The following is a 72,089-nucleotide window of genomic DNA, read 5'->3' on the forward strand; positions in this document are numbered from 1 at the left end:
TTGGGGAGAGACATGATACAATAAAATTAAAAGTTTGGAGCAAGTGGACTTGACTAGGAAATAAGGGGAAACACATGTTGTAATCAAATTAAACAAAGAGTTGCATATGAGTTCATATAAAAGGGAAACAGGGAGGAAGATGTGCATATAGTAATAAGAAGGGAAAATGGGAGTGGGAGATTCAGGTAACAGCAAAATAACAAATACATGCTTATCAGAGAAGACTAAATCACAAGGATCAAGTTAATTTATGGTAAGAGCCTAAAATATCTCCAGCAGAGTCTCCATGCTGTCGCGCCTCTTTTTCTCGCAAAATCAAGTTTCGATATGTGACAACTCTTTTAAGGAATGTGTTGTAAAAGAGAGTCACCACCTAACGGATTAAGGTGTGTTAGGGCTTGCAAATAACTCTGTCTAATCAGTTTGTGTCACCAAATATCTGGTAAGGGATTGAAATTACCTCGAAGAGAAGGTGTTAGGCACTTTTCGAGGTCTACAACTGTGGGTCCTGGCCGAACTCAATTATATGAATTAGTCTATGTGATCAAAGCTATTAAACCTGAATAGTTGGTTGAAAGACAAGGTGGGAGGGGTCCTAAGTTTTTAAGCCTAAAGGATCACCCCATGCAACATAAATAATACTTCGTAACTCCCTCGAGCTGGGGTGTTACTCATATCATTCAGCGGGCACAGACTATCATCTCCTGCTACCCAATTACTATATTTAAGTTGTTTAGCTACAGTGCACTAGTCAATTTTAAGTCGTGTCTTATGCGTGCACTACCCGTCCCATGCCTATGGTCCAGGAGGCATTTGGACCTTTATCTTAGGGTGGTTCTAGACTTTAACTTAGGATGCTCAAAATGTCAAAACTAGGCGACATACAAAACATATTGGACTTTCACTTATAAGCAAGTAAGAGCTCAAGTTGGCCTCCGCACTTAGACAACAAATGCACGCAAGTCAGATCAACAAAGACAGTTTCTGATTTAATAAGTTGAGGTTTCAGAAACCTATAGGCAGGATCTCTATATGGTACCGAATGAATGATTAGATATTTACGCACTTAAAGCCAGTTTCTTAATCCGATTACCATGACCTATATAAATTTGACTACTGATTTTAGTGTAAAGAGATTAAACTACTTGCATGTTGTCTAGGCATTTCACGCGATAATAAATAGTGGCAATCACAGAAACATATCCAAAATTATCTGTTTTGATCCTATAGGCATGTTTTCTAGTGAGGGTAACAGCACAGTGTTTGGAAACTCATGAACAAACAGGCAGAAATGATAATTAAGTTGATTCAAACCTATAGGCATGCTTTTTACAATTTGTTCCAATTTTAGATCCTATAGACATGATTTCTATAACTTGTGAACAGAACAGTATGTAAATGAGGTTTTTGCACACATATCGAATCACCTATTTCCTATAGGCATGGTCTCTAGCAAGCAAAACAGAACATAATTGAACCAAGAATCTATAGGCAGGGCCGCCCGTATATGATGACTAAACATGACAAAATACCTATAGCAATGATTTCTAACATACCATATTTAATAACACATTATTGGACATATAGGCAGGATTTCTACCCAACTTGTTGCAAATATAAGCTAGAACCCCTTCCCAATTTCGCTAACACCCCAAAATTTTTATTACAAATAATTATTACAGACCTAAATGAATGTAGTAAATTACAGAATAAGTATAACTATAGGGAGTCTACAGCAGGCCTAAATACACCTGGACAGCCCAGGCCTTCAACCCAAAACAGCTCCAAAATTCATGTTCATAGAGACAAAATAACTAGTTGTTGAGTGATCCACCTATATATCAAGGCAGAGCCCAAGTTCCTAGTGTGTCAGAGTACCCAAGGGCTTCAAGAACCCAGGGTAGTGCTCACACTAGAGAGATTGATCAGAAATAATTCATGGAAAAGACTAGGGACCAGGTCCCAGTGCGTCAGAGTTCACAAGGGTCTCACATGAACCCTGAGCGGTGCTCACACTAGGGAGGCCAAAGGATAGAACCTAAATAGCCTTGGCTTTCAGCCGGCTAAGAATAAGAATTCAGAAGGACCAGATAGTAAAGGAATAGAATGGAGTCAAGGGATTTCACTGAAGGACAGAATCCAAATTGAGCATATACACACAAATAACAGACATGCTTGAACTTAGGCAGACTTAGTCAAGTTTTCAGGAAATGAAGTCAGTAAAAAGTCACAAAAACAGATTTATAGTGATAAAAGAGGATCCTAATTAGGCTAAGTGTAGAAACTAGTGTCATAAGAAGAAACCAATTAGCAACAGATCATGACATGTTAGGAACTAATTAGGGCAGTTATTAGAGGTGTCAAAATATAATGAAACAAGATTAAACATGCCACATTATAGCAGATTCAGCAAACAGACTTGTAATTCTATTAATACATACATCTATACATAGTTAACTAGTCCACAGAAGGAGATATGAGAACATGTTCAAAGAGCAGGATTATAACAGAATTAAACTTAAAGAGATAGCTATCAGTGACATATAGCTAAGTAGAATCGAACTAACAAATTCACAGTAGATTTAAGCATGTCTCAGATGTAATAGCATTTAGAATAGCATAGTTTAATTGAAGTTACACATAAATGAAATGGTAGATAATCAGAATGACATGGTAAAAGGCATGGTAACTCACCAGTTAAGATGAAGCAAGGAAGACAGAATTTAACAGTATGGTAAATATCACCAAACAAGAGAAAGAACTTGGAAATTTCTGGCATTGGCTTTCAGCCGGCCAGGAATCAGAATACAGAACAAGATTATTCAAGAGTGGAAGCACACAACCTTAGTTTTGTGTTCTTAAGGATTTTTCTAACTTGATCAAAGGGGAGTGGGGAGGGGTTTAAATAGTGGAATTAAATACATAAACATGGAAAATAATTAATTCAACAATAAAAAGGCAGGTATCTAAATCAATAAGGAAAGGAAAATTCGAAACCCTAGTTTTAGGTAAACCACACAAAATCGGCTGAAAAATAAGGACAAAATAATCACATATTACATAAAATGAACATAGACAAGAGATTATTCGAAAAGAACACAGAATCGAACCAGATTTGGTTCGATTAAAAAGGATCTGAAACCCTAATTTAGGGTAAGTAAAAGAAATCGACATAAATAGGCAGATTCTCACATAATAGGGTGAATAATGGCGAGATAATACTCAAGATCAAAACTTGAATCAGTTTCGATTTGAATCAAAGAAGATGTGTAAACCCTAACCTTAGGGTTAAGTATGAATCAGCAAAATACGAATAAATCGGACTCACACGATGCAAAATAAGCGTGTGTGGACTCAATATCGTCCAGATTCAAGAGACGACAGTCAAATGGAACAGAATCAGAGTAAGAGTACTTGCCATGTTTAGGCAAGTACTAGGTAATTCTGTAAAGAATCACCCAATAATGGAAACATATCGAAATGGTAAGTGAATGGGAAGAAAATCTCATTAGAAATGGGATTATGAGAGGGTTTTTTTTGTAAGGCGTTCTTTAGGGGGAGAGAGTTAAGAGACGGCGAGTTTGGGGGAATGGGGTTAGGGTTTGGGAGACGGGTGATATAAGGAAGTGGGGGGAACGTTTGTGATCCGTTTATCATTTTTTATCAACGGTTGGGATTGGAGCGGGGTTGGGTCGGGTTAATTAAATGGGTAAGGGACTGGGCTAATGGTGTTAGGCCAAGGGTATTGGGCTGGTGTATTGGGTAGTTTTAGGTCCGAATTTGGGTAGGAATTTAGGCTAGTTTTTAAATACCAATATTTAATAAATAAATAATTTATAAAGGCAATTAATAAATAAATAGTTTATAAAGGCAATTAATAAATAATAAAAATATCATCTATGCACTAAAATAATTTAAAATAGTTACTTAATATTTTAAAAATATAAAAAATCATTTTCTGCATAAATAATGTAATTATACATTAATATTACTATTATTGCAAAGATGTGCAATTTAGCCTTAAAATGCAAATGTAATTATAAAATGCACTAAAAAATATTTTAAACATTATGTTGGTATAAATGATAAATTTAGATGATTAAATCATCATAAAAATAATATGAAGGATAATTATTGAATGTTTATATATAATAAAATTCAGAAATAAATTGATTCAAAGCTTTTAAAAATTATGGAAAATTATGAAAAATACTTGTGTATGCTCGTAAATCAAGTGATGATGCATATGCACTATTTTAAAAGAGTGTGTTTATATATATATATATATATATATATATATATATATATATATATATATATATATATATATATATATATTTGAAAAATATGAGGAAAAAATTGGGTATCAACAACTACAACAAAAAAGCCAAAGTCAGACCACTCAAGGTAGGGGATTATGTACTCAAACCCAAAATACAAGCAAGCAAAGACCCACGAGAAGGCAAACTAGATACCAATTGGGACGGACCATATAAAATCACAGAGCAAACAAAGGTTCATTCCAACTAGAAACAGTGGAGGAAAACTACTATCAAACAATTGGAACGTCGCCCACCTCAAATACTTCAACTTCTGAAGATGGACGTCCTCCAAGTCGTACTCTTTTTCCCTCACCCGAGTTTTGCCCCAATTGGGTTTTCTTGGGGAGGTTTTTAATGAGGTGATGAAGGGGGCATCTTAGAATTTAGGTATTTAGTTCATCGCCCCGCCAATCGGCTACTTCTCTAGGTCGAGCGATGAAGAGACTAGTTAGACTGGGACTCCTCGAATGTATGTGCGGACCGAAAAGAAATGTAATATTCTCCAATGAATGAACAAAGCAGTATTTCTTACACTTCCACCAAATTTGCACATCACGCCAAAGCAAAGGCAACATATATTTGACCTCGCTCGAATTAACTTACATTCGACCTCGTTCGAATCAATATACATTCGATCTCGTTCGAATTGTTCTACATTCGACCTCGCTCGAATTAACTTACATTCCACCTCATTCGAATCAATTTACATTCGACCTTTCAAATCGTTCTACATTCAACCTCGTTCAAATCATTCTACATTCGACCTTGCTCGAATTAACTTACATCCGATCTTGTTCGAATCAATATACATTCGACCTCGTTCGAATCGTTCTACATTCGACCTCGCTCGAATTAACTTACATTCAACCTCGTTCAAATCAATATACATTCGACCTCGTTTGAATCGTTCTACATTCGAACTTTCTCGAATCAATATACGTTCAACCTCGTTCGAGCCGTTCTACATTCGTACTCCACCTGCGCCTGAAGGTCAGTGTTTTCCGCCATCACTCCCTTGCTCACCTCGAGCTCATCCTCCTTAGCCCTCAGTGCCCCCTCGAGCACGCTACACCTGCCGATGGCCCTCATAAGCTCCTCATCCTTCTCCTTCAGCTCCTCATCATTCTACTTGATCCCGTTGCGAAGCGTCTAAAACTGGTCGTCCTGGATAAGTAATTCGACCTGCATTCGGTGCTTAGAACGGTACTCTCTGTACTTGGATAACATCTTCTTGAAGAGGGCCGTCCTATGCTCTTCTCACCAATCACGCTCAATCTCCATAATAAGGGGCTGGCACGCAAAAGAAGACAGGTCAGCGAAAGCAAAATACACATACGAAATAAACTAACCTAACATGGGAAAAGCAAACTTACTCACTAGGCCATGCCAGATATACCCAACGACAGATCCATATCCCTCAGCGTCTGCAGCGTCCTATTCTCAGAATCCGCACATAGAGGAGTGAAGGCCGGCACCACCCGTTCCAAATTGGTCAAGAGGTTGTAATCCACAGGGATAACTATATGCCGATCAGGACCTTCCATCCTTATCTCCACTTGGGTGAACCTCTCCTCAAAAGCATGCACCTCCTCAAGGTCGATATCGAAGCCCGACCCATCATCTTCTACAAGGATAATTCTATCTCTTCCATCCGCTGATAATGGGCCGACCTCAGCTACTCGTGTAGGTTCCTCTCTGTCGAAGGTCCCTCCAACCTCTAATAGTCTTTCCTTCGTAATGACAGCCGGCGTGGGAGCAGCCTAAATGCCTAGTAAGGGTGCCGCCTCCGCATCAAATATAATGGGCCTTTCTAACTCAACATCAGCAGCACCGACCCTTCCAATCTCCACCTTCTGCCTTTTCCTCGACACCGCCTCCCCCTCGTCAAGAGACAACTCATAGACCAGGTGTAGGACATAGTGATCTGAGGTCTCAGCCGACGTGATGGATGCCTGTGGGGCGGAATCACCCAATGGCAGAGCTAGGATTTGACACTCCCGTGCAGACTCAACCAGTACGAATTGCATTCCATCCGAAGCAACTGCCTGGCGGAATACGGGCACTGGAGCCTTCGCCTTCTTAGAAGCTCGTCGACCTGGCGCAAAAAGAAAATCATAGTCAACAAAAAATGACGACAAGATCATGGTAAGCTATAATGAAAGTGAAAGGGTCGTAAAAATAGGAATCATACTCACTAGTCGAAGGCTTGGGACAGAACCACTTATTAAAAGACATCTAGTCGCAAATCCCACAGTATGAGGTAAGACGCGAGTCACCCAGTCCTCGATATCAGGAACCAAGGGAGGTGGACGCTTACCAGCTGAAAGTAGAAAGACATGAGAAAGCCAGAAACAAAAAGAGGAGGGATGAACAAAATATGTGAAGGATGGTAAAAGGCCCTTACGGTTGAAGTTCCAATGCTCAGGGAACCCGGCTGGATCCACCACTATGTGCTCGGTCTTGACGAAGAAGTAATTGCACAAAAACCGGCAGTTCGCCTTGCCATCCATCTCCGTTCACCAATCCTTTACAGCGTCCCCCTGTAGAAACTAGGCGAGAAGAGATGCAGCAGATGACGAATGGAGGCCTCACAACCGGCCAACTCTGCAAACTTCGCCAGCATCAAAAAGGCCTTATATAGGTAAAGGGAAAGTTGTGCCAGACAGACGTCATAAAAATAGCATAACTCCTCAACGAGCGGGGGAAGAGAAAGAGAGTAACCCACTAAGAACGGGTATTGGTAGAAAGCGCAATACCCAGGTCGGTGAATTTATATTGAGTTGTTCCCCGCTGGAACGATATCGACGTGAGCAGGAATACGGAATTTAGACAGCATATCAGATATTTGCTTTGACCTCATTGTTGATAGATCCTGCTCAGGAGTAGGGGAAGGTTCATTCTGAAAGTCATTTCTAACCGACGGGTTTCGAGGAACTATCTCTTCTACGGTGGGAAAACTTTCATCTTCCACAACCGTAGGTTTGCCACTACCGGAAGGCATAGCCACCGATAAACGGTGGCATCAAAAACTATATTAGAAATATGAGGGGAGTTTGTCATTTCTACAAGAAACGTGTATACCATAGAACCGAAAGAAGGGTATCGACAGGAAAGTGCTCGATCAACAGGAGAGCTAAAACTGAAAAGCTAAAGTAAATTGGAAGTAAGGGTTGGAGAAGAAGTAGAAGAACAAGAAAAGTGCCAAAGGAGTATGAAGTTTGAAAAGTCTCATTTTTGAATCTCTCTTCCCCTATTTATAAGGTATTATGGTGCCCAGATTGATGCAAGAAACTGTTATTAACACTAAAATCGAAGCAACAAAGTCACTGGAAATGACGCATTGCATCAAGAAGATGCGTAATGATGACGCGCGTGGTCATGACGTCATCCTCTGTTAGCCACGCCAACCACAACCTTCGAGTCGACCCGTCATCAACGCGACGTCGACAAAATCAGCTCATTCTCCATGGCAGAATATCTTATGATTAGGCACAGACGAAATCCGCTCATTAAGGACTCCCAAGAGGAAGACCTCAATAAGCAGAGGGACTAACTGTATGGGCCAAAATTAGGTCTAGTTTAGCGAATGCAGACGGACGAGCTGAGGCTGAAGTCGAAACCAAGCACGGTCCAGTGGCGAGGAGTCGCTCAAAGGGGGAGACTAGTGCCGAGGTTGAGTAGAGAGCAAACAGTTGCAATTGTTAGAATATCCCCCCCCCCCCCACATTGTACTTTTTTAGGGTTTTCTAGAGATATCCCTTGTAAATAGGAAGAGAGAGGAAACAAAAGGGGATTCGGGACCTTTAGAAAAGAATATCTTGTAAAGAGTTGACTATCAAGAATATACTAAAAACTTATCTTGTCTTTCTTATTTGATTCCATCACATAATATTCCTCTTTAGTTCACAAGATCCAAGAACACATAGTTCACTTCCATCGTCTGTCGTCACACGTTGTAGTCAGAGGAAGGAATCATCCGTCTCATTTAACATTTAGGTGACAAATTCCTTCTTGTTACATTTAATGTCACTAGTCTCAAGGTACATGCGATGCGCGTGTATCTTATCTCAATGAGCATGATTTATAAAGAAAATTATATCTAATTATATAATAAAATTTTTAGTTACTGAAGATGATTATGTTGATCATGTATAACTAACTCAATAAAGAAAGAAACTGCTTCATAGAAGTTCTCAATTATCAGTCAACAATTTAACTAAAAAAAATAAGCTTTATAATTTCATAACTTCACTTTCACATGTTCTCTTGCTTCCTTTTCAATTTCAACAAAAACATATAACAACTTGAAAACTTAAATATAGTTGAAGTATAGAACTTAAAAAATATAAGCACGCTACTATTAATTAATGAATTTCAAATCATCATAAAAAATAAAATGCAATGAAAATCCAAAAATACATTCAAAATTGATATTAAAGCAAGTTGGTGAGAGAATTGACAATTGAAAGATGGGTCATCCATGACATATTTTCTTCAAATAATGATTTAGAATTAGAATTGAAAGTATATATTTGGTTTTGAAGTGTTATTATTCAAGTGAAATTAATATTTAAATTATTCTAATATTGGCTAACTCTATAATTCTATATATTTGAAAAATATTTAACTTTTTTAATGTGAAATCTATATTAAATGGTAAAAAAATCAATCAACATTTCTTGTTCGAACACATGTATTTCCTCTTAAATTTAAAGGGCATATCATTTGGACTATCACATGACAATTATAGTCATTTCTGTGTCTTAATATCATCTAAAATGACTGAATAATTATTGTATAGTTTTTTCTGTGATTCTTTAAAGAGTCTTCAAATTAACACTCAAAAATATTGAATATTTCTTTTAGAGATTTGAAATGAAGAGGTTGATCATATAGTTCCACCTATTTGATTAGCTGGTTAAGGAATGTAAAATTTGAAAATGACTAATATCGAATGAATATTTTATAATAAATAACTTAATATAAAAAAATTATAGAGAGCCAATTGTAGGAATTGATGAAAAATAAAAAATAAATTAATGTCAGCTTAATGGTTGAATCACTTATTTTGAGGGAATAAAGAAATTTTCAAAATCATTAAAAAATTAGAGAAAATCTTATAATTAATTAAATAACATTCAATAATAATAGAAGATGAAATGAAAGCATAATAATTAATTACAACTTACTTAGAATACATTCTATCTTCTGTGTCATTTCTATTCCTTCAGGCATAAAATTATACATCTTGAAATTGTAGAGGTAAAAGATAAGTTGATCTCAAATTAAACTTCTAAATATTAGGTAGAATTAATTAAAAATACTACAATTTTGAAATCATTAAAAACTTTAATTCTCGTTGCATTTTAAAATGCACATCAATACCTCTTAATTCAGTCGAGAACACCTTTTTTTTATAGCTTTATATAGATTTTTTTTTTTTTACTTTTTATAAAAGATGAGTATTACGCATATTGGTGTCTCTTTGTTTTTCCTCTTAGTATTATTCTTTCTTTTATTCCTTTTATGAAAACAGAAAACAGAAGATTGCATTTATATTAATTCAAATTTAATTGTATAATATATTGTCAAATATGTATACATCAGATTTAATCAGAATTTCGAATAAAATCAAGTAACATTGCAATAAGAGATTCACATATACACCAAATCAAGTGAGAAACTTTATTGGGAAAAAAATCAAATTAAAAAATATTTACTACTCATATAATGTGAATCTAATTTGGATTTCACAATAGTTTAGTCAAGTCTCATCCCACTCCGACTTATTCACTACTAGAATTCCCGAAAAAGCGATCAAACTTTAGCGACCAAAGTTGGTCTGTCAAGAAAAGCAACCAAAGTTGGTCGCTAAATTGGCGAAAATAATAAAATAATTATTTGATATACATTAGCGATCAAGGTTGGTCGCTACTTGGTCGCTAAATTCGTCAAAATATTGACCGAACTGGTCAGACTTGCTTGATGAAAGGTATACTGAGATTAGCGACCAACGTTGGTCGCTACAGTGGGACCCACTTATAAAATTATAATAATTATAATATTATTTTTAAAAAATTATAAAAGATAAATAAATATAATTTAAAATTAGCGACCAAAGTTGGTTGCTAATTAAGGGGTAAGCAGATAGCGACCAACTTTGGTCGCTAAAATGGGACCCAATTATAAAATTTTAATAATTATATTTTTATTTAAAAAAATTTATAAAATATAAAAAAATATAATTCAAATTTAGCGACCAAAGTTGGTCGCTTACAAAAATAGAGACCAACTTTTGTCGCTAATCTGGGACTCAGTTCTAACGTTTAACAATTATATTATTATTTTAAATATTATATAAAATATAAATAAATCTGATTTAAATATAAATAAATTTGATTTAAATAAATATTATGATGCCAATGAAGCAAGATGAGCTATTCAATGAGACTCATATTGTAAAAAAGAAGAAAGAGACTGATCCAGAAAGGTGGATCGAGGGTCGAGCCTCGACTATATATGTAAGTTTTTTACTTTTCATTATGTATTTCTATTTACTTTTATATAAATTTTGAAACACTAATTCAAAATATTTTTTTCTTATAGGTTTGCTTCACAGCTGATGTGGGGGAATTCATACGTAGTCAGCCACCTAATGAGTCGGACGAGGCAATCCAACTTTCGGACGAGGTGCTGAAAGAACACTCTTTGAGTACTTTATATACTTTGAACTAGACAATAGAACCGATTTTTGAATGGGCTTGTAATAAGCGTTAACTTAGTTTTGTTAGCTTAATGTGTTAGTTCTATTGAACTTTATACTTTGTTGCTTTATATTGTTGTTGTTGTTGGCATAAAATGTCTGTTTAGGATTTTTGGTAAGCTAGCAGGTGGTGTAGCTGCCAAAACAGGCAGATTCTGCCAAAAATATACCAAGAAAAGCGACCAACTTTGGTCGCTAGTTGGTCGCTTTTCCCTTAAAAAAAATAATTTTCTGGGTAATAGCGACCAGGTTTGGTCGCTATTTAACCCAAATTTCTCAAAAGCGACCAACTTTGGTCGCTATTCCATTTTAAAAAAATAATTTCTGGAAATATAGCGACCAAAGTTGGTCACTTATAATTAAAAAAAAAAATTATTTCTTGAAGTTAGCGACCAATTATGGTCACTTATTTTTAAAAAAAATAATAAAAAAGCGACCAATCTTGGTCTCTATTTTCCAGATTTTAAAATATAATATTTGGATTAAAGACCAAAGTTGGTCGTTTTTTTATGATTAATAATAAATAAAAAAAATGTATTTTACATTTAGAGACCAACTTTGGTCGCCAAAATTATATTATTAAAATAATAAAGCAACCAAAGTTGATCGCTATAGTCTTTACCCGGAATATTTGGTTTTACCTTAGAGACCAAAGTTGGTCGCTAATTAGCGACCAATTTTGGTCCCTAAAATAAAGGGACCAGCAATATTGCGACCAGGCATGTTTGGTCGCTTTTTGGTCGCTTTTAGGCCTATAAGCGACTAACTTTGATCGTTTTTTGTGGTCGCTTTTTACTGGATTTCTAGTAGTGATTACGTATAACTAATTACATGTGAAAAAAGAAATAACATTAATCTTGATATGTGAAATAAACATCATAAATAGAAATAAAGTAACAAAGATATAATGAGTTTGAGAATATTGAAAAAAATAAGATTCATGAAAAATTGAACATAAATTACGCATCAAAGTAATAAAAATATAACATGGATTTAAAAGATGAAAGCGAAATTAAAGAGAAAGAAGATACCAATGTGCAATTCATGAGATGAATATCTCCTTCTTCTCCTTTATGCAAAGCAATTAGATTCCCATATTACCTCGTCATACTTCATAAGAGATGGAATTGGAGTTAATTAGACGTCCATAAAGCTCATTTTATTCCACAGCGTTTTTGTTCCGGTGGGATTAGTAATCTTAAATAATAGGGTTTTCTAATAAGTTTAATAACCAAAATCTTAGCTATCTAATATATAAAAATAAGAAATATTTAAATTACAATTTTATCCAGTATAAACTCTAACTTAAAAGGGTAAAAAAGGCAAATGACATTTTGCTAAAGGACTTCATGTTTTTAATATAGTACTAGTCTTAATGTACGTGCGTTGTACGTGTTTATCACGTCAATAATAAAATATTATTGATAATATATTTTTCCTCATATAAATAATATTAATATCGTATTTTAATCGAATTAAAATAGTTTCAATTAAAAAATTTAAACTGAATATTAAATATTGTATCAACACAAATTGCTTCGTATTTATACAAAATTGTAATTTTGGCATAACAAAAAGAGTTAACGCTTATACTGTTTAAAGAATAATATTTTACTTTTCAATTTTTATTTTTTTTATAGGTTATTAGGTCTTCATTGTTTCCTTCTTTTTTTTGGTCTTATTGATACGTTCTTTGCCTTCTATCTTTTCAACTTCAATTTTTGTTGTACGGACTTTTATTTAAGTTTGAAAAGAAAGATAGAAATTCTATAATAAAATTTATTGTTGTTAAAAAAAGCATGTTAAGTACAAGTAAGAATACATATATAACTTTTTGAGAGATTAATTCTATATATTGTTTATTATCGCAACCAACCAAATATCATGTAGCTTTAGAGAATGCAACGTTATTACTCATGTTTATTATCTTTAATATCAAACACCTCACATATTAAATAATATCAAGAAAGTCATACGTAAATAAATTATTATCGTATTTATAAATATATTATAATAAAAAATTTTAATCTTGAATAATTTTAAACTCCTAAAAATTAGGACTTATGGCGTAGTTCAATTGAATTGAATTCTAATTAATTAATTAAAAAAGTAACTATTTGTTTTCAACATTTAAAAAATAATTTTTGCCTTTTTTGATTCTTATATTAGCTCATCCAAATTTTTAAATATAAGTGTAATTTTGAAGGAAAATAAAAATATTTTTTATAGAATTAAACTTTTCAATAATAAAAAAGAAAAAGAAAAAAGAAAAATTAGTAAAGTAATAAGAATTTGAGAGAACAGACAATAGTTGAACTCCACAAAAAATGTGGCAAACTACAAGAAGTTGCCGGCGAAAGATTTCGAGCACCAAGCGCTTGAAAGGAAAAAAGAACAAAATTTTCTTCATTTAATTCAGTTATCAAATAAGAAAATTAATATTCTTTATAAGGTAAAATTTCAATTGATTTCAAAATATAAATATTCAGAGAGTAGCTTAATTTACTATTTTATCCAATCATTCTTGTAGTTCGTGGCAGCCTGTAACGACCCGACCGATCGTTTTGAGCTCTAGCGCATCCTTCAACAGTTTGAGGTCATGAGCAGGTTCACTTAAGGTATTATGACTTGTACACATGATCGAAATTGAATTTCGGGAAGTTCGGAGTTGATTTGGAAAGAGAATTCTCATTTCGGAAGCTTTAAGTTGAAAGAATTGACTAAGATTAGATTTTTGAGTAAACGACCTCGGAATCCGGATTCGAATATTCCAGCAGGTTCGTATGATTATTTCGGACTTGGGCGTATGTCCGGATCGGGTTTTAGAAGACTCGGGAATATTTCGGCACCTATTGTGGAAGTTAGCATTTTTGGAAGAATTTCATAAGTTTGGGTTGAAGTGAATTTCAGTGTTATCAATATCCGTTTGGGATTCCGAGTATGGGAATAGCTCCGTGTGGTGATTCTGGTGTTGGGAGCGCGATCGGAAGTGAATTCGGAGGTCTGTGGGTCATTTTGGAGTCATTTGGCTAAAGATAGAAATTTGAAGGTTTTTGAGGAGTTTGACCAGAAGTGAAATTTTTGATATCGGGGTCGAAATCCAACTCTGGAAGTTGGAATAGGTCCGTAATGTCGAATGTGACTTGTGTGCAAAATTTGAGATCAATCGGACGTAATTTGATAGGTTTCGACATCAAATGTAGAAGTTTGAAGTTGTAAAGTTCATTAAGCTTGAATTGGGGTGCGATTCATGATTTCGATGTTGTTTGATATGATTTGAGGCCTCGAACAGGTCCATATTATGTTATGGGACTGGTTTGTGTGATTGGACGGGACCTCGGGTATGTTTCGGGATGGTTTCAGATCATTTCGGGTTGTTTTGCAAAAGCTGATGCTAGTGTCTGGTATTGTTCTTCGCGTTCGCGAGTATCCTCTCGCGTTCGCCAAGAAGGATTTGGCTTCAGGGACTCTCTATTGCACAGGTCTGACTTCGGAGGCTCATATCTCGCAATCTATAAGGAATTTGGAGATGATCCAAAAATTGAAGTTGTAGCTCTTTGTGCTTAGTTTTCAGAAAAGTAAATCATTTGCCATTTGAATTTGTGTACAAAAAGTTATGGATGGTACACTACAGGCTGTCCTGGAAGATGAAGAAGAAATTTGTATTGCACAAGGCTGACTTTGGCAGCTTATATCTCAAAATCTATAAGAAATTGGGAGATGACCAAAGCATGAAAATTGTAGATCTTGGTTTCTAGTTTTCAAAACATTAAACTATTTATAATTTGGAATTTTTTACAAGAAGTTATGGCCATTATACTAGAGGTTATCTGAGAAGAGTTTGGAAAATGATTTTTGGGAATTTTCTTCTTCGCAAACGCGATGGGGGTCTCGCGAACGCGAAGAAGAGTCGTCTGGGCAGTGTATAAGTGTAAAGAAATGGGTTTGGCTCATTTCATCTCATTTCCTCCATGGGAGCCGACCTAGGAGCGATTTTGGAGCTCCATTTTCATCATCAATGTCAAGGTAAGTGATTCCCACCTATTGCAAGCTAATTACTTGGATTATATCTAGATTTTAACATGGAAAATCATGTAAATTAGTAGAAATTTTGGGATTTTGAAGAAAACCTAGGAAATTTGTATTCTTGAATTTTGACCATGATTTTGGATATGAAATTGAGAGCCAATTATATATTTGAGTTCGTGAGGTTGTGGGTAAACTTCATCTTCGAAAAATTTCGAAATTCGGGTACGTGGGCCCGAGGGCATTTTTGTCACCTTTTCGATTGGGGTGAGGGATTGCTATAAATTGGATTATTATGTGTAATTGAATATGTATTAATGTGTTTACATAATTATTGGCTAGTTTTGGAACGTTATGCATCAATTTGAGTCTTCGGAAGGGCGTGGAATGCCGGTTATGGAACTTCGGAGCGAGGTAAGTCTACTCTCTAACCTTGTAAGAGGGAATGGTCCTCATAGGTTAAATAATTAGTTATGTGCTCTTACTTGTGGAGGCTACGTACGCACGAGGTGACGAGAGTCCGTGCGTAGCTACTATTATGTTTAAGTCCGGGTAGTCTAGGACCCAAAAACATGCTATACCTGAAATATTTATAATCTTATTAACAACTAAAATTGCCTAAATCATATCGAATTAGTAAAAGAATTTCTAAAAAGGGTTAAACCTCATTTTCTTAAATCATTAAAAGAGAATTGACTTTTCCTTGGATAAATGTTTCTTGATGAATTCTTAATTGACTGTTTGAATGTGTGTATCTATGAGTACCTGCGTCGTACGTATGATTCGCGACCGGGGTAACTCTATTATTTATATTTGACCACGTCACACGTATGATTCGCGAGCGGGGTAATAGATGCATCTATGGTTCGCGTCATTCGACCCTCTGGCAGTGCACAGTTTAAATATTTGTTGGATTGGGCCGTATAACCTCGGCATGATTTGCCCATGCTTGTAATGCTTTCTTGAGATTTACAAATTGATATTGCCTCCCTGATCTGAGATAAATTGATAAATAATGGATTATGAATTTGGAGACTTCTAAATATAAAAAGGAATGCTTACTTGTTTCTTGACTTATTTGAGTTTACTGTCGTTTTTAATAAATTCATGATTATTCGCATTATTAATATATTATTATTGGACCAATAGTAAGTGTCGAAGTCGACCTCTCGTTTCTACTTCTTCGAGGTTAGACGAGATACTTACTGGGTACACGTTGTTTTTGTACTCATACTACACTTGCTGTGCATTTTTGTTGCATAGGCACATGTATGTCTAGTGGCCTAGTTGAGCGCAACGGCATGGTTGATACGGAGACTTAGGTGAGCTGCACCTCTCGAGACGACCCACAGCCAGCAGAGTTTCCTTTAGAGTATTGTATTGTATTTTCTTTTCTGTCCAATTTGTATTCCGGACAGTTGTTGTATTACATTATTTCCTAGAAACTGCTCATGCACTTGTGACACCGGGTTCTGGGATGATTATGGGGTATTCTGTATTAACTTCTAAATATTCTTTTATTTATTTTGTAAAGATTATCTTTTACTAGCTAAATTGAAGGAAAATTATAGTTTTCACAATTATTTAAACGAGAATTTAATTAAGTATTTATGGTTGGCTTGCCTGACAGCGGTGTCTGGCGCCATCACGACCCTTAGTGGATTTTGGGTCGTGACACAGCCGTCGTGAGTGGTAAACTTCTTCTATTCTTCATTTGTGCAATCATGATATTTATTGATCATATTGAGCTTTTTTTTTTCTTTTCTGTTTTTGATATGTATATATGCTTTATGTGCTTTAAATCTTTTTGTGCCTCTGTTAATTTCTTCTTTAAAATTTTAAAGAGACTAGTTCGAATGTATTATGCAACAAATCGGACAAAAATTTATCATTCATCAACAAACATACTTCTTTATACGTGGAAAAATATATACTCCAACAATATTTTATAGACATTTAAAAGTTAGAAGGAATTATGCTATTTAAAGAAAGAGGTTTAATTCGCCTTCTTCATAGTGATGTGTCTACCGTTAAAATCAAATAGTACAATAAAAATTAAATTTGAAAAAAAGACACAACAAAATTTGCCCCGGAAAGGGATGAATGTAGACAATTCGTGGGCGATATAGATGTTGGACTTTAAGCCATTGGGCTTTAAAAGAGAAGAAGTGTGAATTGGAAATGGAGGGAAATAAAATGGAGGGAAAATGAAAATTTGAAGAAGTGAACTTTTGTCTTGCACTTTGTCCCTCATTGGTGAGGGACAATCACATTTATGTGCTTATATATAGATTCACTTCTTAAAGCTCTTAAAAGGAGTTGAAGAGAATGAACCCTCGCGCCGTCGTCGTCGCTCGCTCGGCTCGGCTTCGACTTTGGCTTTGGATTTGGATTTGGATTTGTCGATCGATAAGACTATTTTTGGACAAAATTTATTTAATTATTTAATAATTAATTAAATGCCAAATCACTGCTGAACGTTCAGAGGGCCTCACTGGCCGCGGTTCTGCCGCGACCGCGGTAGAATTGCGGCAGTCAGATTCAGAGAAGCTCTCTGGCCGCGATCGCGGCAGAACCGCGGCATGCCGCGTATTTTCTGAAAAGGCACCTTTCCAGACACCTCTTCTGATATTTACTTATAAATTCTGAGGCAAGGCTGCATCTTCCATATACGAAAAAGACTCTAGAACTTTTTTCTTTCTGAATATACTGCATCCTAATTCGCAGTCTCTCTCTCTCAAATTCGTAAGTGTGATTTTGCTCCGTTCTTTGAGTTCGTTGGTATCCTGCAGTTTGTATTGCCACTGTTGCAGGAAGGTTTATTCTGTTTTATCCTGGGAGGATTTAATCCATTACCTTGGCAACGTGTGAGGGGGTTAAAATTCCTTAAGGACGCACAAGAAAATTGTGGACTCGAAATATTTCTGATTCTTTACTATTTTATATATTTCTTTATTTTTCTAACAGTTTCCTGAATTTTGTTTTAACTCAGTCACTTTCACAAGCTTAAGGAATTCTAATTTTACTAATGTTTCTGTGTTGATTATTAAATTATTTTCTTTATACTTTGTTGGAGACTAAAGCCTTGTTGCTTTCTACTCCTATAATTGTTTATGTCCGGTTTAAAGTACATAAAAACTTTGCCGGAATAATAAACGTACGGGTTTGAAGTATATAAAAACTTCACCATTGTTACGTGTTGTATGGTTAGTTTGGTATTCAGTTTGAAGATATCAAAAACTTCACTGATTAACAAGTTCTGTATTGTTTTCAACTTTACAGAAATATGACGAATGAAAACCAAACTAATGGAAGTGTTGCAGGAACGGTTGCTGCTGTTACAAGCCGTTCTACTCCTGCTCATGCTATGGCACCGGCAGAAAAACCCGAAAAGTTTTCCAGGATTGACTTCAAACGTTGGCAAATGAAGATGCTCTTCTATCTTACTACGTTGAGTTTGCAACGTTTCATCAAGGAGGATCCTCCGGTCATGGCTGAAAATACTCCGGATAATGAACAACTTGTTGTAACTGAAGCATGGAAACATTCTGATTTCTTGTGCAAAAACTACATATTGAGTTGTTTGGAAGATGGCTTGTACAATGTCTATAGTGTCATGGAAACTTCAAAAGCATTATGGAATGCACTAGAGAAGAAGTACAAGACTGAGGATGCCGGACTTAAGAAATTCGTGGCTGCAAGGTTTTTGGATTTCAAGATGATTGACACTAGGTCCGTCATAACTCAAGTCCAAGAATTACAAGTCATTGTGCATGACCTCCTTGCTGAAGGTATGACCCGAGTCAATAATTTTATTAATAAGATTAATTATGAATTTGTTATTGAAGGTATGGTCATAAATGAGGCCTTTCAAGTCGCTGCTTTCATTGAAAAGTTACCTCCGTTGTGGAAGGATTTTAAGAACTATCTTAAACACAAGCGGAAGGAGATGACACTAGAAGACTTGATTGTTCGTCTGAGGATAGAAGAAGACAACAAAAATGCTGAAAAGAAGTCACGTGGAAACTCGACAATAATGGGGGCAAACGTTGTTGAGGAGGCGCCACAAAATAAGAAGAGGAAGAAGGCTTCCGGACCAAAGAATTACCCAAGCAGGAAAAAGTTCAAGGGTAATTGCCACAACTGTGGAAGATCTGGGCATAAGGCCGTGGATTGTCGTGCGCCCAAGAATGATAAGAAGAAAAAGAATCAAGCTAACATGGTTGAAGATGAAATGGAGGACTTATGTGCCATGTTGTCTGAATGCAATTTGGTAGGAAATCCAAAAGAATGGTGGATAGATTCTGGAGCCACCCGCCATGTTTGTGCTAACAAGGAGTTATTTTCTTCTTATGCCCCCGCAGGACCCGACGAGACAATCTTCATGGGAAATTCATCTACGGCCAAAATTGAAGGAGTTGGCAAGATTGCGTTGAAGATGACGTCGGGAAAAATAGTGACTCTAAATCAAGTCCTCCATGTTCCAGAAATTCGCAAGAATCTTGTGTCTACCTCACTTCTTGTCAAGAATGGATTCAAATGTATTTTTGTTTCTAATAGTGTTGTACTTAGTAAGAACGATGTATATGTAGGAAAAGGTTACCTAAATGAGGGCCTTTTTAAGCTAAATGTAATAGCAGTTCCTATCAATAAAGTGAATGTTTCTTCTTACTTACTTGAGTCAAACACTTTATGGCATTCGCGTTTAGGTCACGTAAACTTCAAAACATTGCGGAAGATGATAAATCTAGAAGTATTGCCAAAATTTGATTGCATTAATTCCAAATGTCAAATATGTGTGGAATCAAAGTATGCTAAGCATCCTTATAAGTCCGTTGAAAGGAATTCAAGTCCTTTAGACTTAATTCACACAGATATTTGCGACATGAAGTCAACACCATCTCGCGGTGGGAAAAAGTATTTTATTACTTTTATTGACGATAGCACGAGATACTGCTATGTTTATTTACTTAATAGTAAAGATGAGGCAATTAATGCTTTCAAGCAATACAAGAGTGAAGTTGAAACGCAACTAAACAAAAAGATCAAAATGATAAGAAGTGATAGGGGTGGCGAATATGAATCTCCTTTTGAAGAAATTTGTTTGGAAAATGGCATTATTCACCAAACAACTGCCCCTTACTCTCCACAATCTAATGGAATTGCGGAGAGGAAGAATCGAACATTGAAGGAGATGATGAATGCATTGCTAATAAGTTCTGGCTTACCACCGAACTTGTGGGGGGAAGCTATACTTACAGCTAACCGGATAATCAATCGTGTACCTCATAGTAAAACACAGTCCATTCCTTATGAAAAGTGGAAAGGAAGGAAGCCTAGCTTGAAATACTTCAAAGTGTGGGGGTGTTTAGCTAAGGTACAAGTTCCTAAACCTAAAAGAGTTAAGATAGGTCCAAAAACGGTTGATTGTGTGTTTATTGGATATGTAACCAATAGCAAGGCATATCGTTTTCTGGTTCATAAATCAGAAAATTCCTGAGATTCACATTAATACGATAATAGAATCAGATAATGTTGAATTCTTTGAAACTATTTATCCGTATAAAAAGGAAAGTGAAGTGACCTGCCAAAAGTCAAAACGACCTCGGGAGGAAATAACAGATGGTATGCCTAATGAAGAAAATCCAAGAAGAAGTAAACGTCAAAGGATATCTACTTCATTTGGTTCAGATTTTCTGACTTTTCTGTTAGAAAATGAGCCTCGTACCTTCAAGGAAGCAATGTCTTCCTCAGAAGCACAATATTGGAAAGAAGCTGTTAATAGTGAAATAGAATCTATATTGAGCAACCATACTTGGGAATTGGTTGATCTTCCTCCGGGTAACAAAACGTTGGGTTCTAAATGGATTTTCAAGAAGAAAATGAAAGACGATGGTACTATTGACAAATACAAGGCAAGACTTGTTGTCAAAGGATTTAGACAACGAGAAGGTCTTGACTATTTTGACACATACTCGCCGGTAACAAGAATTACATCTATTCGGATGCTAATAGCGTTAGCCGCCTTGTATGATCTTCAAATCCATCAAATGGATGTAAAAACAACCTTCTTAAATGGTGATCTTGAGGAAGAAATTTACATGAACCAACCTGAAGGGTTTGTGGTTCCGGGAAAAGAAAAGAAGGTGTGTAGACTTGTTAAGTCTCTTTATGGATTAAAACAAAGCACCCAAACAATGGCATGCGAAATTTGACCAAACAATGTTGTCAAATGGTTTTAAGATTAATGAATGTGATAAGTGTGTTTACATTAAGAACGTTCAAAATCATGTAGTCATTGTTTGCTTATATGTTGATGATATGCTAATAATGAGCAAAGACATTGCCGACATTCAAGCTACTAAGTGTATGCTTGCTAGTAAGTTTGATATGAAAGACTTAGGAGTTGCCGATGTAATTCTAGGAATTAAAATCCAGAGGACTCCTCAAGGTCTAGCTTTGTCTCAATCACATTACGTGAAAATGGTACTTGAAAAATTCAAACACTTGGAATTTAGAAGTGCAAGGACTCCAATTGACTTAAACCATCATCTTATGAAGAATAAAGGCGAAAGTACGTCTCAATTGGAGTATGCTCGTGTGTTGGGAAGTCTAATGTACATCATGAACTGTACACGACCCGATATAGCTTGTGCAATAAGTAAACTTAGTCGATTCACAAGTAATCCCAACAAGCATCACTGGGTGGCTATGAAACGAGTTTTGGGATATTTGGAGTATACCCAAGACTACGTTTTGCACTACAATAAATATCCTGCGGTTATTGAAGGATATAGTGATGCTAATTGGATAACCGGCTCATCAGAAACAAAGTCCACAAGTGGATACGTGTTTGCTGTTGGTGGAGGAGCAGTATCTTGGAAGTCTTCCAAACAGACATGTATCGCTCGCTCTACAATGGAATCAGAGTTTATAGCATTGGATAAAGCCGGTGAAGAAGCTGAATGGCTTCGGAATTTTTTAGAAGACATTCCGTTCTGGCCAAAACCTTTGGCTCCTATTTGCATACATTGCGATAGTGAGGCTGCAATAGGACGGGCAGGGAGCGTTATGTATAACGGAAAGTCTCGTCATATACGACGAAGACATAATACCGTTAGACAACTACTTTCTAGTGGAATTATCACTATTGATTATGCAAGATCAAAGGATAATGTTGCGGATCCACTTACAAAAGGCTTAACTAGAGAGGGAGTTGAGAAATCATCTAAAGGAATGGGACTATGGCCGAGGACAAGTCAACATGGCGGTAACTCTACCTAAAATTTTGGATGTTCCGAGATCTAGGTTAAAGGAGCTCAAACAAAGTTGTGATTGACCGGTTCAACATTGTCAAAACAAAATCTTTGGTCCATTCTCGTGATGAAGACAATGTTCAGTAACAAGGAAGAACTTTACACGTTCTTTAATGATTACCTAAGTTTGATGAGGTATTTATCAAATAATGTTAATCTAAAGGATTACACGTTTAGGAATCACCTATGTAAGTGAGAAGAAGAAGCCGCTTCAATGAGAATTCTGTAAGGCCAATTCTCTACGTACTTATGAAACCAGGCGGTGTTCATGGCTAAAACGAACACAACAATGAGAACCAAAAGACGGTTAAGGGTTGGTTGTGTGACATATGGCTGTCTAGGTATACACTAAAAGTTTGACGGTTCAAAGATATCAAATCTACCGATTGACCGAGTATATCCGACATATGTTCACTACGGAAAGTTCAAAGGGAAACCTACTTATCCAGATGCAATTAATCCTTACTTGCAAAATCACATAGCTTTCATCTATGATCTTTCTTGATACAGCCATTCCCATTCATGTGGGGGATTGTTGGACTTTAAGCCATTGGGCTTTAAAAGAGAAGAAGTGTGAATTGGAAATGGAGGGAAATAAAATGGAGGGAAAATGAAAATTTGAAGAAGTGAACTTTTGTCTTGCACTTTGTCCCTCATTGGTGAGGGACAATCACATTTATGTGCTTATATATAGATTCACTTCTTAAAGCTCTTAAAAGGAGTTGAAGAGAATGAACCCTCGCGCCGTCGTCGTCGCTCGCTCGGCTCGGCTTCGGCTTCGGCTTCGACTTCGGCTTCGGCTTCGGCTTCGGCTTTGGCTTTGGATTTGTCAAACGATCGATAAGATTATTTTTGGACAAAATTTATTTAATTATTTAATAATTAATTAAATGCCAAATCACTGATGAACGTTCAGAGGGCCTCACTGGCCGCGGTTCTGCCGCGACCGCGGTAGAATCGCGGCAGTCAGATTCAGAGAAGCTCTCTGGCCGCGATCGCGGCCTGCCGCGTATTTTCTGAAAAGGCACCTTTCCAGACACCTCTTCTGATATTTGCTTATAAATTCTGAGGCAAGGTTGCATCTTCCATATACGAAAAAGACTCTAGAACTTTTTTCTTTCTGAATATACTGCATCCTAATTCGCAGTCTCTCTCTCTCAAATTCGTAAGTGTGATTTTGCTCCGTTCTTTGAGTTCGTTGGTATCCTGCAGTTTGTATTGCCACTATTGCAGGAAGGTTTATTCCGTTTTATCCTGGGAGGATTTAATCCATTACCTTGGCAACGTGTGAGGGGGTTAAAATTCCTTAAGGACGCACAAGAAAATTGTGGACTCAGAATATTTCTGATTCTTTACTATTTTATATATTTCTTTATTCTTCTAACAGTTTCCTGAATTTTGTTTTAACTCAGTCACTTTCACAATAGATTGTATCCCATATGACATTTACATGTAAGAATTCTAATTTACTTAACAAACAAAGTTCTTATTAGTCTAAGCAATCTCATAATTTGGCACTTGGCAGAGATAAAATTTCTCCATTAATTAGAGATTCTAAAAAAACAGGATAGCAATGTCTGAAAAAGGTAAACATAAAAATAACTTAGTGAGAATCGTATCTGAAGAAACGTCACAACCACGAATATGGAAGTGTTGAGACTCAATCTAAAGAAATGTCTCTAAGCAAGAGAAATTAACTACAAACATACATACAAAGTCCAGAATTAAAACTGAAAAATACATAGATCAGAAATCTAAATAGATCTAAAATCATATCCCGCAAATTATAATTCTTCTTTGGTACCAATAAACAAAACAAAACTACAAAATAGATTGAAAATCAAGTAAATTTAATTTGTAAGTACTTATCTTGACCTTGGGTGTGTGAATTCTACCGTAGGTTTGTCAAGCAATTGAAAGACCTGCGTTTGCAGCCACAAGCAAGTAAAAGACATAGATCAATTGGAAGAAAAAAAATTCTCATAAATCGATAACACAAATATGCAAGTAACAGATTTAGTACCCAATTTGTTAAGCAAAAGTAATTCCTAGTTCATATATTATGAATACCACATGGATCATAGCATATGAATAAATTTCTAGCATTGGGTTCACTCGTAGAATTTGCAATGCAAAATAGCATATATCGTTATAAACTAATGCAACTCGACAAAAAATCATCAAAACAGTGAGTCTTGCAAAAACATATTTTTTATATATAACTTGTTTCTACTTCGTCAGTCCACTATTAAGAGCAAGAGATCTTGACTTCCATAGGAATCAAATAATTTTCTTGTATAAAATTTAGAAGTGTTAATTAATTAATGAATGAGCCCCGCAAAAGCAAATTTTTTTTATATAACTTGTTTCTACTTTGTTAGACAATTATTAGGAGTATGAGATTTGACTTGGGTAAAAATTAATTAATTTAGGAAAATAATTAAATTACTATTTTATCTAGTGTGAAATCTATTTTTAAAGGGCAAAAAAGACGAACGATATTTCGCTAAGGGCCTTCGTGCTTTTAATATAGTATAGATAGATAGATTTATCACATTTATTACATGTTTTCATCCTCATATTTACTACTACTAGTCATTGAGCATTAACTCGGCGTGTGTTGACTTGGACACGGTCCCATACAGTCCAAGTTGTTCAATTTTGGATCTGGAATTTATTATTTTTAACTAGAATTCACCCCTTGTCTATTCATTAAATTGGTTTAACTAAAAGGGCTTAAATTTTTTTAGTCACGTGACACTAGTATATGTGCCTCAAAATGGTATCTTAAATAATATTTTTCTCTTGTTAATTATTTATTTTTGGAGGACCGTATAACTAGTAGTAGTAATAATGGAGAGGGACAAAGTAGAAAATGAAAAAAAATTAGATCATGCCAAATAGGCTAATGGTTAAAATATTAACTTGCTCAATTGCTCCTTCTCTACCTAATTTATTTTTTTCTTAAGCATAGATTATACTAAACTCCATGCAACATAACTAATTGCACTTCTACTTGAAAATCAAATATTTGCACCCCTTATACTATAAAAAATATATACAAATATAATAAGTTCACTTATTTTTTTTAAAAGAAAATTAATCCTCTTATATAATGAAACTCATACCCAAATGAACAGTTATCTAACTAACGAAAGTTAAAATAATTTAAAGTTGAACACTAGTAAGTAAACTAAAATTGAACTAAGAAATATATATAATAAAATATAGTATAATTTAACTTCCTAGTAAAATGGAAATGTTATTCAAGCTAACATTTGTTCTAACTTTTCATAGTATATAGAGGGTTTAAGAGTTTGATTTTAAAAGAATGTTATAAACCGGTGTGGCGTCATTATTTCCAGCAAGATTTATTCTATTCTTACAATGTCGTATTCTTAGATCTCTGTTATTGCACGTATTTCCATTTGTGTCCATGTCTATTTACCTTGTTGTTGCTACTGTTTGTATATTACTTTATTTTCACTTCTCTTGAGCCGAGAGTCTTTCGAAAATAGCCTCTCCACAATTATAAATTAGGGGTAAGATTTGCGTACACTTTACCCTCTCCAGACCTCACTTGTATGATTTGCCGTTTGTTATTGTTGTTGTTATAAATTATTTTGGCATTTTCTTAAATGAACTCCCTATTAATTATGTGAAAAATATCTGAAGAAGAATAAGCCAACGCCCAACGGTAACATTGTGGGCCAACGAGGTCTTAATACAAAGTAAAACTCCAGCCTGGAGCCTTGTAACGGGCCGGCATTACTATTTTTATCATTTATTCACAAAAAAAAAAAAAAAAAACTGTATTAGGAAGAAAACGAAAATGGCGTCTCCTTTTTCGTGCGTATAAAACAGGTAAAGTGATACGTTAACGTGCTTCGCTTTCTTCAATACTGTTTATTTATACTAAAAAGACAAATCTACCCTCATCGACGGTCGATCACCGTCGGAGAAATTATCTTTCCGATCTACTTATTTCCCACTTTATCGCTACTCCGGAACTATAAAATTCCTATTTTGCCCTTCTCCGCTGCCGGAACTTACATTCACGCATTCAATGGCGGAGGAATTTGTGAAAGCAGTTGAAGACGGTGTACATCTATCGAAAAGGATATATTTCGGGAAGGATAGGGCGGTGGCGCCGCCGAAGCCGATGACGGCGATGGAGAAGGCGTCACAGTCATACCTGCCGGAATCTCCTATGCTGTACGCCGTGATTAATGATCCTGCTATAGTTGATAACCCGGATATCCCGAGCTACCAGCCTCACGTGCACGGCAGGTGCGATCCTCCTGCTTTGATTCCTCTTCAAATGAACGGAATTTCACTTGAAGCTGATTGTTATTTGGATAATATGGCGTTCATTACTGTCACTGGATCATGGCGTGTGCATTGCGTCATGGGTAGCCGTAGCTGCGACTGTCGTATCGCCATTCCCATGGGTGAACAGGTTATTCAACTACTCCTATGTTTTTCCCTCCTTTTTGCCCCCTAAGAGATATGTTCTCTCATTCATTTTCAGTACCTTTTCGTCTGAGTTAACTAGGGAGTATAAAGTTTCTCTTTGTTGAATGAATGTGATAAAATATATAATGGTAACATGGATAATAGGAATTCTTGTCTAATTAGACTTTTATGAGCTTTTAACTGCTTAAGAATATCTTTCAAGTGACACTGTTGCGCGTAAGCTGGCCGGACACCACGGTTATTAAAAAAAAGGTATCTTTCAAGTATTCTCTCTTAGTAAGACAAAGATTACAGATTGCAGAAGCTGGTGGTAATATGCTCCATTCTTTGTGAATAATTTATTTCCTTACAAACGATGGGATTTGTAATGTTACCCTCTAATGATGCTGATGATCCTGATAAGATAGTTTCTTTTCTTTTTCTAATAATTTTTAAAAGTAGCTTCAGATTTTTGTTAAGGTTGTACTTATATGTTGTTTGTTCTTTCTCCTCATGTGTTCCTTTTTTGGGTTGAACGAGACCCTTTCTGCCTTTTCATCCTTTTGTTGCGAGGAGATATGAACATTACTTAGTCAGTTTGATGCTTTTATGACATGAAGCAAAGAGGCGACACACACTAGTCAGAATTAAGGTTTTGCTTTGTAACACTTACGTTAGGCCCGGTGTTTGTCAGGTAGAAATTAAGTTGTAAATATGTGTAAGAATAAGCATGAGATTTAGAGAATCTCTAGTGTTAGAGAGCTCCTACCTTGCCTTGAAAGTCGTTATTTGTACTGGAATGAAACGGACATGAGTAGAGCCGAATGGACATAGAGGATTCATATAGCTGATCCGACTAATTTTGGAAAAAGGAGCAGTTGATGATTGATTGGTGCTTGATGACATGGAAGTTGTCAGCAGGACACAGATCTGATCAACTGTAGTCTCATTATATAAGTTGTCAGCATCATATTGATCCCATTAACTGTTGTCTCATTAAATATTTTACTTCTTATTCGTTATCGAAAAATATATTTTGCTTCTTATGTTAGATTCTGAATCCTCACCTTATGTTTTTTGTTTCACAAAAGTGAAACACTGCTGATTTTTTGTTCTCAAGTGATAAATTATTTGGCTAACAGGGTTCAATTCTAGGTGTCGAGGTTGAGTTACCCAGGAAAACTTACTGCACTAAAATAGTTGCCGTGGATGACGAAAGCGGAACAGAAAAGCTAGCCAAAATTGAAGATGGATGCTTTCTGACGCCCCAAATTTTTACCCTTACAATACCACAGGTAAGTTTCTCTCAGTGTCCTACTCCTATATAACCTGCTATCTTCTTCATTATTGTTCATTTTAATGATGAACTTACCTCTTCAGGTGGATGGTGGAACCAATATATCTGTCACGATTAGATGGTCTCAGAAGTTATTGTATAGCAATGGCCAGCTAACCTTGGACGTACCATTTAGTTTTCCAGACTTTGTCACTCCAGCTGGAAAGAAGATCTCTAAAAAAGAAAAGATACAGCTTAATATTAACTCTGGTCCTGGAGCAGAAGTTATGTGCAAGACCACTAGTCACCCTCTGAAGGTGCTGCTTGTTATATATTCAACTGACTTATAATTTAGTGGTTGATGAACAACTGTGACATCAGGGTTGTTCTGTTTTGTTTTTTAGGAGCGACAACGTCAAGCAGGAAAGTTGGGCTTCTTCTACGAATCTGAAGTCCTTAATTGGTCAAGTTGTAACTTTGTTTTTTCTTACACGGTAGGCCCTACATGAATTTTTCGTGATTGTTATATAACATAGAGCTTGTGATTAGTTCTAAATTCCTGGAAAGTAAGGGCAAACAATTAGCCACTAGGATACTATGTTGCTATTTTTCAGCTCCAGCAATTTAAAGTGAAGTTTTCGATAAATCTGTTTATAATTTGGTCTGTGAGAATCTGTTTCATCCATCATCACTCTGTTTTCAGGTTTCGTCGACTCATATTTCTGGCAGTGTACTTTTGCAATCGCCCCCACTACTTGACACCGACCAGAGAGAGATGTTTTGCTGCTCTCTTTTTCCGGGAGACCAGCAGTGTAGGAAGGTCGGTACTCCTTTTCTTTTGTTGACCTTTGCATTTACAAGTTTCTCTCCAAAAGTAACTTATAAAAAGTTTTGAAGGTAACCAATGAAAATATGTTTGTTATTCTTCTACACTCAGCATTCATTGAATCCTAGGATGTTCCATCTTTACGTCAGATTGCTGGTTGCTCTTCCAGGTCACAAATTAAATTCTCTTTCTAAAACATAGTTTGACTGTGAGGTCGAGCTAAAAGATATTTACAGTTATTGGTCCATGATCATGCATATTCATGCCCGAGTCACCAGATTAGTTAAGGAGATTACTTGACGAGCATTTAACTTTAGAAGTTGGAAAAATAAGAATTAACAAGTGTTAACATTTGTTATTTTCCATATTTTGTGAAGGAAAGATCAATCAATAACGTCTACACCTGGAAGTAGGAAAACTTGTATGACTATCTCGACTTGTTTTTCCATTATATGTTTTCAAAATCCCTCTTATTGCTTAAGCAGGGCTGTAATATATGTGGAAGTGTCAATGCCCTTCTGTTACTTACTAAAGGAAATGTTGTCATTGTCACTTGAAATTTTCGATAGGTCTTCAGAAAGGAAGTGGTATTTGTTGTTGATATAAGTGGGAGCATGAAGGGAAAACCAATCGAGGATACCAAACAAGCGCTCTGTACGGCCTTGTCAAAGCTTGATTCTCAAGATCTGTTTAATATAATAGCTTTCAACAATGAAAAGTACCTATTTTCTTCATCACTGGAATTGGCAACCAAGAAGGCTATTGAAAATGCAACTCAGTGGATTGGCACGAATTTTGTTGCTGGTGGTGGAACAAATATTTTGAATCCGTTGACTCAGGTTATACCCATTTTTTGGATAGCTCTCTCAGGTCATATTGTTTTTTCATCTATTATAGTTGCATGTCACATTTTTGTAACTAATTAATCATCCTGTCTTCTGAGGTAGTGTCAATCTTCTTCTTTTGATGAAAAGCATGAAGAATGGAAAAAGAAAAGATAACAGTGTTATATAAGCAAGAAGGTTATATTTATGAACAGAAATATCTAGAGAGAATTTTTTTTTGTTTTAAAATCTAATAATAATTGCTATAAACTTACATGTTAATGAAATGCTTATGGTGCTCCAAACTTTTACATGGACTAGGACGTGGAGTCTGTCATATATATCATTTCCAAATTCTTTTCTTTAATAATAGTGGTGTCGGGTATGCTTGTGCGCACCTCGACTATTCTAACGGGTACCTGCTAACTTTCACTAGCACATGTAACGGGTAACTCTTACCCTCTATGTTTCTATCTGGTTTTCACCAACTTCATCGGCCACTGGCCCCCACACCCTTTGGTGTATCATTTCCAATGGCGAGTTTGTTGGTTTGTGTGGTCGCTTTAGTTGCCTCATGTGCATCTGTGACTGCATCTTCAGCTAGATACTCGGCAAGGGGTGCAATTTAGGTATCATTCTATTCAAGCCTATACAACAACAACTACATTTCAGTCCAGACAAGTTTGGGGTTGTCTATATGAATCTTCAGTGCCATGCTTCTGCAATCAAATTAATCTCCATACCTTTTGGGTGTCATCCAGTATTTCTTGCTTGTGAGGTCTGACGGATTTGTTGTAAGCCTGGACAAATCTGGCCTCTACTTATAAATATTTGCAATTTACCATCCCCCTTCGAATGTGTGAGATGCATATTTTATGATATTGAGCTTCATCCCTTAAATATCTTAGGACCCTAAGGGCCTAGTTGTTAATTGGATATCATTTAAGTATCTCAGGGCCCTAAGGGGTGCAATTTAGGTATCATTCTATTCAAGCCTATACAACAACAACTCCATTTCAGTCCAGACAAGTTGGGGCTGTCTATATGAATCTTCAGTGCCATGCTTCTGCAATTAAATTAATCTCCATACCTTTTGGGTGTCATCCAGTATTTCTTGCTTGTGAGGTCTGACGGATTTGTTGTAAGCCTGGAAAAATCTGGCCTCTACTTATAAATATTTGCAATTTACCATCCCCCTTCGAATGTGTGAGATGCATATTTTATGATATTGAACTTCATCCCTTAAATATCTTAGGACCCTAAGGGCCTAGTTGTTAATTGGATATCATTTGGTAATGAGCTTTTTGAAAGGAGAAACTAATAATCTTTTTTTTTTAAGAGAAAAAACATGTGGTCAATCTCTAATAAGAAGCATCACTTACGCTTATTGCAACCTTGCATGCCGTACTAGTTGGCTGGATTTCCTGCAAGTCTATGGCATATTGAAGCTATATATTCTTTTTCACAGCTTACTGTTTCTAGAATTTTGAGTTCATTATTGATAGTACTACTGAAATGATAGAACTTTATTGTTCCTGCATTTGTCTGACAAATCCAAGATAATACTTTTACCTTTATCAGGCCATGGAGATGTTTTCCTATAGCCAGCAACACATTCCTGTTATTTTCTTGGTCACTGACGGAGCTGTTGAAGATGAAAGACACATCTGTGATGTTCTGAAGAGTCATCTGATGCAAAACCAAATGATATGCCCGCGGCTTTATACATTAGGCATAGGTATGTAAATGGAAGAAGCATAGAGGAGATGCATGACGTTCTCTGTTTTCTATCTTAGCCCAAATATATGCACAAAAATCTTGCTAATCACGAAAATAATATTTTTGATTTCGTCACATTTTTTAGATGCGACCAAGCTTGGTAAAAACTTTGTTTTGTAGGTTGTGAATGCTTTAAGGGATATATAATCACGAAAATAATAATCACGAAAATAATATTTTTAATTTCGTCACATTTTTTAGATGCGACCAAGCTTGGTAAAAACTTGGTTTTGTAGGTTGTGAATGCTTTAAGGATATGGTTACTGCAAAATGCATCACATTAGACACCTAAATCATGAGTCTTAGGGAGTTTACATCTTTTCAGTTTTCACCTATGTACCAGGCATCTGAATTGATTCATCTGTCCTTGGTGCAGTAGATTTATGCTCTTTAATAACCAATCTTAACATGAATAATTTCAGGGTTGTTCTGTAACCACTGTTTTTTGCGCATGCTTGCAATGATGAGTCATGGCCACTATGCCGCTGCTTATGATGTTGGTAAGTTGATTATTCTGCAGCATTTTTCTTGTTAAATCTTTTTCCCAAATGAAAGCTCTTGCAACATGATTGAAAGATAGCATGATTGAAAGATAGCATCATACTTATTATTTTTTTATTCAATGAATATAATTCGTGTGATTTTCTTCAAGATAAATTACTTTTTGATTTGTACATGCTGAATAGGAGCCGCTTTTACAACTTCTAGATCATTTTTTCCATTGTCTAAAGGTATAAAATCTTAGCAGTGGTCCCTTTATATGCTCCGCTTAATGTCAAACGATCTTATATGGGCAATTGTGACAAGTCGAACTAAGACGCTAGGGTGGAGATAATGCGGTAACCTATCATGACCACAAGGATGACATACACTTTTTATCTCAGTCCACTAAAAGTGATTTTCCTAGAGAATGATTGTGCCAGTTCCTATTTGTGCGACCATGATGACAACTCTGTGCAGTTTTAGCTTCCTTTTTTTCCTTCCTGGGACCTGATATAATGTTATTGTTCATACTTATAACTTGAGACGATCTAGCATAGATTTCCTGCTTTCTTGTGACAAATTGTATGCAGTTGTGACCTGAAACTAATTGCCTTCTCCCTTATGTTTGGTGGTCTTGCACAGATTCTATTGAAGTTCGTATGGAGCAGCTCTTCTCCAGGGCATCATCCGTCATTCTTGCGAATATTTCCTTTGAGAACCTTGACGGTCTTGAAGAATTTGAGGTGCGCGTATGAGCATATATTATGTTTTTTAGTAATAGTTCTTGGATGGATCACAATTATGATAATTTTAAATATTTACCTAATAACAAATCTAATCAGTTACAAAAGGCCTACAAATAACTTTTGAAGAAATGGATACCATACTACATGTAATACGGAGAAAACTTTAGTATTATCTACATGCTTAATGGTACGTAGTTGAAGTTTGCTGATCCTCCTATATGAACACATGCTTCCTAAGGAAACTCCACTTAAATTTTTCAATAGGTGCTTCCCACTTCAACTCCAGACCTTTCATCTGAGGGTCCATTGGTGTTGTCAGGCAGATACCGTGGAGTATTCCCCGAGATGCTTAAAGCTAAAGGAGTCCTTGCAGACTTGAGTAACTTCTCTGTGGATCTGAAAGCTGTACAGTCAAAGGACATACCTCTTGATAAGGTAACAACTAACACGTCTTTAGATATATATGAAGCACAAACAGTAAGACTTTTACCTCGTGAATCTACATATTTTCTCCCATGAGAAGAGCATATACAAAGAAAAAAATTATCTAAATGTCACTTGAGCATTCATGAACCTTTGACGAGAATATGGAAGTACTAGAAATACTATTAATACTACTGGCATAAAAAAGGAATACACTCAACTACCTACTAGGTACTAACCGTCTATCCTAATTCTCGACCTCCACACCTTCCTATCAAGGGTGTGGAGGTCGAGAATTTCCTTAATTTGGCTGCTGAGAATTTTTTCTGGCTTTTCCGCTGCCTACTGAACTCCTCTATACTGGATTTAAGAGGATACATTGATTCAATTGCTTTGTATGTTGAATGTGCAGGTGTTGGCGAGGCAACAGGTTGAACTGATTACTGCTCAGGCCTGGTTGACTGAAAATAAGGACCTTGAACAGAAGGTTGCTACCTCCTACTATTAACTGGAACGCGTAGTTCGATTGTTTTGATCTGATATTTTTGCCTGTGTAGTCTTGGCTTAGTCTTTTTGGAGTTCCTACAGACTAATCCTTCTTCTCCTATCTTGGCAGATAGCACAAACGAGTATACAACATGCAGTAATTTCTGAATATACACGCATGATATTGATGGAGACCGATAGAGGCAAAGTAGTCACTGAGTCAACCTCCAAGCGGAAGGTAGGGAACTTACTGATCAGAAGGAATTTAGTGTTTATACTAGATCTAACAGTTCCAATAAAAAAATATACTAGATCTAAAGCTCAGTTCCGTGTACTCAATTCTAACTTTGAGTATCTGGAAATACATAACGATAAAACATGATCATCTCTATATTTTTGGCCAGTGAATTCCAGTTACTCTGTTGGCAGAGGCTGCATGGAGTCGAAAAACTAGTTCAAATGGCTATAATCTTATTTTATTTGGCACATTTAATATGTGTTTGGCAGGGATTTAATTGTAGTCACACCAACACCGAATTACAGAAACGACCTGAGTTGTGCCATATACTGTGTAACAATGAGTTTGCCATAATAGATATAAGAATTTGGAATAGTGTATGTGATTTGCAAGATTAGCACCCTGTCGTATTCTTTCTTTAACCAAAGTTGAATGAAGCAGGTCTCCACTGCTGCTAAGAATATTGAAGAACCTAAATTGGAGAAGAAAATACTGCTAGAGAATCTTGCTGTTGGTTTTGGTAACTACAGCGCTACAGTTGAAAATATTCCTCCTGGAGCCTCTGAGACAAAACCCGAAACGGCAGAGATTTTAGCAAAGGCAGCATCTAACTGCTGCGGAAAGATGTGTGACATATGCTGTTGCATGTGCTGTATTCGAACGTGTTCAAAGATGAACGATCAGTGTGCAATTGTGCTGACGCAGTTTCTGGGTTCCTTGGCATGCTTAGGTTGCTTCGCTTGCTGTGAATTATGCTGCTCTGTAAATGATGGATGAGAGTTTCCCCAGCAATCTCGTTGTATATTTTGTCAAATATGACAGATTTATACGATTGTATTTAGTTTACATGTTCATGAGCATTCTGTCAGTATAGTCATTTAGTGTTTTACAGATCTTTGTGAATAGTTATATATTTATTTATCTAAGCAATTGGACAGAAGTTTTGCCAATTGCTATACTGTAATGATGTTGAATACGAACAAGTTTGTTCATCTGAGAAGAAATACGATTGAATTAGACATGATCAGCAAAAATAAAACAAGATACCGGGACACCACATAAAATATTTTCTGCACATGTTTAATCGAAATACACCCTCGGAGGTGGTTCTTCCCACGTGCTTTTACGTTGGTTTGATCAGCTTTTAAGCCAATCCAAACACCCTCTTAAGCAAGCTTGAGTGCTTAGAGGGTTCAATAACGCAGTTACCCTCGAACTCTATGCAGTGTTTCTGTGTTAGTATTTGACAGCAGATGAAGTTTTACTTTTTTCCGCCGATGATATAAAATGTTTTTACAGAAGAAAATCACCGGAAAGTAATTACAGGCGACTCATTATAGAAGTCGTACAACTTAAAAGGAATTGCATCTCAGGGACAAACAGGTGCAGTCTATATAAAGGGTCCCCTAAAGGAAGGAAATCCATGTATTACCAATAACAAGAAGAAAAAAAAATCAATCAACTAAAAGAAGTCCTGATAAGCAAGAAGATTATCATATCCTACTAATAGGAGTGGCAAACGGGTGAGTCGGGTCGGATATGGTTCGGGTTGAAAAATGAAAAAACGGGATAAATTATCCGACCCGACCCATATTTAATACGGATAAAAAACGGGTTAACCGGCGAATAATATGGATAACCATATTATCCATGACTTCTTACATATGATCACTTTTGGGAGAATTTCTAGTCTCCCTAACTTGAGGAACCCCCAATTTGAGACTTTACAAATGTAAAAGTTAGACCCATTGGTTATCTATTGGTTATCCATTTTCAAAATGGATAATATGGTTCTTATCCATATTTGATCCGTTTTTAAATAGTTCATTATCCAACCCATTTTTTAATGGATAATATGAGTGGTTAACTGTTTTCTTTGAACCATTTTGCCACCCCTACCTGCTAAGAACATGATTTGAATACCTCAATGACAATCATTTGTCTTTCAACTCCCTTTGTCTCAAGATATACACTATACCAGTTCAAGTTTTACGCCTTTCATCTCGCGATATAAGCACCTGAGAATAAGATCTGTCATCTCCTGTTAAATTCTGTTCGTGTTCCTCAATCTTAATTTCTGTCTCTTGTTTTTCTTCTTTCTCGTCACTGACTGATATTTGGTGGAAAGTTTCTTGGATCTTTGTCATACCTTTCTCTACCGGTTCCATCGCCTGGTTTATGGTCAAAACTACATCCTTCACAACCTGTTTTATTGGTTCAGCAAATGTTGCAATTAGATATACTACTTCAAGAATAAATGATCAAGCGTCGTTCAAATACTGTTGAAGTTTGGCAAAATGCCAAAGTCCCACATTGGTTGGGAGTTAAGTTTGGAGGGGATTTTTCCCCTATAAAAGAAGGCCTAATGTTTAGGATTGAAACACACCTCTCATTTGCCTTCTCATCTGTTTAAGGCATTTGTATCTTCTCTCTTTAGTATTATTTCACTTGTATTTTTGGAGTGGAATAAAATATTGGTTGTGTCCGAGGAGTAGGCAAAATTAGCCGAACCTCGTAAATTCTGGTGTTTCCTTTATTGTTGTTTTATTGTCTTATTTATTATTTGGTGGCTGTCATAATTTTTGGTATAGTAGTTGTGACTTATTCACACTATATACATTTGGCTTCCGCAACAATTGGTATCAGAGCCAAGGTACTGTCTAAGTATGCTCTGTGGTTGCAGCATAGTCTGATCTTCCACATCAGAAAAGATTTATCTTGGTAACTGAGTCAAGGTTCTGTCTGAGTATGCTCTGTGGTTGCAGCTTAGTCTGATCTTCCACACCAGAAAGGAAATAATCTTGATTTGTGTCGTCAGCTATTAAATAATATTTGTGTCAAAGATGGGAGACAATAAACAAGAAGAATCTACATCAAGTGTCAACAATACGTCATCATTGGCATCTTCGCTTATGACAAGAATTGTTTCAAATGCGAAATTTGCGGTCGAAATATTTGACGGGTCCGGACATTTTGGGATGTGGCAAGGCGAGGTTCTAGATGTCCTTTTTCAACAAGGGCTAGATCTGGCCATTGAAGAAAAGAAACCAGATGTTATTGGAGAAGAAGATTGGAGAATTATCAACCGTGTTGCTTGCGGTACCATTCGATCCTACCTTGCTAGAGAGCAGAAATATCCATACACAAAGGAAACTTCTGCAAGTAAATTATGGAAAGCACTGGAGGATAAATTTTTGAAGAAAAACAGTCAAAATAAATTGTACATGAAGAAGAGACTGTTTCACTTCACCTATGTTCCTGGTACCACGATGAATGAACATATCACCAGTTTCAATAAGTTGGTCACAGATTTGCAAAATATGGATACAACTTATGATGATGGTGACTTGGCCTTAATGTTGTTGGCGTCACTTCCTGATGAGTACGAGCACCTTGAAACTACTCTACTCCATGGAAATGACGAAATTTCTCTCAGAGAAGTTTGTTCAGCTTTGTACAGCTATGAACAAAGAAAGCGAGAAAAACAGAAGGGCGGAGAAGGAGAAGCACTGTTTGTGAGGGGTCGTCCTCAAAATCAAACGAGGACAAAGAAGGGAAGATCCAAGTCAAGATCCAGACCCAGCAAAGATGAATGTGCCTTTTGTCGAGAAAAAGGGCACTGGAAGAAAGACTGTCCGAAGTTGAAGAATAAGGCCAAACATAACAATGGAAAGGCCATTATGGATTCAAATGTAGCTGATTGTGATGATTCAGACTTCTCATTAGTTACAACAGAGTCATCAACATCATCAGACATATGGTTGATGGACTCGGCTTGTAGCTATCATATGTGTCCCAATAGGGACTGGTTCGTGGAATTTCAAGAAGGAGAATATGGAGTCATCCACACAGCGGATAACAGCCCTCTTACCTCATATGGCATTGGTTCAATACGATTAAGGAACCATGATGGAATGATCAGAACATTGATAGATGTTCGATATGTACCGGATTTGAAGAAGAATCTCATCTCTGTGGGAGCCCTAGAATCAAAAGGGTTCAAAATCATTGCAGAAAATGGAGTGATGAGAGTATGCTCCGGTGCACTAGTGGTAATGAAGGCTAATCGGAAGAATAATAATATGTACCGCTATCGTGGCAGTACAGTTATTGGGACAGCGACAGTAACATCCAGTGACGACAAAGAGGCAGAAGCAACCAAGCTATGGCACATGCGCTTGGGACATGCTGGAGGAAAATCCTTGAAAACTCTATCAGATCAAGGATTGTTAAAAGGAGTAAAGGCTTGCAACTTGGAGTTTTGTGAGCATTGTGTCAAAGGGAAACAGACAAGGGTTAAATTTGGTACAACGATCCATAATACTAAAGGCATTTTGGATTATGTACACTCTGATGTTTGGGGTCCTTCCAAAACACCTTCATTGGGTGGGAAGCACTATTTTGTAACCTTTGTTGATGATTTTTCTCGAAGAGTGTGGGTGTATACAATGAAAAACAAAGATGAAGTGCTGGGAATTTTTCTCAAATGGAAGACGATGGTGGAGAATCAAACAGGCAGGAGGATCAAGTGTATTCGCACAGACAATGGAGGTGAATACAAAAATGATCATTTCAATAAGGTCTGTGAAAATGATGGCATCGTCCGACACTTCACTGTTAGACATACACCACAACAGAATGGAGTGGCAGAACGTATGAACCGGACCTTGCTGGAGAAGGTACGGTGTATGTTGTCCAATGCTGGCTTGGGCAAAGAATTTTGGGCTGAGGCAATTACATATGCATGCCACCTCATTAATCGTCTACCATCTGCTGCTATTGATGGCAAAACACCATTTGAAAAATGGTACGGAAAACCTGCTGTAGATTATAACTCTTTGCACGTGTTTGGCTCAACTGCATATTATCATGTGACGGAGTCAAAATTGGATCCAAGGGCAAAGAAGGCTATTTTTATGGGAATTACTTCTGGAGTCAAAGGATATCGCTTATGGTGTCCTATGACAAAGAAAGTAATATTCAGCAGAGATGTTACCTTTGATGAATTTGCTATGGTAAATAAGGTAACAGAAGATACCAAACAAAATGAAGGTGCTTCTAAGCAGGTGGAGTTTGAGGGAAAATTTATTTTTCCTACACAAGAAGCAGAGGAGGAAACAAATGAAGATTACCCTCTGGAAGGAGAGCCAGTAGAGGAGATTCCAACTCAGGAATCTCAACAACAACTTGAATCAATAGCAACCAGCAGGCCAAAAAGAACAATAACGAAACCTGTTCGTCTCATAGAGACGGTTGCTTGTGCAACCTCAATTGTAGCTGATGATGTTCCTACTACTTATAAAGACGCTGTCCAAAGTTCAGAAGAAGATAAGTGGAGGATTGCCATGAATGATGAAATACAGTCCCTTCATCAGAATCATACATGGAGATTGGCCAATCTCCCGAAGGGAAAGAAAGCAATTGGGTGCAAATGGGTATTTGCAAAGAAAGAAGGATTTCCTAACCAATTAGATGTTCGCTACAAAGCAAGATTGGTGGCCAAAGGATATGCTCAAAAGGAGGGAATTGATTACAATGAAGTGTTTTCTCCAGTTGTAAAACATTCCTCCATTAGAATTATGTTGTCTTTGGTAGCACAATTGGATTTGGAACTAGTTCAGATGGATGTAAAAACTGCGTTTTTACATGGAAACTTGGAGGAGGAAATCTACATGACTCAGCCAGAAGGATTCAAAGTTGCTGGAAAAGAAAATATGGTGTGCAAACTTGAAAAATCGTTGTACGGATTGAAACAATCTTCTAGACAATGGTACAAGCGATTTGACGAGTTTATGTTGCGGCAAGGGTACAAGAGAAGCAAATACGATCATTGTGTGTATTTGCACAAGCTTAAAGATGGTTCCTTTGTATATCTTCTCCTATATGTTGATGATATGTTGATAGCTTCCAAGAATTTGGAAGAAATTGATAAGTTGAAGATTCAACTGAAGAAGGAGTTCGAGATGAAGGATTTGGGTGAGGCAAAGAAAATTCTTGGCATGGAGATAATTAGAGATAGACGTTCAAAGAAACTCTGTTTATCTCAAAAGGAATATTTGAAGAGAGTACTTCAACGTTTTGGCATAGATGACAAGACTAAGCCAGTTAGTACTCCACTTGCTTCCCATTTTAAGCTAAGTACTACTATGTCGCCAATGGATGAAGCTGAACGAGAGTATATGTCAAAGGTACCATACGCAAATGTTGTTGGTAGCTTGATGTATGCAATGGTTTGCACAAGGCCTGACATTTCACAAGCTGTTGGAGTTATTAGCAGATATATGCACAATCCAGGGAAGGAGCATTGGCAAGCTGTGAAGTGGATTCTACGGTATATTCATAATACTGTAGATGTCGGGTTAGTTTTTGAGCAGGAAGACAATCAGTCTGTAGTTGGATATTGTGACTCAGATTTTGCGGGTGATATGGACAAACGAAGATCAACTACTGGTTATGTGTTTACTTTTGCAAAGGCACCAGTTAGTTGGAAGTCTACTTTGCAGTCAACAGTTGCTTTGTCTACAACAGAGGCAGAGTACATGGCTATTACAGATGCTGTGAAAGAGGCAATTTGGCTTCAAGGATTGCTAAAGGAGCTTGGTGTTGAACAAAAGGGTATCACAATTTTTTGTGATAGTCAAAGTGCTATTCAATTAGCGAAGAACCAAGTTTATCATGCAAGGACGAAGCACATTGATGTTCGGTATCATTTCGTACGAGAAATCATAGAAGAAGGTGGAGTCACGGTGAAGAAAATTCATACTACAGAGAATCCTGCTGATATGCTGACAAAGGTGGTGACTGCGGTCAAGTTTCAACATTGTTTGGATTTGATCAACATTGTTGAACACTGAAGATTGAAGATGAAGACACAACCAAAATTTGTTATTGAGAGAGAATTGAAAATGTGGAATTTTGCCAAGGTGGAGATTTGTTGAAGTTTGGCAAAATGCCAAAGTCCCACATTGGTTGGGAGTTAAGTTTGGAGGGGATTTTTCCCCTATAAAAGAAGGCCTAATGTTTAGGATTGAAACACACCTCTCATTTGCCTTCTCATCTGTTTAAGGCATTTGTATCTTCTCTCTTTAGTATTATTTCACTTGTATTTTTGGAGTGGAATAAAATATTGGTTGTGTCCGAGGAGTAGGCAAAATTAGCCGAACCTCGTAAATTCTGGTGTTTCCTTTATTGTTGTTTTATTGTCTTATTTATTATTTGGTGGCTGTCATAATTTTTGGTATAGTAGTTGTGACTTATTCACACTATATACATTTGGCTTCCGCAACAAATACAACATAATGTAAGTGCCGAAAAGGTCTTACTTTTTGACCTCCTTCAACGACAATGTCCTGAACGCTTTCGGTGACGCTTGTCCCAGGAAGCTCAACCTTAGCTTCTATCTTTTCAACAACAGCTGGTTTCTCTCTATCTTCTGATTTTAAAGTTGTTTCTGCTTTTTGGGCAGTAATCTCTTCATACACGGATGTTGGAACGAAATGATAAGGTTTCGCGGAGAAGACAAAAACATGCGCAATAGCAGCAATAGCCATCTGTAGAAATGAGAGTTTTTTTTTTTTTTTTTTGAAAGAGTAGAAATGAGAGTTAGTTAAATAGCAAGAAGGAAATGAGATGCCTTATCCATATCTCAGGAAGGTCTTAGGGCGATACGTAACATTTGTTAGATAGAACTAAAAAACAATTCGATGGAATAAAAAACAGAGAATACTTGCCTCTATGCAGATGAGAAAATCTTGCAACCCGGTCTGGAACTTCCCTTCCTTCGGAAGCACCCTTAAATAACATAACAAGGCGATCCCCACCCCTTGCCACCATGTTGCGAAAACAATGGCCTTGAAACTAATAAATTTTGCTAGAGGTTTTATTGACTGGAGTTTATGGTGAGTCGCATTATAAAATTGGACGAGACAAAACAGTGCCCACATTTGGCTGAAGTTTAGTACCACAGTGATATAAGGGTATCTGCAAGAAGCAATAAGCAGACGAGTGACGAATCTGAGTCGAAAAACAGCTCAAAATATAGCTACCAGAAAAAATCGCTGCTACAATAATGTAGTAATGACGCTAATGGTATTTAATTACACAGCTATATGTTGTGCTTAATATGTCTAATTTTTTCTCATACATTACAATTTTATACAATAAGCTAAATGGAGAAATGATGTACCCATAGTGCCACTTGAACTCTCCATCGCCATATACACCAAAGATCTCCAAAATGAGAGCTAGGAACGCACAGGTTGTCTTCAAAATCATCTGTGGAATACAACAGTATTAGTGTGAAGATAATGAGTACATCAACGTACTTATGGAAACTTTGTTCTCTTTTGACATACATATTGTACAAGACCAAATTTTTCTATGGTAAACAAGTTCTTCCCCATGACACATGGGTGGAAAATGAAGTTATACAACGTTCTTTTTTGTGTCACAGCTTTCCCCTCTCCTCCTAGCAATGACTGACTGATTTGTTTCCTCCTTTCATCTTCGAGCAGTTCAACGACCTCCTGCTCACCCCCTGCCACACATCCATTTTCCAGTAAATCAAGCTATATTCTAAATTTTTTTAAGGATTTTGTAGACATGCATGTATAACAAGTAGACCCCACAAAATTAAACATAGTCCATTAACATGCTAGTAAGAGATACTCTTTGTCGTCGAAGGTAGCAACTAGCAAGTGACGATCACCATAGAAAAATATCAAACATATCAGATCTTGGTTCACTGTCATTCAAAAGACAGGTAGAAGTTCTTGAGCTAATTGTAGTGTTTTAGCAACACCTGTGAAAATAGAGATCATGCTTACCAAGGCAAGCGATCAAGTAACTTCCAAAAGAATAGAGTGCAAATGCTTCGTAACAGTTCCTCAATATGTCGCAGGCAAGGGACAATTTTTGGTTCCACAAGGATAAAATCTGGAAAAGATGAAGAAACCAATTCGTTTAATTTTCATGGGAATTTGAAGTTACTGATTAGAAACTTTCCGACAACTTTAAGTTTGAATAATGAAAGGAACATTACTTTACTCAATTGCTTTAATCAATCAGTTTAAACATGTATATAGCATAGAAACATAGTGTGCATTTCCTTGATACGTATCTCAATTAGAAATTCGGAAATCAGAGTGCATTTCATTGATTATTTTCTTACTGATTCAGTTGCATAGACAGGAACCATGAAAAGTACCCCCACGATCCATTTTTGTTCCTGATAAGCAAAGAATTTAGATCTGCCGATTCTAGGAAATAAGAATTAATTCTCCATGTATACTCCTAAATTTAGTACTCACCGCTGGATTGGTATAGTATCTGAGATGCTGAAAAATTGACAACAGGGATAGGATTAATGCTACCAAGACAAAGCATCCAGCAATTACGAGAGCAGGTTCGTGGAGATCTCTATACATGTTCACGTAGAGAGAGATGTAAAATGATGCCATGCCACATGATCTCAATTGTCAATGCTCTCTAAAACTTTTAACAACTACGAACCAAACCTGAAAACAACACCGCAATTAGCTTGAAATTGTTAAAGCCTAATCAAGGATATGCTCAGAGGGAAAAAATCACTTCAGGAAAGTCTGGTAATCTTGTTATTAGTTGATGATCAAATATTAGCTACTAGAAAGTAGAATGCTAGAATCCAGTCAAAGGTTTGCCTTTCAACAATAACAACAAAAACAAACCCACTGTAATCCCACAAGTTCATTAAACGTACGAGACCAGAGGCGGATGCACACTATACATAGAGGGTCACCGGCGCGCGGAAACTTCAACCAAAAGCTCCATGTATACTTGTAATATGCCTTAAAAAATAGTCAGATATTAGCATAGACCCCGTACCAATCTTTAAGGGCAGTGATAAATTTTTATTGAACGTCATGGTGCCCCCGCTACCGCCGAATCCTGAGTCCGTCCGCCTCTACATAAGACCCTATTACTTTCACTTCTTTTCCCCTGTTTTCCAGCCCTTTCTCTGTCCTTACATGACACTCTATTAATTTTACCCGAAGCAGGAGGCAGAGGTTGAAGAAATGCGAGACACAGCTGATCGTAAACAAGCTCAATAGTCCATGTGAACATCTTGTAGGGACAATGAGGTGGAGGCAAAATTCTAACCAGGGGAGACAAAAGGAAATGCAAAAATGCCTTAATGAGATTCAGACTTGCAACCTAAAGCAACTTTTTTAGCCAACTATACCACCACACTAGAAGCTTTCCTTATGTCGACAGAATTCAACAATTTACATACATACAAAAAAGAACTGTTTTTATCCTGATTGCAATTATAAATTCTGATAAAGGGATTCATTTGAACCCTTTCGAACTATGTAATTTCCTCAAGAGTGTTCAAACTTGAAAGAAGTGAAAAAAATTCCCCGACAAAAGATGTTCAGTATATGTTATATACCTCTAAAACCTAATATTTTACCTATATACACAATGTAAGTTTTCAACAAAGGGAGGTCAATTGACCACCCTTTATGACATGTAGCTTCGTCCCTAGCTTCGCCCTTGTGAGCAATGAACTTTTGACAAGTGCATCTTGAAATACATTACATATATCCTAAAGGGTGATATTCCTACTTTTCGCCATGAATTAATCCACATTTACAACGTTAACAGAAGACTAAACTGGTACTACTAATTATATATAACTATAAATTTCAAAATTCAGATGTCAGACCAGCTTTCAGTTTACCCCCATATAAATGGGAAGACCAATATAAAGTTCTATACTTGGAAAGCCTAATTGAAGCTTTGCAATAATAAGGTAAAGAACTAAGCTCCCGCTATGCGCGGGTCTAGGGAAGGGCCGAACACAAGGGTCTATTGTACGCAGCCTTACCCTGCATCTGCAGAGGCTATTTTCACGGCTCGAACCCGTGACCTCTAGATCACATGGAGGTAACTTTACGAATTATGCCAAGGCTCCCGTTCTAATTGATAACCTAGAATAAATAGTAAATAACCTGTTATAACATGTGAAAGTACAGTTGATGGTATAAAAACAATTATTAGATTATCAGTATATATAACTTACATCCGAAGAAGAAACCAGATATGAAAATGGAGAAACATGCAATTAATAACTACTTACTACGTACTACTTCTTTGCATGCAACTGATCAACAAATTCTTATAACAAACGCCAGAAATAAACACAACACACTTATAGACACTACATAATACAAAAGAAAAAGAGAGATCCTAAGATTCATAATCATGCCTGTAAAATGAGAGTTTCTGCTTTAGCAAGAGATCCGTCTTGTAAATTTCAGTATAGATATCCAAATTAAGAATCCAACATTTCTTCTAAATTATGGCAGCCAGAAATTAAACTACATAGTACAGTATTAGACTGTGTTTGTTTTTTTAAGGATATGTACATCAACTTTACAAGGAGCGGCTACATAACCATTTTTTGTTTGTTTACTTCAACGTTGGACACGTTGCAGTTAGTTTTACAATGTGGGAGGTGACTCGTCTAGGAAAAGCCAAATGGGCCACTGGGGCTAATAAATAGAGAACAATATAGAAGAATTAACCAAAATAGTCGTTCGTCCAACCAATTAAATTAAAAATAGCTCGTAAAAGTATAATATATGCATAATTTATGTATATATATATATGACTAGAAAAAGTAAGCAATAAATATGACCGACTATTTGTATAAATATCCCATTAATATATTGGGCCTAGAGATCTTATATTTCCTCATTTGAATTGGGCAGCAGCAATTTCTCTCTTGACGATCTTGGGCCTTTTAGCAGTTTTCTTCATGGGCCTTTTAGGGGAGAAATTCAAAAATAGCCAGATTTATAAGTGGTCATTCAAAAATAGCCACAGTTTCAAGAGTAATAAAAATTTAGCTACTTTTTATATAAAGATAAATCGAAACAAAAATAATGTTCAAAATTTGAAAAATACTCCAGTATAATATACTGGAACTCCAATATATTATACTGGAGCTTTAGCATAATATACTGGACTTCCAGCATAATATACTATAGTTCCAGTATAATATACTGGTCCAGCATAATATGCTGGAAGTTTATACACAGGTGCTCCAATCTCTAGTATATTATGCTGAAACTTTCCGCGTGTTGGAGCTCCAACATAATATGCTGGAAGTTCATACACAGGTGTACCAATTTTCAGTATATTTTCCGTGTTGCAATAAAATAGTGGCCATTTTTCAATGACTTTGCAAATGCTGGCTATTTTTGAATGACCAATCTAAAAACTGGCTAGCCCATGCTATTTTTACGCCTTTTAGCTGTTAATGATGTGTTATTTGCATTAGGTGGTCACTTTTGTGGCCTCATATTGAAAAGTTGGTCACTACTTTGTTAAAAGAAGAATTAACCTACAAAGTCCAACATCAAATCGGTTAAACTAAAAATAGCCGGCGGAGGTATAAATATGTATTATTGATGTGTAATATGTATATAATCATATATAATCAATGTATATTATATTTATATCGGCTAGGAAAAGTAAACAGTAAATCCGACCGGCTATTTGTATAAAAGTTGCTTTTTACTATCAGATTAGTGGTCTGAACTCTGGAGTCCCTTCTCCGGACTCCGTATATAGTGAAAGCTAAGTGCACCGGACTGCCCCTTAAACTTCAAAGTTCAGACCAGTGACCATTATCGAACTTTATACCACTTGTCTAATTTTAAGAAAAGGACAAACTTCAAATTAGTGGTTGTGGGTTTAGGTTAAGAATAACTATGCATTTAAATGACTCCTTCCGCATTTGAGTCATTTGGAAATGAGCACATTATAAAATCCAATAATTTCAAGTACACAAACAACCATTTTTAGGGCCACTATTTAGGAATTAATCCGTAGTTATTTTGTTATGAAAATTTAAACTTAAAATCTTAATTTCAAGATATTTGTGTCCGAAAAAATTAAATTAAAAAATTTGTAAATCATAAATAGCAGCCATTTAGCTAATTTATTTCTATGAAGATACATACCAACAAAATCCTTAAATAAAGGTAGGCAAGCTTTCTTACTTGGTTTTCATTCCAAGGACTATATTATAATACCGAGCAATTAAATTACAACCAATGGATTACTGAGGTCTAACATTAATATTGATTGGAAGACAACTCTTCTTGAAATCCTAAATTGTCTCACTATTGAAAGCGTCTACTCACCGATGTATGACTGAGTTGTGAAACTTTCCTTTTTGGGAAAGTCCTGTGTAGGGTTTCCATATAGAGTGATGAATCCCTTCTAATTCCTAGACTAATAGCTGTCGTACAGTGAAGAAACCCTACGCAGCTTCCTATGCTAAAATTACGTTATGAACATTCTCTCATGTTTAAAGTTTGTTCACCATACTGGAGACCCTACTTCTTTGCCATTTGACTAAAATCACCAAAAAATTCACTAACGTGGGTATAGTCTTATATATACAGATAGTGATATAGTAGATAATCCGTCTGTTTAACTTATGGATTGACTGTATAAAGATTTACACGATCAAAGTAGTTTAGTCAGTAATAGTAGGTTAGTCACCATTTTTATTAGGTAAATTTACCCATGATTATATTATGTGCGACTTAACAACAACAACAATAACAGAAGACCCTGTGTAATCTCACAAATCGGGTCTGAGGTACCTTATGAAGATAGAGAAGGTTATTTCCGATAGCACCACTAGATAGTACAACAACAACAACAACAACAACAACAAATCTAGTATAATCCTACAACTGGGGTCCGGAAAGGATAGTATGTACACAAACTTTACCCTTATCTTGAAGGTAGATAAACTATTTTCGAAAGACACCCGACTCAAGAAAAAATGAAAAGAAAGAAGTAGCAATAAATAGTAACAACAACAAAAATAACTAGATAATAATACAAATATATTTTATATTGTCAAATTATAAACTTGAACTCTTAACTTATATACATGATGTTAAAACTAAATTTTACTCTATCAAGTGTATTTCATCCGTTGTAGTTCCAGGCTAAAAACCTTTTTTATGAATTGTTAATTGTAATTATCCTTTAAGTAAATAGGGTAAAAATTAATAAATTCCTCGACCCTATTTCTCTGACTATTGACTAAGTCAACAAAGTTTCAGTAAGATCTAGGATGTGTGGATATAGAGATTATCTTCGGAAAACTCGATATGCCATTCTGAAGCAAACTATCTGAAGCAAACTATCTTTACTGATCATTAATTTGTGCATAATTTATATTTTAAAAAAAATATTTTTAATTTTTTTGTATGTAGATGGTAATTACTAACTTCAAACTCTTCGATACTTGTAATTATGTGATATATATGACTTGAAAAATCTATTATTCTTGTTTGATTACTTCTAAATATGCTAATTTAACCACATTTGATTTGAGGATTATATATGTGTCATTTCAGCATTGCACGAGAATGTTCATGGACCACAAACTATACATGGTTTGTTACGTAAATAGCTATAGAACTAAGACTTATTTTAACTTTGTTAATTAAATGCGACATATATAGGACCACAAACTGAACAAGCCAACGTTTGCCGCAGAATGATTGGAGCTTTAAGCATATTTATGCAACGTCATTAGTCTCTAGTTTAGGTGATGATCTTTTAATCTAATCTCCAATTAATTCAGTTCCATATACTAACGGTGCAAAATATATTTACACAATATTAAAAAATTACACACACACATATATATATAGTTATTGTAATTGCAAGTAGATTTTATGACGGTAATAATCAGAAAAAAATTACACACACACATATATATATATATATATATATATATATATATATATATATATATATATATATATATATATATATATAAGAACTATACAGACCGTATAAAAAATCATTACACTATCAATAGTATTAAATTATATAATGATTTAATCTGAAATCTTATAGTAGAATGAGCTGTTCATTGGAGTAAGGATACGGATTAAGTTAAGCGAGAAACATTTGCATGAAAGGAATAAGAGGAAAAGTAAGCAAGTTGTCACATTTTAAACTGAGATTATAAAAAGTGATGAATGGTAATATATGCCAATGATTTTATTTGTATTAATGCCATGGAACCTAAACATAGAAAAGAGCGTCTCTTGATCTGTAACAAATGACTCCTCTGACATTTCACACGTGTTGTTTGGACAATGTTACGATCAAAATTCATCAAATGTGTTTTTTGACACGTAGGGTTGAGTTTCAAATAGCACGAAAAGTTGGAAAGTCCCTGGATAAGTCTGTAAAAATGGCAATGACCCATGTGGTATGGACAACTTCACGTGTTAGGGCGACTTTCTTGGGAGTCCCTAGTAAAAATTGGCAATCCTTTGTGAGATTTTTGACAAAATTATGCTAGAATTGATGAAGGGAAAGGAAGTGGAAGATAAAAGATGGAAGGGTAATTAAGGATGTCGATTGTGAACAAAGTTTTATATTAAGAGCTAATTAAATTAAGAAACTACAAAAAATATATATAAGAATAATATCATAACATTAAGAGTATTTATGGACTGGTTTAGCCCAACAACGGTACGATAGTAATATATAGGAATGGTAGAAGAGGTAAAAGTCAAGAAATGGTGTTTGGAAATATGTGCAGGATTATACATATGAAGAGCTATCGATGTCAGTTTCCTTGATCCGGAAAAGGCTTGTCTAGAGAGCTATTTGTCATCTGATGAACTTCTTGATAATCTATATGATGTTCTCCAAAACTTTATGTTATAGTCTTATAGACTAGTTCTGCAGATAACCTCTGGTATGAAGCAGTAAAACCATATAGAGATCTTAATAAGATTTGTATTGAAGTGTGTTTAAGTAAATAATAGTGTATTTTTTCTAACAACTTAAATTTTTAGATGAAATGATCACACATATTAATATGGTATTGGTATAAGAGCAGATACAAGTACTAAACTTTATAAGTCTCACTGTCACCTATTATCAAAAAGAATTTTTACGTGTTAAGCTCATGAAAAAGAATCAGGGATGCACATGAGCGGTGTATTTCTCGAACATTTGCAATGTGACCTTTTGAAGAGGGAGGAGCATCTGGTGACTTTCCAAAGTATGGCGGTGAAGACTCAGATTGATTATTTCCTCCTTAGGATGTGTGATAGGGGGTTGTGCGAGGATTGCAAGGTTATCCCAGGTGAGACCCTCGCGATGCAGCATATGCTTTTGGTTATGGACATCGGTATCATAATAAGGAGGAAGAAGAGGTCTGCTCGTGGTAGACCAAGGATCAGGTGGGAGCCTTAACAAAGGATAAAGCTTAGGAGCTGGAGGCGAGGTTATCGATTATGGGAGCCTAGAGGAGTAGTGGGGACGCGAGTGCTATGTGATCAATGACGGCAAATTGTGTAAGGGAGGCAGCGAGAGAGATGTTAGAGGTCTCGAAGGGTGTCTCAGGCAGGCACAAAGGCGACTGGTGGTGGAATGGAGTGGTTCAAGACAAAGTGGAAACGAAGACGGCAGCGTACCTGAAGTTAGTAGGGAGCATAAACAAGGATGAGAGGAGAGCGAACAGAGAGAGATATAAGGTAACCAGGAAAGAGGCGAAGTTGGCGGTTACGGAGGCTAAAACTGTTGCGTTTGGTCGTCTGTACGAAGAATTTGAGGAAAAAGGCAAGGATACGAAGTTATTTCGGCTGGCTAAGGCGAGAGAGAGGAAGGCTAGGGACCTGGACCAAGTGAGGTACATCAAAGACAAGACGGTAGAGAGCTGATGGGGGAGGCTCACATTAAGCAGAGATGACAGACCTATTTTCATGGACTTCTGAATAAAGAGGGGGACAAGGATATTGTGCTAGGTGATCTAAGGAATTCAGATAGTCTCCGAGACTTTGGTATTATAGGCGCATTAAGGTCGAGGAGGTCGTGGGGGCTATGCGTAAGATGAGTAGGGGCAGAATGACTGGGCCAGATAAAATTCCGGTTGAATTAGGTGCATGGATAGAGCAGGCCTGGAGTGGCTGACTAGGCTGTTTAATGTTATTTTGAGGACGAAGAGGATGCCAGATGAGTGAAGGTGGAGTACGGAGGTACCGTTGTACAAGAACAAAGGTGACATCTAGTGTTGTAACAACTATAAGGGTATCAAGTTACTCAGTCATACCATAAAAGTTTGTAACAACTAATGTTATTTTATACTAGTTCGGGTTCATGTCGGGTCGTTCGACTATGAAAACTATCCACCTTATTAGGAGGTTGGTGGAACAGTACACGGATAGGAAGAAGGATCTACACATGGTATTTATTGACCTGGAGAAAGCATATGACAAGGTCCCTAAGGAGGTTTTCTAGAGATGCTTGGATGCAAAAGGTGTGCCGGTAGCTTACACTAGAGCGATCAAAGACATGTATAATGGGGATAAGACTCGGGTGAGGACAGTGGGGGGCGACTCGAAGCATTTTTCGATTGTTATGGGGTTACACTAGGGATCTGCACTCGCACTCAGCCTGTTCTTATTTGCATTGGTGATGGACGCACTGAGACACTATATTCAAGGGAAGGTGTCATGGTGTATGTTATTCGCTGACGACATAGTTCTAATTGATGAGACGTGAGGCGGTGTTAACGACATGCTAGAGGTTTGAAGACATACCTTGAGTCTAAGGATTTCAAGTAGAGCAGGACTAAGACAGAGTATCTGGAGTGCAAGTTTAGCGTCGAGTGGGGGGAAGTGGGTATGGACGTGACGCTTGGATCACAGGTCATCTCTAAGAGAAGTAGTTTTAAGTACCTGGGGTCGATTATCCAGGGGGAGGGAGAGATCGACGAGGATGTCACACACCATATAGGGGTGGGGTGGATAAAATGGAGGGTAGCATCAGGAGTCCTATGTGACAAGAAAGTGCCACCGTTACTCAAAGGTAAGTTCTATAGAGGTATGGTTAGACAGACATGTTGTATGGGGCAGAGTGTTGGCCGGTTAAGAACTCTCATATCTAGAAGATGAAAGTTGCAGAAATGAGTATGTTGAGGTGGATGTACGGGCATACTAGGATGGATAAGATTAGGAATGAAGTTATTTAGGAGAAGGTGGGTGTGGCTCTTATGGATGATAAGATGTGGGAAGCGAGGCTCAGATGGTTCGGGTACGTGTGGAGGAGGAGCCATGATGCTCTGGTGAGGAGGTACGAGAGTTTGGCCTTGGCGGGTACGAGAAGAGGTAAAGAGCGACCTAAGAAGTATTAGGGAGAGATGATCAGACAGAAAATGGCGTTGCTGCAGATTTCTGAGGACATGGCCCTTGATAGGAAGGTGTGGAGGTCGTGCATTAGGGTTGTAGGTTAGGACGTAGTTGAGTCCGGAGGTGAGGCTAGTTCGATTTGGCCTTAGTCTGCTAGTGGTCAATGTTGTGTTCACACTAGGGGCGGAGCTAGCCCTCTATTTACGGGTTCGACCGAACCCATTAGCTTATGTATAGACTATGTATTTGTCTTGTGAAATTCATGGAATATGTACAATTTTTTTTAGAACCTAATAACTTAAAAGAACTAGAATCGCGAACCCATAAACTTTAAATCTTGACTCCATCTCTGGTTCACACCATCCTTCCGTTTTTTCATAGCATTGGGGCTTTTTTCTAGTTTTGTTATTGCATTTAAACTATTTTCTAGTTCTTATGATGCTGTTATTATTTCTTTGGTTTTTGTTTGATGGTACTAATATATTGTCCCTCCCCTTCTCTTCTCGTCTTTTCCGTCTTCTTGAGCCGAGGGTCTTTCGGAAATAGCCTCTCTACTCCTTCAGAATAGGGATAAGGTCTGCGTACACACTATCCTCCCCCGATCCCACTTGTGGGATTTCACTTGATCGTCGTTGTTGTTGTTGCAAGGTGACATTCCAATCAAAAGTTTGAGCAATCAATATTTTGTTCATCTCAATTCTAAACTACTCTAGCACTAGTAGCATCATTTGCTTGTGCTCCTTCTATTTCAAAAAGATTGATACTATTTTCTTATCAATTTATTTAAAAAAGATTGACATTTTTCAATATTTCTTTCATAGGAAGCATTTATAGCCGCACAAATGCTATGACATGTTTTAAACCACAAATTCAAAAGTTTTACGGTTATACAAATGCTATAGTTTATTTAAGATTACATATTTTAAAAGTCATCCCAATTTTATTTAAATTTGTGACAAGTCAAATTAAGATAATCTTTTTGAACGAATGAGGTTTCGAAAAAATATTTTAGGAACTATTGATAATATTAGAGTATGTGTCATCCCTATCGTGTCTCTGCATGTCAAGTCAAATTGTTTAGGTGATGAAAAAATTCTGGAAAAAACCAGGGTGTTCGGTTAGTGAGGGACATCCCCACGAGGACATGGCCTGCATTTTTCAACTAAACCTAATTTCTCCCCATACTACTTTTATGTTGGTTTTATGTGCTTTCAATTTCCAAACACTGTACAGGCATGTCTACTTTATTTTTGCCCATGAATCACTTTTTCCTTTCTAGAATTCTATAGATTATTATCCATCTTGGGACAAACAGAAAAATGCTGAATTTGACACACGTGAAATCTACTTGTAGACACGACACAATCCTGTCTTATACTAACTACACTTGTAGTTCATTGGCGGAGGTAAAATTTTCAGTAAGGGTATTATAATATAAATAAATGAACACATGAAAAAGTCAGGATGATTCAACATATATTATATATATATAAAAGGAAACGAAAAATGATTAAAAATATCCCTAAACTATTGAAAAAGGTTTAAAAATACACTTCATTTACTTATTGGGCTAAAAATACCCCTCAATCCACTTTTTGGATTCACTTATGCCCTTTGACAGTTAGGTCAATGCTAAATTAAAAATAATTATTAATCTTTTGTAGAACTTAAAAAAAATATTTTGCAAAATATTTTTGTTTTTTTTTAAACTAAGGCACCAGTAGTCCATTAATTTAGTAAAGTCTTCTTTTATTTTTTTTCAATTTTTACAAAAAAAAATTAGTTTTTACAAAAAAAAAATCATTTTTTTCTGCTTTTTAAAGCATTTTTTTTTTTGTAAAAACTGGAATTTTTTTTGTAAAAACAATTTTTTTTTTTGTAAAAATAGGGGAAAAAATTGTTTTTAACAAAATATTTTCGTTTTTTGAAAACTATTTTTCTTTGCGGTTTTTTCAAAGCATTTTTTTTTTGTAAAAACTGGAAAAATAAATTTGTATAAACTGATTTTTTTTTTGTAAAAACTGAAAAAAATATTTTCGTTTTTTAAAAACGAAATTTAAAAAAAAAACTGAAAAATGAAAATAAGAGACGGGTTGTGGTTTTTTTTTAAAAACGGGTCGAGTAAAAAAAAAAAGAAATGAGTCATTTTAATCTGGTGCTGTCACGTGACACTCCATCCAAAATAGGAGTATTTTTGTTCCAAGGTATGACAATAAGGGTATAGATAACTCAGAGTTAAGTGACACGTCTTTTTTTTAGTTGAACTTTTTATTCGGGTCGGGTCAATATTTGGGGCGGGTTAATCCGAAAAAATTGTTAGATATGGGTTAATCTTCTAATACGTTATTTGTTTTAATTTCAACCAATAAGAAGTTTCCACGTGGAATTTAAATAATAATTATTTTTAATTCAGCATTGACCTAAAAGTCAAAGGGCATAAGTGAACCAAAAAGGTAGATGGAGGGGTATTTTTAGCCCAATAGGTGGATGAAGGGTATTTTTAAACCTTTTATAATAGTTTAGGGGCATTTTTAACCCTTTTCCGAAAAAAAATTATCAGCTTGAAAGTGCAAGGGGGGGGGGGGGTTGTAATTTTTCTTTTCTTTTTCGAGGTAGTCGACTAATTTGCGTTTTAGTCGACTGGACTTTTCAAAATCAGAATATAGAAACTAAATTGCAGAAAGTAAATGACGCAGAATATTTTATACTAGTTCGGATTCAGAGTGAATCCTACGTCCAATCCCCTTGGGTTGTAAGAGTGATCTTTTTCAACTACGAAGTAGCTTAATACAGATGGGTTGATGTTGTTATACACCAACAACTTTTGCCACTTTGTGCTTCTCTCTATTATTGATAAATGCCTCATCAGTGTTCTTTTCTCTCTCTCTCTCTCTTCTCTTCTTTGTTTCACAAGAAATCTAAAGCAGACTACGGTGTTTGTTTGAAGTAGAACAATAAGATTGAAATTGGTTTGATCAAAGTATGTCTTTTCAAGGCTGGTGTAGTAGGTATTTATACTTCGTGAGGTCTTCACGTCTTGTACGTCTTTTTGAGAGATTGCAAACTTATGGGAGTTATTCTCAGAAGGAATCGTAGATGAATTCTTTCCAAGATTAATTCTTCTGTTGATTTGCCTTGACTCATGGGCTTGATTTATTTCTTCCTTTAATGAGAGAATATTCCCGTTGTCAAATTCCTTGATTGATGCTTCGATTGACGTCTTTATGTGGAAGAATATTTAGCGGATGATTTCGTGCCCTTGACCTCCTTTGATTGAGATTCTTCCTATAATATCCTTGTTGATTGGTTTTGCCAGCTCCCTTGATTGATTTTTCGCTCCTTTCTTCTTTTTCGTTTTGATTCATTTATGCCTCCATTCTATTTCTCAGAAATCGTTCATGCACATAAGGAATAATTTGTTATTTTGCATTACTGAAATTAACTTAGATCTAACAAAGCTGCATACTGTAATTTTTCGACAAAGAGGTGTCGCGTAACACCACTTAAATAAAGGTGGCTCCGCCACAGGCTAGTATAGAGAAAAGTATGGATTTATCTTGAAGCAACACACTTAAATTAAATCCAATTTTTTTCGTCTTAGACATTATAACTACAACCTAAAGCCAACTACCCTATCAAATTTAGTTCCTGAAGCTATTCTTATATTTAATTTCTTTGAACTGATTTACTTGCTATGGTGAATGCTTGTGTACTACATGAATAGGATGCAAAATATTCGGACATCTAGTACCATTTTGAGACTTGAGATTTACATGTCCAAATATTGTGACACTACGTTTTGGGATAGAGGAGCCAACTAAATTGCAGAGTAGCATTAGGGACTGAACCGTGACATATTCTTTTATAAAAATATTTTTTGGCAATAGACAGAATGGGTAGAACTAATTATAATATGCTATTCGGATAGATCCTTTTGGGGTACGGTTCTTCTCCGAACTTACATGAATACAAGATGCTTTGTGTATCGAGCTATCCTTTTTTTTATTTGGGCAGACCCAGAGACGTATCCAAGTTAAGGAATATGGGTTCACGTGAACCCATACTCCTCTCCCTAAACCATGAATAGCAATGTTATATTTCTTCAAAATTACTTAAATATATGTGTGTGAACCCATGTTCAACGATGCAATTATTATTGGGTGCACCTCTACAAGTAAAATTGACAGTTCAAATCCTACTCTAAACGATCTTATTTTCGATACGGAATATAGATATATATATGAAAATTATTAAAAATTTTAGAAAAATATAATTTTAAACCAATAGTTTTAAAAATATTATGGGTCATAATAAAAAACTAAAATTAAATTAATTAAATATAAATTTTAAATTCACCCCTGAGTACTCATTCTCTTAAAATTCTGAATCCTCCGGCCGCAGACCCCTCCAACTTGATAATCTTAAAGCTCTTTTATAAGCAGTATTTACATTAACAATAGTGCCTGAGAGATTTCAAATTGGACGATGGTCGAAATGGAAAATGACACATGTAAAGGACACTAAAATATGCGGCTGCATGGGAACTTGAACCAATACTAGCACTGCTTAGCTTAATAGCTGTAGAAATATACGGTGTTCAATTAAACTTATAACTTTTTTTGCTCGAATTATATATATATAATTTGGAATGCTGATAACTCCACCTCTATTTAAAAAGGCCAGAAGCTCAACTTCCTTTGGCTTAACAGACTTGTGCTTAAACACAATTCTCAAGCCCACCTTGATCATATTTCTACCTCTGTAGTTAGATTAAAGGGTTCTCAAATCTCAAGTCTATCTTTTCTTCAAGATGAAGGTAAGTTGGACAGGCTTCTCATTTTTGCATATATTTGAAGAATGATCATTTCATTCTTTAGATGGTAACTTTTTGCTTTATATGCTGATAATAGATCTATAATTGGATTCAAAACAAGATTAATGGAAAGCAAAGCACCTCGAAGCCGAACCCAGTAGCAGTCGCTCGTAAGTTTTCTTGATTTTATATTTTATTTGCTTTGTTCAGAAGCAGAGCCGCAGAGCAATAATAAAGTTGTCTCTATGTGACCTACATTTCACTGGTTCGAGCGGTGAATTGGCCACGTGAACTTTGTGTTACGGTAGGCTGCTCTGTGTGATCTACGGTTCATTGGTTCGAGCTGTGGAATCAGCCACTGAACGTTATGTCAGGATAGGCTGCTCTGTGTGACCTATGTAGTTCACTGGTAGGCACTGAACTTTGTGTCAGGGTAGGCTGCTCTATGTGACCTACGGTTTACTGGTTCGAGCTGTAAAATCAGCCACTAAACTTTGTGTCATGGTAGGCTGGCTACCCTTCTCCGAACTCCACGTAAACACAGAATATTTCGTACATCCGGCTACCGCTTTGTACTCATATGATTTCTCCTTAAAATTAATAGATCAAAAGGTGCATCAACCATGCAAAGAAGAATTCAGTGACTGGCCTAATGAACTGCTTGCTATTGGGACATTTGGCAAAAACAGTATTCCAAAAATTACTGGTAGTTTGGATCAACCAGATGAAAAACTTACAGCTGAAGAAGTTGGGCAGCTTAACAAAGAACTAAAACATCTAATTCCCCCTTCAGCCAAGGGATCAAATAAAGATCTTGACAAATTCTTTGACTGTCTCCAGAAATTAGAAGCTGAAAATTCAGAAAATAAAGAGAGCAATTTCAAGCGGAGTAACAGTCTTGTTTGTGGTAGAGGACAAGAATCTGCTCAACTGGAAAACACAAACAATGGTATTAGCAGAAAATCTGTGTCTTATCTTCTCAAGAAGACATTTCTCTGCAGTGATGGATTCACACTCCCTCCCCCTTATCATTTGAGAGATCCAGTACTTCCACAGTCAAAGTTTGAGAAATCAAGAATGGAAAAGGTTTGCACACTCTTGCATTTCTATGCAAATAATATACTCCCTCTCTTTTATTTTATATGTCGCTCTCTCTCTCTTTTACTTTGTTTCAAAAAAATGATAGCTTTCTATATTAATTTTTATTTTTTAAGTTATGTGCATCTAGAAGGGAGCTTTGGCGTAACTGGTAAAGTTACTGTCATGTGACCAAGAGGTCACGGCTCACGGGTTCAAGCCGTGGAAATAGACTCTTGCAGAAATGCCTGCATACAATAAACCCTTGTGGTCCGACCCTTCTCCGGACCCCGTGCATACTTAGTACACCGAACTGTATTTTTTATGTGCATCTACTAGTGTTTTATAGATGTATTTTGCAATTTTTTTCCAGCTTGGTTAAGTAATCCTTTATTTTCAGATTTTGAGGGCCATATTACACAAAAAGATATATCCTCAAGCAACAAGTCCAAGGAGTACCACAAGAAAGAGATACTTAGACAATAGATGTGAGCTTGAGAGTGATAGTGAAGATGAAACATCTGAGACTGTGAAGAATGGAAATAAATGGGACAAATCAGATTCTGATTGTAAGTTTTCAAAAACTTCACATGTGCATTAATGAATGGATTTTGACTTAATGTATAAAGAAATTTTACGTTATCAGTGTATTTTAAACTGCTATAGCAGGCAACTTACCTTAGTTTTACGTCACTGATTTCACTTTTATGGGCTGTTATTTGTCACTACATAGAAGTTAAATCTTGATGAATATACCATTTTTCACTTGAAAGCATTTTGTTTTTCTGTGGCCAACAAATTTTTATATGTTAATTATGTTCATTTTGGTGTTGCAGTCATTGTACTAGAGATTTGATTGGCCTCTTAGCCGGTTCTTAAAAAGATGAGGTATGATTACCTTTGAAACGATCGATCATATGAGTGAAGTGCTGTTATAAAAAACATGTACTATTATATTATAATATGAAAAAATTGATTCCAAAGAAAATTTGACCTTTATAATAAAGTGATATTATAAAGGATGTTGTTATGGAGAAATTAAACTATATTTCCATCCAATAGTCTCACCCTTTGTATTTTTCTCTTTTGCAGAATTATTTCTGTGAAAAACAAATTCAGATTCTTCTTAAGGTTTTTGTGGAAGAGATGATAGAAACAAACTTTCCATCTGTTGGTGCTGTGTTATCACAAGAAGTACATATTTCACTTGATTTTTGCCATGGCTAGATAAGGGTTTCTGTTTTTTTGTCATGGTTGGAAGAGAAAGATTTTGTTAATGTTGAAATTTACGTTGTGCGGACCTTCCCAAATAATGTCGCATTCGTGTCGGATCCTCCAAAAAATACACTACTTTTGATAGGACCCGACATGTACCTAATGATATTTTCAAAGAATCCGAGTACATAGGTTAAATCATAGCAAAAGTGAGTGAGGCTTGCAAAATTGGAATTGCTTCTTTTAATGATATATAAATAGCACTATACCTTTTGTCTTTTCTGGTGTTATACATTCACAAGTGTCACTAATAAAAAGAGAATGCATCTTATCTCTAGTACATATGAAATCCTATTTGGTTAAATCCATTGTCTAATTCTATGTACAAATATTAATTTGTAATCTTGAATAAAGGAAAGCAATCTTCTATAACTGATTGTGTTTCATATCCAAGAGCCCTTTTTATATTTTTTTCTCGATTACATTACGAACTAATAAATTAAATTCGTATAGGCATTTTGAATGCTGATAGTAAAATAGCCCTTTTTGCTATATTTTATATTACTCCGTCCATCTCATAAAGTATTTTAATCTTTTTAGCACAACTTGATTAATGTACCCATCTTTTTCTGATGCAAGACCCACCTTGCAACTAATGGATTAATACAATAATTGTGGGACAGAACAATGTCATATATATGTTGGGCATTATTAGATTGATGTCCCTTTAATCAACTAATTATTATGTGCAATGGGCTTAAATGAGATTAAGAAAACTTAGATTTGTATAACATAAAGATTCTCAAATCTTTAAATCTAGCTTATATCGTATTAAATAATTAAAACAACATATGTCAGATCACAAGAGATATGGAAGCAAAGAGCCATTATCTCAATCAAATCATCCACTATATTTGCTAATAATTTTGCATGGCTTTTAGCAATGGTGATCTCCCAAAGATTTTGGTGAATCTAATTTTTTTGCATGGGTCTGAAATAATGATGACTTATTTGTTTTCGTTATTTGTTTTCGTTATAAAACAATAAAAGAAGAACAGTAGTATTGCAGAGAAAAGTAGGAAGAGAGAATTCTTATTGATTTGGAATTATTTATACTAGAATAGAACACCTCTATTTATAGGGGAAAATGACTTAGCCACAAAGTAATAAACCCTAAAATATCTCTAAAATATAGATATGCATCTTAAATACAATTTTATTTATAACACTCCCCCTTGAATGTCTATTCAACAGATAATATGTCTCGTTAAAATCTTAACTAAAATAAAACCTAGTGGAAAAAAATTCTAATGAAGGAAAAAAAGTACACATCTAACAATACGCCTTTTGGTTGCCTCGTTAAAAACCTTGCAATGAAAACCTAGTGGGACAAAACCTTATAAGGAAAAAAGAGTACAACACGTATTAACTCCCTTGATGAGAGCATCAATTCACATCCTTGAGCCTTCGCATTCCAATCTTGTGCACCATCTTCAAAACATCGTTGGTAGGGATTTGATAAATAAATCAGCTATATTAACTTGAATGAATAGGTTGCACCTTGAAATCATCATTCTTGATAGATATATAATGTCGTGGAGCGGCCTTTTCAATATCTTCATAGAGGTATTCTCGTTATCACATTATCATGCTTATAGTTATAGCAAGATACATATGCCATATAAATGGACTTTAAATGAATATCAAGTTTTTATGTCATGCCAGACATATAAGATATATGAAAGTGATTGCACATAACGTTGACTTTATATTTTCAAGTGTTCGAACAAAATATGCAAAACTACATGTCTTTCATATGAAATCAATTCTACTTGAATTATTTCTCCAGACTTATCCTTATATATATATTCAGCATTATCATAAATGTAGTCGACGAATATTTTATATCGGTTCCAACCTCCTTTTTTCATAAAGACATTATCATATAGATCTCTCCATTCATATATGCAGGTGATAAGTAGGGATTTTGAGCTCTTATTTGCTCTCTTTTAGTTGCGTTTTTGCTCAAAAATGCTTAAAGATATTCCCAGAAACTAACAAATATGCTTACTTGCAGGAATATTAGGAAACGAGCCAAAGAAGTCAAAAATTAACTCATAAAGGAGTCTAAAGTGAACAAGAACCAAAACAGGGCAAAAGAACTAGCAGTGCGGACCGCATCTATTATTATGCGGTCCGCAGGATTGAAGATTCAGAGAGTTGGAAAGTAAAGGAGTGTGGACCGCATCACTTTTGTGTGGCCGCATAATCCTAAGTGCAGCCGCACCCCCTTTTATGCGGACCGCATAAGCCTGAAGTTCCAAGCCCAAATTCCCAAGAATGCGGATCGCACGATAATTGTGCGGTCATAGAGGCCCATTATGCGGACCACACCAGAATTATGCGGCCGCACAACCTTCTTAGGGGCATTTTTGTCAGATATTTTCAGCTTAGTATAAATAGAACTTTTTGTCATTTTTAGGTTAAGTTTAGCTTTGTGGAGGTACACCTGAGCCGTTTTCTTTACTTCTTTGAGTAATTTTGTACTAGATTGACTTCTTAACATTAGATTTTCTTTGTTTAATCAATTATTATGCAATCTATCTTAATTTCTTCTTGTATTTCTTCATTTTTCATGAGTAGCTAAATCTTTAGCTAGGGTTGTGGCTCAACCCTAGTGTGGGTACTTAATGGGTATTTAATTTTAAGGCTTGTTTGTGATTGGGTTAGTGATATTTAGCCTTGTTTATGCTTAAATTCTAGAATTAATGGTTGCAAACATTGATTCATGCCTATTTGACCTAGTCTTTGCTTGATAAAGAGAGAATAGGTTTAGGAAAACTTGGCTAACAAGGAATTAGGGTAAACTCAAGAAATTGATAGCCCTAATTAAAGGGTCAAACCTAGAGATAGTAAGACCCGACTTGAGCATACATCACTTGATTTGTGTAATACCCATTTGGGATTGAGAAAGCGAAATTGGGCAAAATCACTCAAACTACCGAGAGGTATAGAGTGAGCAATAGCGTGTGATTGCTATACCATGATCCCGATTAAGTAAACTTGCCCTATAGTTTACAATCCGTTAGGTAGCCACCTAGGTGGACGTCATGACCCTAGATTCCTTTATCATTTCAAAAACAACCAAATCAAAAACATTGTCTTCTAGTTTATTAGTTGCAATCATTAGCTAAAAGTAGAAATAGAAGCAACCAATGAATATGTGGATGTGCAATCTAAGGCACATCATACATTTGCTCTAGTTATATACCTAATCTCATATCTAACTCCCTGAGGAATCAACCCCGACATGTGTTGGGATTTATTATTACTTCGACCGCCTTGTTGATACCCAATTTTTTCCATAAGATTTCAAAACTATGCCTGGGCATCAATCTATATTTTTCATACAATTTCTGCATTTTTAAATATTTTAACTAATTTCTTCCAGCATTTATTTTTATAAAATAATCACTAAATTTCATCACAAATAGTTTTATAATAATTTTTGTGGCTTAATTCTATTATTTGCATTTGTACCAAGTTTCATTTATTGCATAAATAATCACATTTGTATTTTAATGCAATTGTAATTACTTTGCAACTATATCCTATGCATGCATTATTACATTATTTGACCGCAAAATAGCCTTTTATATTTTTAAAATATTAAGTAATTATTTTTAAAATATTTCCAGGCGCAAAAATTATTTTTTACAGCATATTAGTTATTTTTAAAATTGTTCTTCCATTAAATAAGGTATTTAACAAATGACCCCTATTTTCAAATTTAGCCTAATTGCCAAACCAATTTTAATCCCTTATAAACCAGCCCAGAAACCCCAGGCCTAATACCCGGCCAAATCCTAGCCGTTGATCATTTTGATCAACGGTCCAGATTCACCCTTACCAAAATTAAACCTAATGACCCCCCAAGCCTCTCATTTCCCCTCCTCTCACGCCTACATCTGATCCTCTCTTCTCTCAAAAGCTCTCAAGTCCTAACCCTAGCTCACCCTCATCGCCGTTCATCTGCTGTCATTCATGGTATTTTCCCACCACCATCAGGCCTCTAATGACCTCCCTTATGTTGGTATTGCCATCCCTAAGGTCCTCGAGGGACCAGGGTCAGTCCACTCGCATCTATGGCCATTTCTCGCCCATTTCAAGCTGTTCCGGTTCGATTTCGAGTAAGATCTTCCTATGTCGCCTTAGATCTTTGGATTTTTAAAGCCTACTTCTTTATCTATGTGTTGTTCTTCTCGAAACCCTAATTTCTTCCTTCTAACTTCTTAGATCTGTACAGATTTGAGATGGTTTGGACCTATTTCACATGAGTTTTATAAGAACCGTCTAATTTTTACGAATGATTTTCCATTTTTTCTAAACTAGGGTTTCCCAAAAATTTCTTTATCCAAAACGTTTGATGATTTTAACGTTTAATCTTCTATTTCTTATGCGTTTTAACATATTTCGTATATGTTACTTTAACCCTAACTAGTTTCTGTTAAAACCCCTAATTTTTTCAACATTTTGTTTGGCTTCTGAATTACTTGTGTACCGACTTTGTCTTATGTTTTGGTTCCTGTGAATTTTCTTTATCCTAATTAGATGTCTTGTGATTTTTATCCTGATATGCCTCTACTAAGGTTCTTGGTTCGACTTTTCTACTGATTTTATATGTCTATATTCATTTTGGTTGTTCATGGTAAACTTATATTTTTCTCCTTAGATCAGTATTGTTTCTTGATTTATCGATTTGTTTCGTTAAAATTTATGTGTCGAATCCTGACTATCCCTTTCTTGCCTTATTTTTTCTGCGATACTTGCTGACTCTTTACGTGTTTTTCTTCTTAATTAAACCCTTGATTATTCTGAAGTTCTTATTTTTGATTTGATTTGAACTCTTTTCCTTAACAAAACCTTTGATTCTTACTTCTTCACTCAGTTTGATTGAACTTCTTGCCTTAATTAATTTTCTCTTGCCTTATTTGAATCAATGATGTTACTTGCTGATTCTTACTAATTATTTCCTTAATTGAACTCCTGTTCATTCACCCCTAATTACCTACTCTGTACCTAAGTCCTACTTGATTTCTTTCCTTAAATATCTATCCTGCTTTTACCGATGATTGATTATCCCTTGATTAAGGGGAAGACTTTACTGATTTCATGTGTGTGACTGATTCTGTAAATTTTCCTAATTGCTACATAATTGATTCTTTACCTAACTCTTGATTACTATATATGCCCTTACCTACTCTCACTTCAAAACACGAACAATAGTTCAAAAACTACCACTTTTACACTCTAAAAAGGCTCTCTCTACTCTCTCTGCTACTTGTGATCTCTGTTATTCTAGCCGACTACAAGCCAAGGCTGGAAATTGCACAATACCTTTCTCACGTCTTGTGTTTTCTTTCATTAACTAGGTATGCTTCTGATTAATTTTAAGAATCTAAACCTATGTGTTTATTTACTACCTTAGTTCATATGGCATGAGTCCCTTCTTGCTTCTGTTTACTGCTTACCCATCATGCCAAATACTTCCTATTCAAATCTATGATTAGCATGATTCCACTTTACTTGCTTGTTTGCTATCTTGTTTAACATGTCTACATATGTAACTAGCATGTTTATCTAGCATGTCTAAACTCTGCTTTTGTGTAATTAGCATGTCTTCACTTGTTAATACTTGCCTAGCATGCCCATTTAAGTCCTTGCCAGTTCTGCCTCACTCCTGCTAAGTTAGTTAATCTCCCTAGAGTGACTCTAGCTGTGTTGTTTAGATGTCCTCAACATGTTTCTACTGTGATATTTGGTGCATGACCTGCATTCTATCTAACCTACTAGTTCTGTAGAACCCCTTAAGAACTCTATGCATCCTGTTGTTTATGTGCTCCATTAAGGAGTATTCTCTGTATTCTCAACCCCTCTTTCCTTGTATGAAAGTTGTTTGCCAAAGTACTTCCTGAAGCCTGTTTGTTCTATGACTTGTGTTCTGACTGAAGATTGTTTATCGTACATTCCTCAAACTATTTTATCACTAAATCAGTACTGGTTTTCAGAAATTCTTTTCACTCCTAAGACCTTTCTTTATACTGTCTATTAAATTTTTCAAACTATTATGCAATTTCACTTACTCCTAGATTATTAAGCCTTGCCCCTCTGGTATGTGTACTACTTAGAGACCCTTGAGATTTCTCTGAACTCTGGCATATCAGGGCTGACACTTCCACACTGCACATAAATCAGTTATTATTTGGGAAAGGTCTAGGTGTGAGCACTGTCCGGGATCCTTGAGGTCCTTAGGGAACTCTAACACACATAGACATGAAATTGGCCATGGAACTTTAGGCATTTGAGACTACTAGAGGCTTGGAAATCACTTTGGGCTTACTTCAGGCTCCCTATAGCTTAATTTCTATTCTATTTATGTAATTTTTATTCAATCATTGGTCTGTAATAATTAATTGTAAACAAATATTAGGGTGACTACTGAAAAGGGAGAGTAGTTGTATACTGTGGGTAAAGTTGGGTAGATAACATGCCTATAGGGTCCATTTCTATTCAAATGTATTTGTTAGATAACATGCCTATAGGGTCCATTTCGATTCAAATATGTTTGTTAGATAGTATGCCTATAAGATCTGCTTTGGTTTAAATAAGTTCTGATTGCTTTACTTTTTTTACATAATTAGTAGCCATGCCTATAGGATCTGAAATCAGCTTAATTGTAGAAATCATGTCTATAGGATCTAAAAAAATTAGTTTTAGTTAGATCTAAAAATCAGTTTAACTTTGACTCACGCCTGTAAGTTCTGAATCAGATTAACTCACCTACTCGATCATTTACACTGCGTTAAATAATATTACTAGAAAGCATGCCTATAGGATCCAAATTACCTGTTTAAAATTGTTTACTGATTTACTGCATTCCTGATTAATGATTAGATACCATGCTCATAGGATATCACTATTATACGACTAGGCAAGCCAATAGGGCGACTAAAATCCTGCAAACTGTAAAACTATGTTCTGTTATCTGTGACTGCTCATATTCAAAAGGTTTAAAATTAGTAGGCAAGCTGAATAGGTCTTTGACACTTTGGGCCAAACTTAATATTGCATATTCTCTACTCACCTAGATATCCTGTTCTAGAGTTCCTCTTAAATATCTGAAAACTGTTGTTTGAGACGTGCACTTACTTGTTCTATTTGTGGAGGTAAAATGTGAGCCTTTAATTGTTCCCTCTTTAATTCAATCCTAATTGTTTTGGTTGACGCCTAGATTTTCTCCTTTAATTACCTTAGGATGGTCTAGAACTACCTAAATTAGAGGTCCTAAATACCTCCAGGGCCACAAGGAAGGGACGGGTAGTGCACGCATATGATATCTTTCAAGGTTGCTAGAACGCTTTAGGCTATAACCAAGGGGAGGGAATTGGGTAGTAAGGATATGATGACTACGCGCTAATGTCACGTGTAGCCCCTCATTGAGGAGTGATTACCAGACATTGTGTGGGTATGATCATGTAGGCTAACCAACCTAAGACCCCTCTTTCCCAACTCCTGTTGTTTAAATGAATTTACTTTTCTTTACATATGTGCAAATTGTTCAAAAATATTTCTTGTTTTCATTACTTGAATCATACATGTACCTAGAACGTCAAAACATGCCTTTATTTGCAAGTATGTGTTAAAACTGTTTATTTGTTAAAATGATTAATTCACATAGTTTATGTTTGGTCGGGACCCACCGTTGTGGACCGCGAGGGGTGCCTAACACCTTTCCCTCAACATCATACTCCACTTGTGCGTAATTAATCCTATAGCAACGCTTGATAAGTGTTTGCGCTCTTCCTATATATCACCATTTAAATGCGGAAATGCGTATTTGCAGTAAAACTAGTCGATCAGGGGTGCGTTCGGCAGTTCCATGCCTTTCTCCCTCGAGTTGTGCGCTTGAGGGTCTCAGTCTAGACCTTTATAGCAACCTTATTCTGGTTAATTGCACATGCATCATGGTCAAACCTAGCCGCGTTAATATGTTGTCCACATAATAACCCTTTAAGACAAGCCTTGTCCAAAAGTCCATCGGGTTTTCCATAATCCCAACAGACATAACCACGATTATGTGCATTAATTTGGAGAAATAAGTGCCAATATGCTAATCATTACTGTATAAATAGATGAACCTGGAGAGGAAAAGGGCCTAACTCTCTTTGTTTGCAGAAAATAAGGCACAAAGTCCCCAGATTTGGTATGGTCGGTAGCATACCCTCACTTTTGCTAGATTGGTGGAGGGATCTTCCTTCATGTGACCAAAACCATATGAAATGAGTCTTAGGAAACTTGCCTTCTCTGTTGGACCTTCAGCCCAACAAAATGCTGATCGAGGTTGCAACTATGTTTTGGGACAAGGAACGGGCTGTTTTCCATTTTGAGAACATAGAAATGACTCCCCTCCTAGAAGAAATAAGAGGATTTGTTGGTTGCCTTGGGATAGCCCTAATCTGTTAGCACCTGAAAATCGCACTGCTAGGGAATTTCTGAAAATGATGGGGCTGAAGAAGAATGACAACTTGAAATGCCTAAAGAACTCCTACATACCTTTTGAGTTCCTTTATGAAAGATACAGTCACAACAACTCTTATATTTTTTATGATGAGTTCTCAATCATTTCTTCAGGTTGGATTCATCGTAGGGTCTTCGTGTTTATTATGTTTTTCTTGGGCATGCTGGTATTCCCAATCTAAGGGGATATGATCCATACTAGGCTGGCCATGGTAACTAAAACTCTGATGGACGGGATCGAGGGGGAGACATTGTCATGACCCAAAATCCCAACCCGATTGTGATGGCGCCTCTCGTGAGGACAAGGCCAGCCAATCAACAAAACAGTACATCTCTTTATAATTACTTAGCAGGAATAAGTCTAAATCATGGGCAATATAATCTTAAATGCGAAATAAACGTGATAGAACAAGGAAAACCATCCCAACTCAGCCCGAAATCGGGGTGTCACAAGTCATGAGCTACTACAGAGTTTACTAATATTTTACAAAGTCTGGAATTATCATAAATAACAAAGATAAGGGAGAAAACGGGGCTGCGGACGTCAACAGCTACCTCGTTACTCCTAGTCACCGCCTGGCCCGGAAAGAATCAGCGCTCAGGAGCGAACTCAGCTCTGCCTGTATCTGCACACATGGTGCAGGGAGTAATGTGAGTACTCCGACCCAGTGAGTAATAAAAATAAATAACGACTGAAAACATGAAATCTCATAACGGCACAATATAGCGCTATCCCAAGCAGTAAAATCAGTTATACAGTAAAATAGTGAGTATCAGATAATTCTTCTTTTAAAACAGTAAAGACAAATAATTTCCACAGTAAGGATAAATCAAAAGCTTGCCCCTCGGGCTCAATATGTAAATCTCAGTATAGTATCAGCCCCTCGGGCTCACTCCCAACTCACCAGCACACAACATCAGCCCCTCGGGCTCACTCCCAACTCACCACACACAAGCAACGGCCTCTCGGGCCCACTCCCAACTCACCTGGGTACCCTGCGCTCACTGAGGGTGTGTACAGACTCCGGAGTGGCTCCTACAACCCAAGCACAATATCAATAGGCCTGAAAGGCTTCACACATCACACTCGAGGCCTGAAAGCCTCCTCATATAACACTCGAGGCCTGAAAGCCTCCTCACATCACTCAACATATCCTCACGTATGGCCCTCGGCCTCAATCAGTCCAGAAAATAATCATAAGCCTCTTGGGCATCAGTAAAACAATAGTGCTCAGCTCAACAGCATTATAAATATCATTAAATCTCGAGTTGAGTATAAATGTAGCTGAGTTCACAAAATAATATAATTCAATTGGACTGAGTTCAAATAATATTTCAATTCGTGAGGAAAATAGTGATGTAAATTCACAAAAGATTTCAGATAATTGGCACGAAGCCCAAATATGGCAATAAGCCCAATCATAGTGAAAAACAATAAATCTTTATCAATTACGCGGTAAAAATATCAACTGGGATGGACCAAGTCACAATCCCCAATAGTAAATGACCCCGCGCTCGTCATACAACGCGTGTCTCATCTCAACATAGCAGTATGTTGTGCAATCCGGGGTTTCAAACCCTCAGTGCATCATTTAAAATCATTACTCACCTCAAGACGGTCCAATGTCTACTCCGCTATGCCCTTGCCTCTCGAATTTGCCTCCACGCGCGTCGAATCTAACCAAAATCAGAGCGAATACATCACAATATGATAAGGGAACAATACTCAATCGAAAATACTCGAAAAATGCTAAAAATCACGAAGTTGGCAAAACCCGAGCCCCGAGCTCACTTCTCGAAAAATTACGAAAGTCACATCACCGGATTCCTCGTCTCGCCACCAGTCCGTAGATATAAAATTTACCAAAATCGGAGTTCAAATGACCCCTCAAATCTTCAAATCTTATTTTCAAATCCCTAGGTCCAAAATCCCCAATTTACACCTCAAAAACATGTAATCTAGTCAGATTATTCGATGATAATTCAATATTATGGAGTAGAAATAATCACAAGTGACTTACCTCAAGATTTCTCATGATTTCTTGCTCAAAAATTGCCCCAAACCGTGTTATTTCGCAAGAAAATAGGTAAAAAAACGAGCAGAAATGCAGCAGCTTTTAATAAGCAAATCTAGTCGCTAAAGACCCAAATCTGGTCACTAAAGGTGCTAATCTGGTCGCTAAAAGTGCCACACCAGACCTGATGCACCAGCACTCTTTAATTTCACTAAAAAGGCTCTAACTCCTTCATACGAACTCGGAATTAGACGATTCTTGTTCCTATGAGTCACAAATAATAATACGAACACAACCCTTCAATCAAAACTCAATTCGGAGCTCATTTGCCCAGTGCGATATCCATTTCGCTCGTTAAACAATTACTCATGTTTGCGTCAAAAACCCAATCGTGACTTGATTAAATTAGACCAAAATTTCCAAATCAGTCCTATAATTCATTATCAAAATTCTGGAAGTCTCAGAATCAAATTTGGATCTCTAGAACTAAAAATGAACCTTTAGATCATTACATTTATGCTCAAAACGGCAAAAATCTTCCAAAAACTCTTCCAAAATTTGTCCGAGCCTCATGGGATCCCAACAAAGTATACTAACAAGTCCCATAATATGACACAAACTTAGTTGCTTCTTCGAATCACCAAAAACAACGCAAAAATACAAAATTCACCTCGGATTCAAGCCTATGAACTTTGAAACTTCTAATTTTCACATCCGATGCCGAAACACGTCAAAACTAGTCCGAATGATCTCAAATTTTGCAGACAAGTCCAAAATGACATAACGAAGCTACAGAAACTCTCGGAATTCTATTCTAAGCCTCGGATCAAAATCTTACCTATCAACCGCAATTCGCCAAAATACTAACTTTGCCGATTCAAGCTTAATTCTACACCGGTCATCACAAAAATATTCCGGACACACTCCTAAGTCTCAAATCACCAAACAAAGCTATTCGAACCATAAAATTCGCATTTCGAGCGCTCTAACACATAAGTAAATATCTGGTTGACTTTTCCAACTTAAGCTTCCTTAAAAGAGACTAAGTGTCTCAAACCTTACCAAAATCATTCAGGAATGACTTCAAATTTTGCACACAAGTAACATTCGACATTACGGACTTGCCCCAACTTTTGGATCGCATTCCGACCCCGATATCAAAATTTCCACTTCCAGTCGAATTTTCTCAAAAACCTTCAAATTTCTATATTTAGCCAAACGACTCCAAAATGACCTACGGACCTCCGAATTCACTTCCGATCGCGCTCCCAAATCCATAATCACCATACGGAGCTACTGCCAGTCTCGGTATTCCAAATGGACATCAATAACACTGAAATGCATTTTAAGCCAAACTGATGCAATTTCTTCTAAAATGTTATCTTCCACAATAGGCGCCAAAACGCTCCCGGGTTATCCAAAACCCGATACGGGCATACTCCCAAGTCCGAAATCATCATACGAACCTGTTGGAACCTTCGGATCCCAATTCCGAGGTCGTTTACTCAAAATTCCAATCCTAGTTCATTTCTTCAATTTTAAGCTTTCAAAATGAGAATTTCCATTTAGATTTTACTCCAAACTTCCTGAATTTTAATTCTGACCATACACACAAGTCAATATACCTGAGATGAAGATGCTCATGGCCTCAAACTGCTGAATGACGGGTCAGAGCTCAAAACGACCGATCGGGTCGTTACAATCTCCCCCACTTAAACATACGTTTGTCCTCGAACGTGCTGAGAACTACACTAAAGTAGTCTGAAATCACTTGTTTAACACCTCATGCACCTTCCCGTGCTACCACCACTCAGTTGAGCACATTAGCTCGATAACTCTGTAGATATACTCCCTTATTCAAGCAAATAAGCCATTAGGTCCAATTCCAACATCCTAAATTTCCTGCCAAGCCTGTTTCCATCATACGACCACCATATCAATCTCCACACGCTGTACCCAAACATGGCTGCATAACTTTGCTGAATTCACACTTTGCATCACTTTACTCATAGGACCACAATAACATTCTTTAAACATAATAGTCGAAATTCCACAAATCTGATGCTCCCATTGCATCTCATGACCTACATAGGTCTTGCTCTAGTTTTTACAACACCAATACGAATGAAGAGATGTGCCGAAATTCATAATCAACTGTTGAATCAACAATTCATTGGATCTATACTCCTGACAAGTTCT

At 36.3% G+C, this 72,089-nt stretch overlaps 4 protein-coding genes across 4 annotated transcripts; 3 read left to right on the forward strand and 1 right to left on the reverse strand.

Moving 5' to 3' along the window:
- The first annotated feature begins 26,223 nt into the window (after positions 1–26,223).
- Positions 26,224–34,987, forward strand: LOC104243478 (uncharacterized). Its single transcript, XM_009798666.2, has 13 exons — positions 26,224–26,886; positions 28,025–28,177; positions 28,263–28,475; positions 28,563–28,652; positions 28,862–28,978; positions 29,554–29,823; positions 31,390–31,546; positions 32,010–32,087; positions 32,713–32,813; positions 33,081–33,251; positions 33,652–33,726; positions 33,856–33,963; positions 34,405–34,987. The coding sequence occupies exons 1-13, from the start codon at positions 26,494–26,496 to the stop codon at positions 34,738–34,740; spliced, it is 2,262 nt and encodes a 753-aa protein (XP_009796968.1). The 5' UTR covers positions 26,224–26,493; the 3' UTR covers positions 34,741–34,987.
- A 917-nt stretch (positions 34,988–35,904) lies between these two features.
- Positions 35,905–43,465, reverse strand: LOC104243477 (protein LAZ1 homolog 2). The gene is made up of 8 exons (XM_009798664.2): positions 43,272–43,465; positions 43,133–43,189; positions 42,789–42,897; positions 42,318–42,499; positions 42,149–42,237; positions 41,694–41,943; positions 41,286–41,513; positions 35,905–36,167 (listed from the first exon to the last, which is right to left on the reverse strand). Exons 1-8 carry the CDS (start codon positions 43,419–43,421, stop codon positions 35,946–35,948), a joined length of 1,287 nt encoding a protein of 428 aa, XP_009796966.1. The 5' UTR covers positions 43,422–43,465; the 3' UTR covers positions 35,905–35,945.
- A 6,880-nt stretch (positions 43,466–50,345) lies between these two features.
- LOC138872719 (uncharacterized) lies at positions 50,346–50,726 on the forward strand. The gene has a single exon (XM_070151131.1). It carries the CDS (start codon positions 50,346–50,348, stop codon positions 50,724–50,726), a length of 381 nt encoding a protein of 126 aa, XP_070007232.1.
- A 6,146-nt stretch (positions 50,727–56,872) lies between these two features.
- Positions 56,873–59,634, forward strand: LOC104243476 (protein DEEPER ROOTING 1-like). Its single transcript, XM_009798663.2, has 6 exons — positions 56,873–57,009; positions 57,104–57,176; positions 57,611–58,092; positions 58,484–58,652; positions 58,920–58,971; positions 59,176–59,634. The coding sequence occupies exons 1-5, from the start codon at positions 57,004–57,006 to the stop codon at positions 58,937–58,939; spliced, it is 750 nt and encodes a 249-aa protein (XP_009796965.1). The 5' UTR covers positions 56,873–57,003; the 3' UTR covers positions 58,940–58,971; positions 59,176–59,634.
- Positions 59,635–72,089: the final 12,455 nt, after the last annotated feature.

Source organism: Nicotiana sylvestris, chromosome 7 (genome assembly GCF_000393655.2).
Source record: "Nicotiana sylvestris chromosome 7, ASM39365v2, whole genome shotgun sequence".
NCBI classification, from domain to species: domain Eukaryota; kingdom Viridiplantae; phylum Streptophyta; class Magnoliopsida; order Solanales; family Solanaceae; genus Nicotiana; species Nicotiana sylvestris.

What these genes read in the sequence shown, in the direction of transcription:
- LOC104243478 (XM_009798666.2), top strand. Translation starts at nt 26,494, where the DNA reads ATGGCGGAGGAATTTGTGAAAGCAGTTGAAGACGGTGTACATCTATCG. An exon ending in ACTTTGTTTTTTCTTACACG is followed by an intron (nt 28,653 to 28,861) that starts GTAGGCCCTACA and finishes CTCTGTTTTCAG; the next exon opens with GTTTCGTCGACTCATATTTC. An exon ending in AGTCAACCTCCAAGCGGAAG is followed by an intron (nt 33,964 to 34,404) that starts GTAGGGAACTTA and finishes TGAATGAAGCAG; the next exon opens with GTCTCCACTGCTGCTAAGAA.
- LOC104243476 (XM_009798663.2), top strand. An exon ending in GAACCCAGTAGCAGTCGCTC is followed by an intron (nt 57,177 to 57,610) that starts GTAAGTTTTCTT and finishes TAAAATTAATAG; the next exon opens with ATCAAAAGGTGCATCAACCA. An exon ending in GGACAAATCAGATTCTGATT is followed by an intron (nt 58,653 to 58,919) that starts GTAAGTTTTCAA and finishes TTGGTGTTGCAG; the next exon opens with TCATTGTACTAGAGATTTGA.
- LOC138872719 (XM_070151131.1), top strand. Translation starts at nt 50,346, where the DNA reads ATGACGGCAAATTGTGTAAGGGAGGCAGCGAGAGAGATGTTAGAGGTC.
- LOC104243477 (XM_009798664.2), bottom strand. Translation starts at nt 43,421, where the DNA reads ATGGCATCATTTTACATCTCTCTCTACGTGAACATGTATAGAGATCTC. An exon ending in GAGTTCAAGTGGCACTATGG is followed by an intron (nt 41,944 to 42,148) that starts GTACATCATTTC and finishes TGCTTCTTGCAG; the next exon opens with ATACCCTTATATCACTGTGG. An exon ending in ATTTTCTCATCTGCATAGAG is followed by an intron (nt 41,514 to 41,693) that starts GCAAGTATTCTC and finishes TCATTTCTACAG; the next exon opens with ATGGCTATTGCTGCTATTGC.